A 61507-nucleotide genomic window follows, 5' to 3' on the forward strand; every position below is an offset into this window, starting at 1 on the left:
AGGAGGAGGAGGAGGAGGAGCGAGGCGACGCCATGTTAGTTAACCCCCTCGAGGCGCTGAGATAACCTGCCGCCCCCGGGCGCTGAGGGCCGGGCTGAGGAGATCGCCCCGGGTGTTTGTAAGCCGGCTCCGCAGCTGTGCGAGTGTGTTTGCCGCCCGCCTGGCTGGGAGATTTCCAAGCTGATGGGCTGGGCAGGGCTGTCGCAGGCATCTCTGGAGGCGTTGTGTACGTGGCCAAGGTCCAGTGTGCCCCTGCAATACCGGTGGCTTCGATGCTCAGGTAGGTGAGCATCCCTCTCAGGAAAGCTGCACCAATTCTCCCATCTCAGGAGCCCTTCTTGTTTTTCTAGTCACATTAGCCTTTCGAACGTTAGCCTTACTTCAGCACACTTGGGAACTTGCTAGGCATTAAAGGCAGGCCAAGCCTAGATGTGACTGATTTCCTTCAGTGGTGAGCCAGTTCAGCCACTGGAAATGCGAGAAGATGCTTTCTCTCTTGCTTGCTAGGTGCAGGCAGTGCAAAGGAGGAAGCTGGCTTTTGTAGTGGAGACGAGAGAGCCATGAAGTGCAAGAAGCAGCTGTGCGAGAGGACGAGGAGCCAGGGGAGGATGTACCACGTGTACGTGGGTGTAGCAGTGGTGGGACCTGAATGGCAACAGGAGTAAAGCTGCCCCACTGGTTAGACGCAGCCTGGTAGCTGGTGAGGTTTAGGGGAAACAGTTTGGGTTTATGTGAGTCAAAATGAGAGGAGCCAGAATGGGTGAAAGGTGAAGGGTGGAGTGATGCCCAGGAAGTATATGGCAGGAGGAGAAGAGAGTGGATTAAAGTCTTGCTTGGCAGGGAAATAGTTTGGTTAGACGATGAGAGCGTGGGAAAATGGGATGTGTAGGTTTTTGGAGGGGATCTGGATTTGGGTAGAGAACTAGGGAAAACTTGGAATTGAATGAAGAATCAAAGACTGTATGAAAATGGATGTGGGGTGCAGGAAGGAGCTTATGGTGGGGTAGAAGGCTTCAAGCTTTTCAGAGTCATAGATTCCTGGGTGTTGGTGACCCTTTGCTGTCTCGACTGTTTTATGTCCTAACCTAGCTACCACTGACTGGAAAGTGGGCTTCAGTTGTGAAACACTCAGATACTGCTGTGAAGAGTCTCACGGTAAGGAGAGACTGGGAAGTAATGATTCCTGTATTCTGTAAAGAGTGAAGTATTTCAGTGAAGAGAAAAAGCGGGGAATTAAAAAAAGCCTGAAGGGAACAAAAGAAGATGAGCACTGTTTCTTACGAACACAAGCTGAAGCTGAAGTTTTGCAAAGAGTGAACAAGCATCAAAATGTGTAATCAGACTGTTTTCTAATGTGTAACAACAGTGACACAAGGAGATTTAATTATGTTTATATGGCAATTTTCTAATATCTGATTCTGGTTCTGTTGTTCTTCCAACATAGATCTTGAATCATTAAAAGAACCCCATTTCTGTGGTGCTTATTTCTGTATGAAGTATTTTGTCAGACTAAACTTTCTTCAGTTGTCTGATACCATTAAATGATTGGGCCACTGCTGTGATATATGTTCTCTCTCTTTTCGTGTTATGTAAATACTTCTTTTACCAAACCTAACATGTCTTAAGAATTCCACTTTTTAAAAATAATAAAAAAGAAAGAGTCAGTCTTGACAAAAGCTAATAGGCTTGTTGGCTAGCATCTACATACAAATAATTTCTCTCTCCAAAGCTTGTCATCAGCTTTTCCCCTCCATCCACCACTTGGGTTTCTTGTAGTGTTGGCTTCAGGATTTGACACCAGTGATGAAAGAAGGGATTTCAGGAATATCATTCTTCAGTTTGTGAGATTGTGACTCAGCTTGGTGTGAGTTTTCAGTGGATTAAGTAGATGTTGATTCCTGTCATATGACTGCAGTCATAAAAATGTAATCTTGAGCTCTATCTTGTGATGTAAGATAATGTTTTTTTTATAACTTTTAACATAGTAACTGGTTAGCTATGAGTAATGCATATTTTAATTCCTAAGTGGTAATATTTGGCAAAAATGGAGCTAAAGTGTTTTTCGCTGTACAGCAAAGTACTGAGAGAGTTGTTTGTGTTAAGACTGTACATGGTTGTATGACTGTTTTTTGGATGTTGATGCTAATAGAGAAAATAAAGTATTTTGGACTTGCATAGAGAGCAATCCTAGAGCTATGGAAAGCTACAGTGCATTCGCACCAGGAGTGTGACAGGGAACCCAGAACTACCAGAAAGCCATTGCTTTTGAAATTATTTCTGGGGTCACAGTCAGTTACACTTGTGAAGATGCTGACAAGAAGATTACCATTTGGGATGATGAGCAGAGAAATATAGTTGTTGATAATTTATTGGTTGGGAATTAGTCAAGGCTGTTTTGATGGAAGCCACTACTTACAGCAATAATCTGATGAAATATAAATGAAAATTACTAACTTTGCATTCCTCTTTTTTTTTTTTTTTTTTAATTAGTAAACATGCTTATAAGTGGCAGATCCATTTTTGTGGTTTGGGTTGTTTACCAAATGATGATGGTCTCTAGAAATGACAAGTGCAGTAAGAAAGACTAAATGCTGGTCACTTCGAGAATGAAATTACACTGTGCAGAAGAGATGTTAATCTGTTATGAGCAATATGAGAATGGTCAATAAAATCACAGCTTTTAGAGCAATTTTTCTCTTTTGAGATTAGACAGGCAAAATACTGGAGGTGCTGAGGTTGTGCTTCAGTTCAAAACACTAAATATGATCTGCAGAACCTGTTCAGATGTTTGAAAACACAGTGAGAGAATCCAGGCTGTCCTGAACTGTCCTGATGAGAATGTAACCACTAGAGAAATATCTAGTGCTTATAATTCACTGCACACATAGAAGCTTTTCCGTTCTGTTTTTCTGAAATCGTACAAGATCCTTGAGTCACGGCTGGCGCTACTTGCTTCATTTCAGTGAGAGCTGACCTTTTATAGTATACTTTGAAGCAAGAGCTGCTGAAGAATGCGTGGAGGTAACGCACAGTAAATTTTACTTTATAAATTCCAACTTGCTTGCTCTGATGGTGTGGATCAAATGAGATGATGGTGCAGAAGTCAAGAGTGGCCCTGTTCTCCGAGTCCCATTAAGTTCTGTACAGGCAGTTGACAGCAAGCACTCGGTGTGCATAGAAACTGCAAAGCTCAGTTGAATAGCTAAGAATCGTGTGTTTTGGTTTATTTAAGTTCTGGTAGACTCAAAAGAGCTATACTTAGAAATACAAGGATATAAAAATGTTTGTTTTATTAGAGTTGTCAATTCATAGGCTCAGAAATGACAAAAGCATTGCTGCCAACATTCAGTAAGCTTTTGAACCAAACTTAATTAACCCTGAAATAGTTCTTCTTTGCAGTTTGGCAGATAGCTACAAAAGAACCACAGAAAAGAGTATCATGTGGCTATACTGGAAGGGAGGGTGAACTAGGCATTGGCACCCTCCCCCTAAAACAGCAGCCGACTCGGTCTGTGGCATTTCGCTCATGCAGCGTACCCTAGTGACCCATGAAGATCTTTCCTGCAGAAGGAAGTGAGAAAGACCCAATAACAAAATCAAGATGACTGCTCTCTTCAGAGCCTGGGCATGCCAGGAGTGTTCACACTGCCTCCTCTTCACAAATCATCTTTCCCACCGTTCCCCCCCGTCCCTCTAAAAAGTGTGTGAATGCAACAGTCTCATTCAGTATTTCTGTTAGTAAATCATAGAATCATAGAATAATTTGGGTTGGAAGGGACTTCTAAAGGTCGTTCAGTCCAACCCCCCTGCAATGAGCAGGGACATCTTCAATTAGACCAGGTTGCTCAGAGCCCCTGCCAACCTGACCTGGAATGTTTCCAGGGATGGGGCATCTACCACCTCTCTGGGCAACCTGTTCCAGGGTTTCACCACCCTCATTGTAAAAAATTTCTTCCTTATATCTACTTTGCATCTACCCGCCTTTTGTTTAAAACTGTTACCCCTTTTCCTATTGCAACAGGACCTACTAAAAAGTCCGTCCCTTCTTTCTTATAAGCCCCCTTTAAATATTGAAAGGAAATTAAGATGTTTAGAGAGAAGTGATTAAAAATTAGTAAAATTCAACGAGGTTATGCATTAACCCTAATAAAAATCAAATAGCTTTGTTTTGGCCAGGAGAGGTAGACTTTTATCTCACATCTGCATCTTAATTTGTTGGGTTTGCTTATCACGCTTCCATTTGATTTTTAAGAGAAAGGCGTGACAGATACTTCAGCTGGAGGCACTGGTAACCCTTAACCTGTGGCAGTGCACTGTGATGGCACAGGGATCAGGGAATGAAGGTAAGCCCTGTGAGTGCTCCTACGTGCTGCACCCATCAGTACAGGGGCCTGCAGCAGACACCCCTTCCCTGGTTGAAGGCTGTGCTGCCTCTCACAGCCAGGAATTGAAGCCTGGAGAAGGGCAGCTTGGTCGTGCTGAGGAAGGAAGCAAGGAGGGATGCAAAGCGGATGCAAAACTCTTCCATTTCTTCTCATCCAATGCACACAGAGACGCAGCGGGGATTTGAGGAAACCTTTCCCTGTGTAAGCTGCACATTTCAAAAGCCGTCTTAAAAGACCTGTAATTTTGTGTTTAAGAGTTCATCATTAGTGCCCTTATTTAAAAGGAACACAAGGCCAATAGGTTGGGTATACACTTAACCAGGAGAAAATGCATGTTGATGGTGTGTCATTGACTGAGTTCAACTAACTTTTAAATGTAAATGAGTAAGTGGCCCCAGTCCAGGAGAAAGGACTCCAAAGGTTGAGTGTTCATTTCTAGACTACAGGGTCAGACTGCTTACTTTCTGTGACCTGGGAGTCTTGTATTTTGGTTTGCCAGAGGTCTGCATCCAGGTGTTTTTGTCCTCCCATCCTATTATATTTTCCAGAGCTGTAGGTGCTGGTTTTGTGCTTGCCTAAATTACAGCAGAATTTGAGTAGAAGAGAAACGTTGAACTTGTCAGACTGAGGGCAGGTGCCAGCTGGGAGGTTGTTTGCAGGTGAGGATCCATTTGAAAGTATATGATGAGATCTGCCATTTTGAGGTTCGCACTGCCGAAAGTGCTTGAGTTTAGTGGTCAAAATGTGCTGTTTTACATCTATCTTAGTGAAAGAATCAATATTTATAAGAGAGAGATGGTGACACTATATTATCAGTGTGTGATATCAGAGCTAAGGATGCTATACTTTTGAATTGACGTGTTGAACGGGAAGTAATATCTCTTTCAAGGTTATAGAGCAAAACCTTACCAGGTTGCGTGTCAAATGTTATTTGCTTGATAAATATTTTAAGCACTCCTTTAATTAATCATCCTTGGATAGTATTAACCAAAATTACCTTCTGAGTACAGTTTTGGAAAATACTTTTTGCATTCAAATGTTGAAGTGGTGGGGCATAGCTGGTCATATTGTACTTTGTGTCTTCTTCTGTCAGTAGAGCACCGAAATTATTATTAACCTTTTGACTACATAAATTTATCTCTGTAACATACACCTGTACAGCTTTTTGGCTGGAAAACCATTTGCAAAGGTAAAATTTTGCATTGTAGTATGAAAAGTGCAGGACTTACTGTTTATAATGTGTTGGAGGCTTTCTGCACATCTGATGCATTTCTTAGCTAAGACTAAACCATCTATCAGACACAAAAAATTAGAGCATTTAATTTGATGTTGTGATACTGCAACTTGAGGAAGAACAAACTTCCCAGAGTGTGAAATTTTTTTCGTGGGACAGGGGAATAACAAGTCTTAATGAATTGTGATTAGTTCAGCAGTCTTTTTTTGGTTTTTTTTTTGCTTTTTGTTTTTTTCTTATTATCTTTAATGAAATCTCATTTCTTTTTAGACAGAAGTTACCAGGCTATTATATCATCAGTTTTTCTACTTTTACCATCGTTCCCTGTACATTTTCCATCTAGATTCTCACTATTTCAGTGTCTTATCAGTTCTTTCACTTTCTATGTTCTGAGCATCCTAGGTGATGTTTAGCTTTGTTTTGATAGCTTCACTCATGCAGGGGAAAATTCTCTTTGAATTTGGTTTCACTTCTTTTGAAGACTGGGATATATTTGAAAAGATAAACTTGGCTAACAGTGAACTGTGGTTGGGCGAGGTAATCGGGTTGTTGTTGCTGTTGAAGTTGTATCCCCCTGCCCTCTCCCCGTAGCTGAAGTGGGTGCCATTTAGATGCCTAGCCATCATAAGAGGTAATTCAAAGAAAAGATTTAGATGCTGCCAGATGTAGAGCATGTAAGTGGGACTTGAAGGAGATGCTGTCTTTTGACTTATGAACATTTTTTTCTCCAGTTCTTTACCGGACTACTCCTTTTCTAAACTAATCCTGAGTTCAGAGCAAGCCTGGGTTTTTGTGTGGAATTTACTGCTTCATGAAATAACCAAACAGTTAAGTAAGTGATGTGTGTACGTGGGTTGCTCTCAAACAACAGAAATTTCTTTCTAACAAGCCTACTTAGTATTTAGAGAGTAGGACTTTAGTAGTGAAAGTCAGATTTCACTATGTTTCATTGAGCAAGATTAACTGTTTTTTTGGATAAATAAAATGAGCTATATAAAGTTCAGTTTGCCTGCTGATATCACCAGGCCACACATCAAATGAAGGCTTCCTCACATTGGGCACTCCTTTATGTAGACAGTATCCCTGAGAAGGTTTAATGAGCTGAAGGAAAAGCAAGAATTCTCTAAGTAAAGTACTGTTTACTGTCCCTTAGTGATGCTATTTTGACATACTATGTCCTTCTCTTCAGCATTTTTTCGTGATTAATTTTATCTGAAGCAGACACATGTGCATAGAGCGTAAGGTGTTTCTGTTGTGTAGGTGATTGATCCAAACTTAGGATGATGCTTTCTAATACTGTTTATGTCAGCTCACAAGTTCTCTTTCTGGGGCAGTATTTAAAGGATATGCGTCTTCAGTTTCAAAATAAGGATGAACTGCATTCTGATGGATCCACAAGTTTTTTTTAAAAAAAAAAAAAGATAAAATCCTACAGGTATTATTTTTCTGGTCCTTCAACAAAGAAGTTACAGACCTGGAAGGATTGTTTATTGGAATTGCATTTAAGGTGGTTCCCAAGAATTGTTGTTCAAACTTACAGCTTGTAAAGCACTGCAATTTTCTCGTACAGCCGGTAAAGTGCAGGACATTCTAAAGAACGTTTCTATATCACCTCCTCCTTAAATTATAGCACGTCTTAAAAAGTTACACTGTCTTTGTTTTAAAATCAGGTAGCTAAAGAATCTAGCATAAGCCCTGTTAGTAATACCGAAGTTCAGTTCACCTTTCCTATACCATGCTGTTGCCATACATGGAGTGCTGTTTTTCTACTATGTTCATATCAGCTGCGATGAAGTCACTCCTTAGACTTCAATAGTACAAAATAGACTCAAATCATTGCTGTCCTGTTCCACTCATTTTGCGAGTCCCATGGCCTTTTTTTTTTTTTTAATACTATCCATATTGGCTTTAAAGTAAGTTAAATGGAATAATATTAAGATTATTTTCAATGTCTCTGCCTCTGCATTTTACATTTTAGTGCATCTTGTTTAAAAATAAAAAACAAGAAACACAAAGTGTTAGCTTAATCATGGCCAGTACTTTCACATATGATTATAAATAGAGTAATTGGTTTTTCTTTGTAGAGAGGCCTTGCCTAAGTTGATTTTTTTGGTAATGTTTTGCTTGCTTTACCTAATTATTTTCCCATTATAGATTATGAGAATTCATTTCTGTGCAATCTCAAAGTTTGTTCTCCTGTATTGTGGAATTCATCATCACAGAAGAAAGGCAGGTTACTGATTCTTCTGAGTGTCGTAAGTGCATACCTGCGCATGGATGTATCCAGGCACTGGAGCTGAAAGCCTTTCTCTAACTAATGGTACCTATGGGATGCTACTGCCACACTCCTAAGCGACTTGTCTCCCAAGGTGAAAAGTGATTTAAATGGCTATGAGGCACCACAGGTTGTTGGATTCTCTCAAACTCAGATTTCTCTTACTTATTCAGGAAACTTGTAGGCAGAGGTAATTTCTGAAAGCCTTGAGATAAAGGGAGAGCGTTGGGTTATGTCCCATGAAGAACAATTTCTGAATATTGATCATATCTTTTTTTCTGACATATGGTCTATAGGCCTTTTTATACCATGAGTGACTCCAAGCAGGAAGTCACTGGTAAGCCTTGGATTATGTGGCTAAAGAGTCCAGAAACGTAAGAAGAAGGTAACTAGGAGACTGCTTGATCAAGGTTTGTGTCTTCTCTGCACAGTACCTGACTATACTATAGTGTATAGTATTTAGATCAGCTTTGCGGGTAGAGCTCTTATTTAAGGGGTAAGAATGTTTGACTTGGTCCCGTAACGTGCTTGCATCATATCAGACAGCTTAATTGTCTTTAAGGGCCTGGTAGGATCTGACAATGGACACTGGGAAAAGATGGGTGGAGATTGCAGGAAGACCCTTAGAGAAATAAAGAACAGAAATGTATTCTGTCCAAATAAAGAAAATCTAAACATGTTAGTATGTAGGGTAGAGAGTGTTTCTTCTGTGGTGGATGAACAAGATTTAGGACAGGATGTAGGGAGGGGTAGTTTGGACTAGGTGAAGCTCAGAAATTACCTTTCGGTAGGAACTTTAGGTCAGTTTGAAGTGAACCTTGCCTCCAAAACTCTTTTATATAGGCAGATCTGTCACACTGGCCTACGTCTTTTCCAGTCATTCTAGCTGAAGTAAAAGACACCAGATACTAAGTTTTATTAATGTGGAAAAGAATAAATGAAAACAAAGGCTTACTTCACTGTTCCATTGAGGTCAAGAGAGTAAAATCAAGCTTTCTTCAGGGAACTTGTTTCTTCATTAGAACAAAAACTTGAAGGAAGATGCTGAGAATGGAGCTTCAATCAAGTGGGTGTGAATACAAGGCAGAAAAGAATAAGGTAAGAGTGATAGTTAAATAGATGTTCACTGAACTAATGGAAGGTCCAGAAAGCCAATATAGCCTGGAGAACGTTGTACTGGTAAATGGGGGAATGATTGGTTCCACAGAAATCACTCTTTTTTGGACCTTTTTGTTATTAAAACCTACATTGTGATCTCTGAAGAGTTCATTGGTTTGGTAAGACCTCAGTTCTTTGCCCCTGCTTTGAGCAGGCGAAATGGCTAGATGATCTCCAGAGTTCCCTTCTAGTCTCAGCTCTTCTGTGATCCCATGAAGATCTGCCGATTTGATGTCAGCAGTTCTAGCCCCAGATGTCTTCTAAGAATAGTTAGAAAAGTCCTTAGTTATCCCAAAGTGCTATGTTATTTTGTCCTTATTTTTTTGCTCCTAAACTCTCTTCCTGCCATTTTGTGTGATGATTAAGTGGTAAAAACAGTTTATACATGACATCTAGCTTATTTTTTTTTCTCCTCCAGTCTTCTTGTCATCTGCAAAACTTCAGGTTTTTTAACATCAGGTAACTGGAACAATATTAAATATTATGAAGTCTGCAGGAATCCACCAGAAATGTGCTTAAAGTTGATTCCCTGTTTAGTTACATCTTAAAACTCATTTTTTAATCTATCATGTTCTTGCATTGCTCTAGTTATAAACCAAAATGTTGTGTACTGCTAAATCAGGTATCTTACATAGATCTTTTTTCCTTTGACCCTATTACTCTTATGATCCAGATTTTCAACCTAATCCTAAATTAGTTTAAAAGACCTCTATTCAGTACTTCCATGACTGATACTAATTACCTTAACTGTATTCTAATTTTCTTAACAAGTTCTATTTTACAGTTATTTGGATTGTCACCTTTCCTTTTTTTTTTTTGTAATGGTGCAGTGTTAGTTTTCTTCTAATCTTCTAATATTTCCCAGCATTTTAAGACTCACTGAAATAAAAATTAATGGGCCATAGTATGGTTTATTCAACTTCCTAAATTCTTGGATGTTGTTTATCTGATCTGCTGGTTTAAAAATATTTAGCTTTAGTAGATGATGTGTTAACATCTCTCTTTAGATACTGTTGGATTGCAAAGTATTTTCACCATGTGACTGCATAATCTGGATACCCTTTAACAAATGTGGCAAAATATTTATCAAACACTTCTTTCTCCCTGTTTTGTGTTCTTACTGATCCTGGCATTTCCAGCTAGTATAGGTCCAGTAACACAGTGGAAGTTAAAAATTTTTGTTGTTGTTTTTCGGAACAAACTCCTTTCTATCACCCTCAGTTAAACTATCTACATGGACTTTCTTACCCCCTGTGTTTATTTGCTTTTCTTATCAACCTCTTACAGTTATGACTTCAGGGTTTATAGCTACTATTAAGAGAAGTCTTCTATTATGTCATTGGAGCCAACTGCTTTTAGTTCCCCTCTCTGGCTGTGGTTTGGTGAACAGCTGAGCTGGGCTGATGATGTGTTGCTGCCAAAAGGCGGAGATCTCATTCCCTACCCCTTCTCTGCTCTTAGGTTGGCAGTTCCTATGCCCGATGTTTGCCAGATGCTGCTGCAAGCTGGTTCTGTTGGCTTAACTTAGCATAAATATTTTCTTCTTTTTTTTTTTCCTGGGTTCGACGTATGTCTGGTTGGTGAGTTAAGCTGACTCATAAACAGATCTGATGCACGCCAGAGCTTGTACAAGGTGTGGTGGGTGAGAATGGAGAGCATGGCCTATGTCTTTTGGCAATATTGAACTGTTCCACTGGCTCATCATGAAGCTGTAGCCTAAGCCAGTTTGGTTGGTTTTAATTAGTGTAGGCATCTCAACCATGGGATTATTGCTTTATGAGCATCTAGAAAATCTAAAAGTTGACCTTTAAACCTGATTATAAACAACAAATGCAATCAAGTAATGGTGACTCGGTTGTCACTAATATTTGGTTGTGCAGTCCAGCCAGGCAGCTTAAGGTGAGGTATAATTTATGGTTCTTTGGCGACTGCATCAGAGTATTTAATTTATGTTTATTTCTTTCCACAACCTCTATGCTCCAAATTCCAGTTTTGAGCTCAGTTTGGGGCACTCTAAGTGAGTTGCCTGTAATCTGCTCACAGCCAGGAAGTGTGAGAGCTTCTGCGGAGTTTCGGACCCTCCTAGAGGAAAGCACCTACTGTACAAAATTATCAGAGCACAGAATTTCTTAACTCAGGAAAGTGACAGGCCAAAGGAAGCCTCCAAGATTAGATATGGCTGACAGCACTCGTATGCTAACAATATCTGTCTTAAATTAAGGTGTGAGCAGACTGTAAGTAGTTCCAATATGGTCCTTAAGAGCAGCCCTGTGTGTTTCTGATTTAAAAGTACATCTTGAGTACAGCAAGGAGGTCTCTTGCATCTCGGTGCAGTGTGCTTTATTCTGAAAGGATGGCACTAGTTTATTCACTACAGAAATATTCTCACATTATTTTTAACATATTCTTCGCCTTGACCCAATTGCTACAATTACCATAGTTGGGTTACAGAGATGACAGTGGAGTGCGTAGAAGACGCTGAGAGTATTCTCTGTAGAGCCCGTGAAGTCTGGGGAGAACACTGAAAGACGTACCTCATGTGGTCTAACATTCATTTGAATCATTATTTGCAAACATCTGGTTAGATCTGGTTGTGTATCTGTTGTAAACATACAATTCACATGTGTGTTTAAATATAGCTAATGGCAGCAATTACAATAAAAAAACCTACCTTGGTGGGAGAGAGGTGAAGAGGCTTTGCTAAACATTCATGGTGGAGATACAGAGGCAAGTACAGAATGCTTTAAAAAGTCTAAGAGAATAGAAGACCCTTTAACTAAAGGAAAGTCTCCAGAAGAGACTTAACAATTTTAATGCAGTTGGATAATCCATTTTGGGACTGGATGGATGGGTGATGGTAGATACTGTTGTTCACTATGAACACTAAGCAAGTTCTTAAAAATATTCTACTGTTTTCTTAATTCCAGAAAAAAAACCAATAGAAGAGATCACTGTGTTGTATGTGGCACATACACATTCACAGTATGCTGTGAATACTTTACAGCTTCCATGAAGAGGACACAGTAGGCTGCTGGTGCTGCTGGATATAGGAGCAAGGTATTAAGATTCGCTCCATATGCTAAAATAATGGCTTGTAGACTCTTGTGAGTAGCTGAAATAGCGAACATGTCTTCTGGATAATACTGCTCCTGCTGTGTGTTGGTACAAACACACACTTACCTTTACTGATGACCTGAATAGGAGGTATAGCTGAGACTATGTTCCCATGGGCTGCGAATGAGTCTTTAAGGGTAAAACTCGGCACAATTTTTGCTTAAGAACTGGTGTCGAGGTAACAGTCAGCACTTTAAGAAAGATGCAACATTTTTTGAAAGCTTCTTTTCAACTTGTGACAACTGTTGGCTTTTCCTAACCATCGGTAGTATGAAAAGCAGGAGACTGCACTGTTGCTGCCTACATGGGATGAACTGCTTCCTGAAACACAAATTATGGTTTTACTCTTTTTGACCAAAACCAGGTATTGTAGGACTGTTTTAAGCTGGATGATCCCTTGGAGGAAAGGCTAGAAGATGCTATTTGCCAAAAACCTCTGAATTCTAATGTGTGTTTTTGTGGCATCTCTTGGGGATCAACTGGCAAAAGTGCTGCCACCTTGAACAATTTGGAAAGGTCATAGCTCAGGGAAATGGGGGTACAGATTCCCCAGTTCTCCCTCTAGGAAACCTACTGTTGCCTGGAAGTAAAGGCAGATGCTTAAGTGAACTGTGCTCCCCACGCTCAGTGAGCACTGAGTGCATTAGTGCCAAGTTCTAGCTCAGAGCTACATGGACAGAGCAGCACTTCTTGCAGGGGAAGACATCCGGCGTGCTCTCCCACAGTACTAAAGATACAACTTCAGTTTTGAGAATTATTATGTAAGGAGTTTATCTAATTACAAAGCAGGAGGGGACACCTGGAGGGGAGAATCAGCAATTGTAAAAATGGGATGTTTCATTTAAGCACAATAAAAAAAGAATTGAGTCATCACTGAACACATTACCACCGCTAATTTTCTGGAGCAGAAAACATGACTTAGGAAATGAAAACTTCAAGAAGGCAGATCGGGTGATGCCAAGAGGAAGAGTTGAATCGTAATCAGAATGGTGAAGTTGGCATGATTTATGGCTTGTGATTATTAACCTATGTTTTAAAAAACAAACAGCTGAGTTTTAATAATGAAAAGAAAAAGCTAAGTTACAGAACAAGGCTTTTTAAAAGAAACACGGCTGGGACAATGGCAAACAAAATCATACCTTTAGTTTATAATAATTAAAATAGCCATCCCAAATTTAAAAACAGAAAGAATGGATTCCAAAGTTAGTGAAAGCAGCTACAGAAAATGCAGGATTTGAGTATTAAGTGTTTATAAGTAATCCAGAAGTGTTTCTAAGATTATTTTATTCTTTAAAGACTGTATGCTTTCTACTGGTTACTGAATGAACTAAGGGAGAACTTAAAAATCAACATGTCAGTAAACGTGGAGGCCAAACTGAGTTGAAAAGGAATACTCAGTAGTGCGATAATATGCAGAGTCAAAGATAAACAGTAAGTTTTCTATTAAGAGACCTGGTAATCAGTCCGATCAAGGGCACTGCACAGTAAATATGTTTTTTGCTGCTTTAGTACCTTGAACTGTTTTTAGCTTACTCTATCCTTGGAGGAATTCCTGAGTTTTTTCTTGCATGCTCTAAAGTAAAATTGCCCTTTCATGACAACTGAAATGGAAACCAATTATCTAGCAATTCCAAGAAAACAAAAGGTACACAGATATTAAGATGCCAATCTTAAGCTTCTCAAACACACAAGACTTGAAATGTAATCCTTTTTGGCATGATGCAAGACCTTCCTTTCTAGTTAGATAGCAAAACCCACCACACTTGTAACTCCCACGCTGTTCCAGTTGGTAATCAAATACCTTAGCTCCTTCAAATACCCTACATAAATATTATTTGGCAGTGGCAGAGGTAGTCAGTTATCCCTGAAAAACTACCTGATCATGTACTTAGATAATCACAAACCTGCTTGAGCAGTATAAATCCAGTTTATAGTAGTTGCGAGTAGTATGTGGGCACTGGCTTACAGTAACAAAAGTCAAATGTTAACAGAAGTGGCAGAGCAGTTCAGCGAATACTAGAAGAACTGAGCAGCGTTGTACCGTTTTACATCGCTAACCAGTAACTGAGGATGCTGGGGGAGCAGAAAGGAAATGGCCCCTGAGCTCTCTGTGCCACAGTCTGTTCTTCAGCCATTGTTGATGACAGACTACTGGGCTAGATGGACCATTCGGTCTGACCATTGGGCACTTGCATTCTTCACTCCTGCCTTCCAGCAGAAGATAAGAATCAAGCCCTTGGACTACTGCTTTCCAGTATGACAAGAATGGTACTTACTGCAATGATATCCAGCCAGCTGAGAAAGTCAATTTAGTAAGTCGTTACTTACTAAACTTACACAGGCTGTGGGAGTAGTAGGAAAGAAACAGATTCAAACACATTTGTTCAGTTTCAACTTTTGTTTCTGTGCTTACAGCTTAGACTATTCTCAGACTGCTGAAGTAGTACTTAAATCATCTACTTTTTTGGACTGGTGGAACATAAGAAATCGGAAGGAATTACTTTAATCTTGCCACTGATTTTTTTCCTGTGCACTCAACAAAATATAGGCTTATTAAGGAATTTAGGGAATGTACAGCATTTGATTGCACAGAGAACAGCTCGTGTCCACGAAGTCGAGATTTTTCTGATAAACATATCCCCAGTTTTGCCTAATCTAAGTTATTAGTTAAGCATATCAATTTAGTAAAGGCATAAGCCATTGTAGACATCTCAGGCATTTCAGTTTAGTAAAGATGCAACTCTTTGCAGAAGTCATCTTTCCACCCACCTTCTCTGTGGTGTTTTTTAAATATATAAAAGAGTTCATGTATTATCTCTACCCCTTATCACTTAAAAATCAATTAATACTTTTAAAATGTTCAATACAGGCATAGTTTTGTCCTATTATCTTACTGCTTAGAAGCCCTGTGGGACTAACTGCAAAAGTACAGGCAATATAAATCAGCATTTAAATTATATATTACATGTTTATTATGGGTGCAAATTTTTTTTAAATTTACATTTTATGAAAAATCGGAAGTATTTACAATTTTTGTAAGATAAACTTGTATGCTTTAATTTACAGTCTGACATAGTAACAATTCATAAAAATTCAGATCCTTTAGAGTTGTGTTTACAAATTAATTTTCTTAGGAGGCAGCTACAACGGATATTGCTGTATACACAAGCAAGAACCAGCTTGCTACGTATGTTTTTTTATCAGATAGCTACATGTACTTTTTACATTGTTTTTGAATTTCTTTACAAAAAGTCTATATAAACTTGTATGGCTTCAAAATTGTAACCTGCACCCAATGCAAATGTACGTATAATCACCTGAATGAAGGCTAGTTTAAAAGTGCTGAAACATAACTACTTCATTTAACTTAGAAATGAAAGTAATACTTGATTAAAAATAGCAATACAGTTTTGGGTTTTCATTAACAGAATATTGTCATGTTAAACACAGTTTGATTGCAAAGCAGATTACAATTAAGATTCCAGTAAAAAGACTGTACCATTTTATGAGTTCGAAATTTACCATTCAATAAGATTAGCAAATTAAAAGCCAAATATATTCTTCCAATCAAATCTACAGTACAGTATGTGCTTAGTGCTAACAAGGGAACGGTCATCTGCAAAAGTGTGTAGTATAGATTAGGATTTATGTAACCTCTACAAAGCTTTATTTATTGTAAAGCTTCAGCAGTCCAATTCGTTACTGGTTTTGCATGAATTAGTTCAAGCACGTTTTATTGTTTTAATAGAGAATGTGAAATAGATAGTAGTATTCAAAATGGTCATATGAAATTCCCATGTGCAGGTTATTGGATTATTTTGCCCCAATACTTTTGATTTCGGCATTGAAAAAACACTTGATAATATAAATACATAGAAGTTTTTCTAAATTAGTGACTTGCTTTAAAAAAACGTTACTAATGTGTTACACTTCCCTGTGCTTAGACTGTGGCAAGCAGATTAGATGACGATACACATATTAAAATTGGTGGTTAGAGAAAAAATTTACACTAATAGAAATGGCAGTACTTGTCATCCTGCTGCCATAAAATACCCTTCTAAAATGCTATTCCTCCCAAAGCACTATGTTTACATTCACATCACAACCCCAAAAGCACTCAAAGTCCGAAGACTTGCAGTCAAAGTGAAGGGAAATGCTCTTTGCTTTTAAAAGTTTGCTTTTACCATCTTCGGTGATTTTTCAGGATTCTCATCTTTGGTGACACTGAAGTTACTATCTCAAAGTTTCAAAGTCCTGCATGATGCATCTCCCTTTACTACAGCCGCATTTATTGCAATTACCCCATGAGGAAGTAATCCAGTATTTTAAACCTCTTCTTAAACAATCTCCACTTTTTGCAAATCTGCCTTCTAAATAAATCCCAGTCAAAGGAATTTCTATAAAGTTGTATGATACAAACACCCTGCTTTCTTGATGAAGAGCCAAACTTTGAAAAAGGAAGTGAGGCACGTGAATAAGAAATTGGATAGGCACAGGCTTTTTTTAAAGGCACAAATGTTATGCAATTCATATAAAAATAAATTAAATCTACAGCATTAATTCAAACAATCACAACGCCCATAAAATTTACTAAATGCAGAAGCAAATCTCTGCTGTCTTTTGCAATTTTGTAACACATTGCACTTACTGAGGAAAAAAACCTTATGTAAAACAACTTACATGTTAATAATATATGATACGTGGGCATCAAGTTACATTTCTTTTATACATCTCTAACTCATCTGGTTTTGTGGCATAAGTGGATAGAAGAACTACATGAGACTTTGCCTTTGCTTTCTTTAAAAAATGGCAATTAAAGAATCTGAAAAATGAATATTACTTATGGAAAGCTCAAATATTTCTTACTCGCTCTCCTACATTTTTAGGTTTAATGCTTACAGTATAACATACAATTTCATACTTTCATTACAACTATGGATTACTATTTTGACTTCATCTATATAAATTTACTAAAATTTCAACAAATTTTCCCCAATATTGCAGTTGATCATTTACAGACAGTGTTGAAGTTAACTTCAGTGCTATTATAAAATAATAAAAAGTTTGCAAAATGACTTTTAAAAGTGCATTTTCTGTTCTGTAGTTCAGCCTCAAAGTAGGTCAACATTTTGAAAAAATTAATGCATGTTAAAATAGTGTTTGAAAAGTAGAGAGGGCAGAGTGAGCTTCTTGCACTCCTTTGATCCAATGACTTTCACAGGTACATCAGCAGTCTGCCATATACCGTCCTGAAAAATAAAGGTAGGGTTTTTGCAGTCAGTAGATAAAACAGATTTTGTGAGTATTTTCCTGAGAGCAGTTTGAGTAACTAAGGAAAACCAAAAAACCTGTGAAACAGTTTTCAGCCATGTTTTAATGAAGAGTAACTGTTTATGCATAACTTACTTAACAGTTTCATATTTTATAATTCAGCACTATAGAACATATAATATTAATTTGAACGTATAAGCATGTCAGTGTCTTACCAGTGGCAAATCTCTTCTTAAGGAGGGAAAGCCGATAGCCAGTGCCTACAAGCTCTACATCTACTCCTGAAAGGGTGCTTCCTTCACTAATGAATTGCACTGCAAGTGTTGCTGGTTTACTGGGTCCTTCTGAAAGTTCAAATTTTGCTCTGAGGGATCCAGAACCTATAAAATAACAAAACTGAAAAGCTGGTTGTTTTGCAAGAACAAGACGATCCCTGAAAATTTTTAGTAGTAACAAGTGAAACTAACATGGTGACCTTTGAGATCCGTTCCTAGTAGCAGTCCTACATCAATTTTCAAAAGAGATGAGAGTACAAGTCTGTTTTTTCCAATACTCTGTTTAAGACAATGACTAGTGAGTGATTTAAAGAGAAACAATACACATTTCTGCAAGATTATACAGAATATGCTTATCAGACAGCCTGGTAATCTCTTATTACTTGAAATATCTGATTGGTCCCTATAAACATCATTTATGCTTGCTGGTCTGTAAGTACTTAATACCATCTATCTCGAATGTAGTACTTTTCATTAGCAGATTTGAAAGTACATCAGAATATTTAAATGTTGTCACGATCTGTTTGGATGAATGTAAATGAACAAAACCGTTAGAAGAAATGCAGCTATACAGTAATGTACCCAGATGAAAAGAAATTCTTATTTTTCTAATAAAGACAAGGGCTGATTAAATACTTTTCCCCCACAAATTTGGGTTGATTTTTCAGAGTCAGTGGTGAAGTGTCATGTAATAATAGCACTTCAATGCTATTATAAAGCAGTAATAGTTCAAAATTACTTTAAGTGCATTTCTGTAGTCAATGCAAGGCATTTAAAAAAACCCACAACATTGTTACTAGTCTCTTTTTCTAGTTCTTAAACAAGGGTCTTCTTGTTCTTGCAAAATATACTGGGAAAATGAGATTTAAATAATTAGTAATGGAATAATGAAAGTAAAGTATTTTTACTTCTTTAAAACAACTTGCTATTCCTAGTCAATAGGAACAGCTAAATGATGAGGAAAGTTAGTAACTAAAATGTTACTGGGGTAAAAGCAGGAATTAATGAATGAAATTGTTTTATGCAATTGCTTGTCCTTGATAAATTTGGCTTAAGGTCCATTTCATTTCTTCAGTAGGTCTGTCATAGTTTGGGTAAATTGGAACTTCTTTCCGCTCTAAGTATGGAAACTCATATATTCAAGTGCTTTGAAAGTCTGTTCTGTGTTTTATCTCTGTCTGCAATTGACACATAATTGTGTTCATCCATAAAAAAGCCAAAACATTTTATGACTCTGTACAGCAGAATAAAGAAGACTGCAAGACATTTGTCCTAACATTAACAGTGTTCGTACAACTTCTCCTTTTGTTCCTGTAAGTGTAAGACCAGCATAGTATTACTTCCTCTTAAACACTGAATTGTGAGTACTATGTGTTTATACTCAAAGAAAAGGGGAAGAAAGATGGTGGGAAGAGAAAGGAATATAGAAGAAGCAGTGGGATATCTGCAAGTCTACTGAACACACACAAGATGCAATCTGCATCACTGGCAACCCATTTTATGCTGCTCTGCAAGTATACAGTAGCTCTTCATCTGGCTGCATTTGCGTTTTAGTATGATTTTTTTCTTTTAAAAGAAGCTCCACAGTTTAGAAAAGAAAAAGAAAAAGAGGGCTATCCCTACATAATCATAATGGAAAACAGATGGCAAAGAACTGTGAGGTCAGTGAATGACAAAGTACACCAAACTACAGCAACAACCTCTGTCAGATAAAATTCTCACTGATTTTGTTTGAAAGATGACCACAACTTTGCAGCCTTTGCAGAAATAGAAGAGGTCTTCCCTTTCTGGGTCAACTTGTGGTTTCTATATGAAACCAGTCATATTTACAAGCAAGTCTGTGCTTTCATAATGCCCTTCACTAAATCCTTAACAGGGCTAAAGGCCTCTCCTTTAAGCACCACAAATTCATTTCTCCACAGAGGCTTTGAGGATGAGATGCCTCCCTTTGGCTTGTTTTTCTGCTTCAGAAAAACATTGCACCTGCAGAGGCTGCAAGGGCTGTGACATCAACTGGGCCTCAGGGAAAGGCAGCTGGGCAGAGGACAACTACTGGTACCTTACAAAATGCTTTACAAATTACCACTCTGAGCAGATGTGCATAGATTCATTTTTTTCCTGGAGTTGTATATGATCAAAACAAAGATCCTCAAAATGTTGGTCAAGAATCATCTATTGTTGCATCTATCTCAGTACAGGTCTTTGGGATCTTTTTTTTTCCTTCACCCCAATTCTTCCACTTACCTCTTTCTACTTTATTTCAATTGTCAGTGTGTGGAAAGACACAGATATTAAACATATTTTCATTTGAATAACTGCTCACTTCCAAATAGAATTGATGTAATAATTTCCTACCCAGTCTAAACTCTATTTTAGAGCGACTAACTACTTTCAGGGGGCTTCACTATTTTTCCTTTTATAGCTAATCAATAAATTTACATTTTGACATCTCACTGTTAATGACATCTCAATGTTAATTTCTCAGGGGGAAATTAATTGAGAAGAAGGTGAACTGGTAAACAGGATACAGCATGAGAAGACGTGTCAACAGGCATGAGGGCGTAGAGGCTAAAATAATTATAAATAATAAAACAAAACAAAAGAGTGCAACTTGCCTCCGTTCTCAGACTTTTCTGAAATGCTAGATATTTTCCAATATGCTTTCATCTGGTCTGCATTCCTGTAAGAGAATGGTAGGTTAGTTATAAGCACCAGTTTTAGCATATTATTTCCCTAGATTTACACCGGTATGTTACAGACATCTCTAAATGGAAGTTTATAAAAACACTTGATTTTAAGTTAAGTTTGTGGAAAACTATGCAAAGCAAACAGGAAAAGAGAAGGGTGTGTCTGCATTGCCCCAGAGTTCAGAAGTATACACCACCCTTTTATACAGTTAACACTGTCCTATAACCCGGCTATGGCTTCACAACTCAAAACCCTCTGTAGTCTCAAAGGGTAAGTAAGGGCAGGCCAAACACCCTGGAAGAGGTTTGAAAGCTATGTCTTTATGCTTCATGACGATGGTAAGCAATCAACATTGCTCTCCCCTATGTGAGACTCCTGGCAGCATGAATTTTATTCCATTTCCATTCTAGTAAAACTAGTTGGCGTAAGTGACACAGGGTTTAAGCTAACTTCTGATGCTGTAAAGAGGCAGAAAAGGGTACCAAGCACCAGAGTCTCTAAGCTGACAGGCCATTTTAACTCCTGGAGCACTTTGCAGCAGTTCCACCAAAGGAAAGTGAACAACTTAAAGCTGTGAGCAGCGTGAAGTGCTGATAGGTTTGAAATTGCTTTTGGCATTGGTGTAGCATGAGTGAAATGCTTACACAAGTAGCACAGATGATAGGGGTTACTTGCAGGGGGTCAAGTTATAAATAATTTATTTTTAAAAAGCCAAAAACCCATCACCCAATCCAATAGACCAAACAGGTGGCACAATACAAATACTAGAGCTGCCTGGGACATGACTGTCGTTTTTTTCTTGGCTCAAGACTCAAAATTCTGGCCTTGGGTAGTTGCCTAGGTCAAGGAGAGAGAATCTGAGCTCAAGTCCCTTAATGTGATAAATCTGTAATGAAACTGTTACTAAGATTTGAGTCTTCCTAGCTAACACTAGGAGGTCTGAGTGGGTGTTCCTGCTCTCACTCAGGCTTCATTACAGAAGGGTTTGTGGAAGAAGCCTGGCCCAGGAGACTGGCTTCACCAGATGTTTTAGTCATGTTGTTCATGCAGATATTGAACCTGCCCTTGCTCAGAATAAGCTTAAGGTGACTTGGTTAAAAGTATCGCTCCCTTGAAATACCAAGTCAAGAAAGATTCAGTCTTGCCAGGATTTTTTCTACTTAAAATGATACTGTATTACTACTTTGTCAAATTAACACATTGAAATGTATTGCCTCCAGAAACATCAGAACCTATCTGATAAACGCATCAGGTTTATTTATCTTCTGACCTTCGTAGGTAAACAGATCTGTAACTAACAAGGTTAACAAAGCCTGACCTCCTTCAACTTGGTATTCTTTGCCCTCTTCACATTAAAAAGACCTTCTTGGAAATAAACAGTCCACGAATTACATTACAGCTGGGCAAGTACCTATGTGCTGCCAAACCACAGGTGCAGTGGTTGAATTCTGCTCACCTTTTGCTCCAGGGTTGTACTGCTCTGGCTAGTCCCACTACCCTCTGCTTGTTTTCACAAACTTGTAGAAATGTAATGACCCAAGATATGTCTCTCACTTTCAAGTGCTACCGTAAATGCAGGCTTAGAAGGTGGTGGCAGGTAGCTGCTAGTCAGATAATAACCTGCATGATGCTTGATGTGAGAGACAATGCTACCTGGCTTATGAAGAGCTCCTCAGTTACTGAGGCTTTTTTCAAAACCATTTCAATTAGAAGCTAATTTTTAAGCTAGAACAATCAAGGAATCTTTTTAAGAACTGCATTTCTTCTACTCTATATAATCCGTATATATATGAATATATATATACACACACACAAGGTGTTTTTTAACCATTAAGAGACTTTGGTTTCAAATTACTATATTAAAAACGTTTATCCTGTCTATTGGCCAAAAGAAAGTAAACATTGGAAATTTCATAAAGGCTTGTATTATTACACAGTTGGAATGGGTGCATATTGTCTCATTTTAGTTTATGTGAATTGGCTGCACGTGATCTGTTTCAGACCAGAAAATGTCCTAAACATCTGATACTACGCATTTTGTCAAGACAAAAAAAAATTAGCTGTTTCTTCCTGTGAAATTTTTCAGACTATGACATTAATGAATACACTGACACGAATCTGAAATAATAAAAATACTACCATTTTGCAGGTGGAAGTGATTGCATGTTTGTTACTCCTCCATCTACTGGTACCACAACCTGGACATTAGAAAGCATACTAGGCACATTCATAGACTCTGGATTGTACTTATAATCCACTCTCACATCAGTAGTGCTAGCATTACATTTCCAGTAAGTCGCAAGATTCAAGGGAGTGGACTGGATGCCATTTGAAGATACCTGTAAGAGAATAAACCATTGAAAGCAGCGTAATTAAAATATTCCCCTTTTGGGCAGAATTAGGGAATGATGGTAACGAATACAACTCTAAATCCTGACAAAAGATTAAGAGAACAACTGACCTCTGAGACGCAGAATCTGAAGACTGTTGCAGCCTAAAGTAATTTCTGTTCTTTTAATTTTAAATTAAAATAATTAAAGAAAAGGTTTAAACTCCCTCTGGCCAACAAGGCTTCTTCCTGTTCTGGCTTTTATAAGTCAAAATAGTTTTGTTTTAGTCTTGTGTTCTGCCTCACACAAGAAGCACACTTGTGGCAAAATGACTTCATCCTTAGCGGTGTGTGCCATACCAATTCAGCTGCCCAAGCAGCCAGCAGCAGAAGGCAATACCTGTCATTATGGGATAGGCAGCCAGCAAAACAGTTCTTACCTATTCAAAGCATTATCTTCCTGCTGCAGGAGGGCTGAATGCAGTGCTACTGCCCTGCTGCATCTCTACCACCTTCATAGTCTACTTGAGGAACCTTTTGTATCCTGGTGCCCCCTCTTGCCTTTCATTGGCAGCCCAGAACCTTTTCTATCTGCTAGGGCTTCCGCATGCCAATGCCTCATTTTTCCCCAACACTAAATATCTTAAATAGATATTCTTCCACAGTACTCATTTCTGCAATCCAAAGAAATGTTTTGTTCCTTCCATCTTTCTCAGGAATTCTGTGTACCTAAATGCGTTTTATAGATTCAGTATGCCAAGATTTTAAACTGTATTGGGAGGATGTGGAAACTACAATAGCTGGACTGACAGGTTCTTTTGGTTTTGGATGTAGACACTTGTCTCAGATGTTCAACCATTTCAATACAGGCCTAGCAAATCCCTGTTCTCCCTTTGAGGTGAGTCTGTCTCTTGAATTTTCATGAAGATTTTTAATTGACAGGCAGAACAATCTTCTCACAGATTCACCGAATAGTTGAGGTTGGAAGGGACCTCTGGAGGTCAGCTGGTCCAACTCCCCTGCTCAAGCAGAGGCACCTCGAGCCAGTTGTCCAGGATCATGTCCAGATGGCTTTTGAATATCTCCAAGGATGGAGAGACTACCACTCCTCTGAGCAACCTGTGCCAGTGCTCAGTCACCCTCACAGGAAAAAAGTGTTTCCTGATATTTAAAGGGAACCTCCCATGTTTCAGTTTGTGCCCATTGCCTCTGGTCCTGTCACTGGGCACCACTGGAAAGAGCCTGGCTCTGTCTTCTATGTACCCTCCCTTCAGGGACTTACATACATTGATGAGATCCCCCCGAGCCTTCTCTTCTCCAGGCTGAACAGTCCCCGCCCTCTCAGTCTTTCCTCATGGGAGAGATGCTCCAGACCCTTCATCATCTTTGTGGCCCTTTGCTGGACTTTCTCCGGTACGTCCATGTTTCTCTTGCAACGGACAACCCAGAACTGGACACAGTACTCCAGGTGTGGCGACAGCAGTGCTGAGTAGAGGGAAAGGATCACCTCCCTTGACCTACTAGCAATGCTTTGCCTAATGCAGCCCAGGAGACCATTTGCTCCCTTTGCAGCAAGGGCACGTTGTTGGCTCATGTTCAACATGGTGTCCCCCAGAACCTCCAGGTCCTTTTCTGCCAAGCTGATTTCCAGCTGGGTGGCTCCCAGCATATATCATGGGGTTGCTCCTCCCCGGGTGCACTTCCCCTGTTGAACTTCATGAGGTTCCTGTCAGCGCATTTCTCCAGCCTGTCGAGGTCCCTCTGGAGGGCAGAACTGGTCCCTCCCAGTTCAGTGTCATCAGCAAACTTGCTGAGGGTACACTCTGCCCCACCATCCAGATCATTAATGAAGATGTTAAACAAGACACTAAACTCAGTACTGACCCCTGGGGTATACTGCTAGTTACTGGCCTCCAACTAGACTTCATGCCACTGACCATCATCCTCTGGGCCTGGCTGTTCAGTCAGTTTTCAATCCACCTCAGTGTCTGCTCATCCAGCCTGTACTTCACCAGTTCTCTATGAGGATGCTATAGGAGACAATGTCAAAAGCCTTCCTGAAGTCTAAGTAGACAATATCCACTGCTCTCCCCTCATCCACCTGGCCAGTCATTTCATCATAGAATTTTATCAAGTTGGTCAAACATGACCTTCCCTTGGTGAATGCATGCTGACTACTCCTCATGACCTTCTTGTCTTTCGTGTGCCTGTAAATGGTTTCCAGGGTGAGATGTTCCATTATATTGTGAGAGGTGAGAACGTCATATGTTCTCATATATTACAATTCATCAGTTACAGCATCCAAAACTCATGCAATTAGAAAATCAAAGACAGTACAACTACAAACTCAAACAACCTGCCACCAAACCCCCTAAATTCAAGGAAAATACCTAGAGAAGCAGTGTTTGAAGTTTACACGCATGAATTGGAGTGAAGTGGGAGCAAGCTGAAACAGGTCATGAACCGAAGGGAATGACTTGAAGCATAGTAGGAATGCACTAAGCCTGGGCAGAGCCTATGCCTATTGTAAACAGTGACACACAGAGAACTGGTCTAGATGAGGGATGACAGTTCATCTGCGTGCTAGCAGGCAAAGAACAATTCTTTTAATTTCTGTGTAGATATCAAATCTGTCAGAGTTCCTTAAAAAATTCCAAAGGGAAGAAAGTGTTTACCTGATACTTTAAAACATCCACATTGTAATAGGATGCAGATGGATTCTGCTCTGATAATTTCTTGAGGTAGACAGTTATAGCTTGCATGTTCATCCAAAAATCCTTAGTACTGGAGTCACTTTGTGACTGATCACTAGAAAGAAAAAGAAAGGTAGGAGTCAGAAGGCAACAATAAGTTTTATTATTTTGGATGTCTAAAAATTAAGATTAGATCTTTCCCCGTTTTCACTATTTCAAGCAAGAATTTGTTCTAATGCTTTATAACACATAACTGTACCTTCCTAAATATTAAGACAAATAACTGCTTGTCGTGTCTGGTAAAAATTTTCCTTCCAGGTTGTGAAGCAGTGAGTTTCCTCTACTGATGATCTGCATCACAAAATGGAGTTAATGCTGAATTTGGATTTTACATTTAATAAAACTGAATTTTAATGCAATTAGGTGCCGTGAGGATGTGTGGGAGGCGGGGATGAAAGTGGTATTTGAAAAGGAATGTTATCCAATTTGCAATAAATCCTAAAATCATAATTAGCTTTGGTTATGACATAGCTTTACTAATGCACTGAATTAAGATTGGTGCTGTATGTGTTACTGTATTTTCATATATTTGTAGAAAATGTAAGCTTTCAAAGTATTTTCAATTAAAAGTGATTTTCAAATTATTATAAACAATTGTTTCTCAGATACCTATAGTTGCAATTCAATCTTAACAATTTATTGTATCACTTCTATATGCAGGTAAGAGTGCACATGACTGCAGAAGCAAAATTCTTTGGTAGTGTGTGAGCTACTGGAGCATGGTGTTCAGCAGATCAAGAATATTTTCATCTCTGTTTGCATCAGGTTTATTTTGAATAAGGATGAAGCTTTTAAGAAAACTGATTCAAAACCAAGATTCAAATCACTTAATGTCTGTGGATCCAGTGAGGAACTGCATCCATCCCTGAGGAGGAGTGCAGAGTGTGCCTGCAGAGTGAGAGCTGACAATGAGCACCTGGAACACAGTAAATATGACCGCAGTGGGTTGAATGTCTTAGAACAGTGACTTGTGTACCGGTAGTCTGTCCAATTTACTTAGAATTTGGTTCTCAGTACACTGTTGTGATTCATGAAATTTCCATTTTCAGTAAAATATATAGATAAACACTTACTTATCACTACAGAGGACTTCCACAATTTAAATAAATGAAACCAGTAGTAAAATCTTTCTGCTGCTCCACGACCAAGCGCAATTCAAACCAGAAATTCTGACATCACCACAAATATCACTCTTATTAAAAACTTAAATTTCTATAAACACCAAGCAAATGATACCCTTTGCAGTATATGATGAAAAGTCAAATTATTACCATACAGGTTTAACTTCGTAAATATCCATGACATGCATCCTTTCTAATGAGAGGTGAAGTGTTACAGCACTCACACAAAAATACTAGACATTTTCACTTTTTGCAAAATATACTTTTTCAGTATAATTCACTCTGTCAGATACAGCTCTGCTAACGTTTCAGTTATAAACTGTCATGTCAAAAAACAATTTAATTTTGTTTGAATCATTGATTACATTAAGTATGAATGAAATTCATACTATTTAATTTCAAAATGAAATTAAATACAAAAGAATGGATGCCTGTGGTTTGATTCTGTCTTTATTTTAGTAATTTAAAAAATGTAGCATCTAAAAGCATTTAACTAATTTTTAAATAATTTCTCCAGTAAATGAAACTGCTCAGCTGAAACAGATCTCTGCTAAATATTTACAACTTTTATAATTTTTTTTTTTTTTTAAACACCTCCAAGTGCTGTGATTTCAACAATTATCCTACTCAATCAGCAGCCTTTTTTCTTAAGGATTCTCCCAAGCATGCTGCTACACACCTGAGGTACAGTTATGTAATGGATCAGATCTACTATAGAAATGATACAGCTTAAAAATACACTAGTAAGTGACAAATGAGATTAGGTGTAGCTCCTACTACTTGTTTTCCATTTAAGGCTACTGTTCCATCATTTAATCTTAGCATTGTTACTACTATAAAGAAATAATTTATAAAATGCATGTAAAAACACAGCTACATTTACAAACTATTTTTTATGGCTCCTGTTATACTCAGCACAAGTTTCAAGTCCAGTAATCACTGAATTTTTAATGGTGGCAGTAGAGAGAACTGACCTGAACAAGATTAATTCAGGAATTAAATTATGTATAAGCAAATCAACAAGACTGTAGAGAATTCTGATTTACATATACAACTCACATTTTACAAATCGTGTAATTTACTATTATATTAAAAAAAATACAAAACCTGTATACAAGTTGTGCATTTGGAAGAATCTGCTCTAGTTTGCTTGTGTTTTTTACCCTGAAGCAGAGCACAGCTGGAGATGGATTGCTGGTGAAGACTTTAATAATCCCACTTGGGAATGATACTGTCATATCACCAGTAATCTTCACAATACATCTAGAAGAGAATGAAAACATCAGTTTCATTGCAACTCATTAACTGCCTAGTTTTAATACTAATTTTAAAGCAATCACTGTACTTTCACAATCTGATGAACTGAATTAAAAACAGAAAATCAATTTCAAATGAGAGTAATGTGGCACTGTGACAATGTACTATCAATTTGAACTTGGAAATCAGATGAAATAAGTAAAGAAAAAAGTTTAGCTGGTTAAGCATACAGTAGTCTTGGTAGGTATTTTTCAGGCTTTGAAAACATGGCACAACTATGCTTAGGCAAGGCCTAAGTAGCATAGCAAGGGATGTGACAGACGGAATGAGGTGCTTTTAGCTGCCCAAATTTACATGTAGCACCTATCTGACTATGATAAAACCCCTTCCCATTTTCAGTGCTCTCATTGAACACATTTTTGTAAAGCAGGGATATATGAACTCCTAGCGGGATGCAGACCAATACAGAGCAATAAGCCACTGTTGTCACTTACACCAGGGAAAAAGACCCCTTTGAATCCCCCTTCTAATGTATATACATTTTCTGCCAAAATATTAAAAGTAAACCCAGTGTGTTTTCTTATTGTAACTTATTACGTTCAAAACAATTCACTATTTAACTAACTTTGTGGGATCTGCTCCTTTAAAGTAGGCGTTAACAGATTCAGTAAGGGCTACTGCAACAGGCAAGGTGTCCTGGTTTCCAAGGCTGACAGGGCTGGGACCACGTGAAACACCTAGAATACATACAGTGTATAGTTTTAATTTTCAAAAAGCTTAGCAATAGATTTCAGAACGGTTGACCACATCTGTAATTTTCACAAGAGGTTACCACCATCAAGGTCACAGTAGCTTCTGAAGTATTACTTGAAAAGTGTGTAGAAAAACATGAACATAGTACAGTACAATCACACCATCAAAACACTGCTTAGCAGCCTAAGAAAACAGGACTACCAGTATAACATTATGTAAATGGACAGACACAAGGAAATACATATGAGACAGAGGAACACTGCATTAAAATGGCTGCTAATGAAAGTGAAGTCAACAGATCCAAAGGAAATTAGACATTGACTAGAATACTTTTAAAAAAATCCCTACTGTATGCTTCTTGTATGGAAAAATGTATGATAAAATGGTCACAGAAATGCAAAGAATTCACTTACAGTATGCATGAACTTAAATGCAAATACATTAATATTACCCCATGTAAGTGAACTGTTGAACATTCTTTTAACTATTTCAGCCAACAAAGATTACAATTCCCAAGCAGAAATTGTTGGAGAAGCCTTCACAGATGCCTGTGCCAAAACAACACAGTTCCAATGCATAGCTATAAAAATCAACTTAGATCTCATGCTAAGGCTTTTTGGAATGCATGTGTACAATTGACAAAACCAGTTGTCATGGGCTTTTACTTTTCATCAGTTTTCTGTATGTGTACTGAATATAAAAGACAATACTGGAAGTTCCGTCTTTTTATTAGTGCAGCAGCGTAGTGGAGAGCATCTTACTAATTTTTCGTATCACTGCTGAAATGGCCTGTATCACATAATATTTTCTATCACAAAGGAGGCACAATCTTTCTCGTTTCATGAGCAAAATGAGAAATTTTTCTTTCACACCATAAAGTAGAAACAAAATGCTTCCGTATAATATTGCTCATGGCAAACTAATCCTATTTACTCTAAAACAGTGGCTGTGGCCTTCTGAGCTCTTTCAGAAGCAAAAAGGAAGTCGGGACCTTGTTCTTCACAGAAAAACATCTATCTCATATTAGACCTTAAATTCAGAGATAAGTGAAAGAAGTACTAACAACAAGAGAGTAAAAGACAGGAATTGGTTTAATTCTGCTACCTCATACCTCACTCTCCATCATGACTTCTTGCTTAAAGTAGCAAAATGTTCAGAATACTTCTCAGCACCATGAAAAAAAAAAAAAATCATAGTGCAACACTTAGGCCTCCTTAGATCAAGAGCAATACTCTAGTCACAAGTGTTCAAAACCAAAAATTCTTAGATGAACGAAACATTATAATGCTGGCTACAAAACACTGATTTATTTATTTTTTCAATATGACCAGTAGGTTGTTTTTATTTATTCTTTCAGACAATACATAGGTCATGTTTCCAAAGTTTTCCTTCTCTCCCTGAAAACTACCAATAAAAGCTGTGATTCTCAACAGTCTCAGGAATCCAGAAATCATGATTTCAAAAAGCAAATGTGCAATAAAACAATGATTTAACAACAACCAGAAAGTCTGTTTGGTGAAATACTGAACTCCAGAAGTATTCTCCACCAAAGCCAAAATATGCACTCAATGGATGGGGCACTATGGTTGCCGGGGTGTTTTACTGTCCTTTTCCCCCCAATTTACTAAGGAACAACAAACAATTGCAGAGCAGATAGGAGTGATTACCCTGTATTATGCCAGATTGTTTACAGATGTATAAATTATTTTTTAAATCTTTTACTTACAATGACTTTGCATATATTTTTATATTGATATTTGAAAATCGTGCAGAGTAATGCAAATATATAAATTATATACCTACTGGTAAAAGACAAATACTGATTTCTTGACTGAAGAGTGAAATTTATTAGGAATAACACTCTCTTTTTTGAGAACACCAAAGCAAATATATATATATATATATGTATATACATTTCTCTGAGATGTATTTGAGGGACTACAAATGAGATAGCTTCTTTCTTATTTGCTCTGCCCCCACTGTTCGTCACCCTTTGATTCATAAAAATCTATGAGTTCTACTAAAAAACAATAAATTGAAACAAACATAACTGCTTAACCTAACTCTGGAAGTCATCGTTTTGTTGCCTTGCTGCTGAAAATACAATGCAATGCAGCGATATCCAGCTTCAGAGCCTTCCACGCCTGCTGCGAGCTCTCAGAGGGATGGGACGTCACAGAGCTGCGTGAAGGCGGCCTCGCTGCATCTCAGGCTGCAGCCCAGCTCAAGCACCTTGAGTTCTAGCATCTTTGGCAGTGACAGCAAAGCTGGCTTTGATGCCCTGCCACCTGCCTGAGCACCAACCACCATTAACACCCCCTGAGCTGTGCTGACTAAGAGCTGGTGACACAACCATGCAAATAGTTGCACTGACACACTCAAAGAGGTTGCCAAACTGCAGAAGAAAAGGCTGCATCATTGGTCATAAAAAGGGCAAATAAATAAACCTGATCAAATGGTTTTAGTTCAGTTTAGGAACAAAGATTCAGACAATTTTAATAGTGGCTAAACGGCCAAAATAAAATTTATTTTAAAAAAAGATTACCTTTATTATATGTATCTTCCAAGATTTGTATTATATGTAAATATAAAAACATTTTTACCTACTTGTCTTTGAGAATAAGGATTGTCAAAGTAAAAATATAGTCACTTTACTTGAAAGAAAGTAGTAATGACAAAACAAAGAAGCAAGACCAAGTTTCAGCTTATTGGGGGCGGGAGGATAAATAGAAGATTACATTATATGAAAGTGGTTATATCAAGTTTTGGTGATTTCAGCAACCTATAACTTGTTAAGTAGTCGAGCTTTCAAGTCGAGCCAGATACCAGAAATAGCTGGAGAAACTTGTTTCAAAAGAAATACAATTTTTTTAGGTGTAGTATATTAGGATGATTAGTTAACATGTAAATCTGCTTTGAGTACAATACCTGGTGGTGTCTCACAAAGCTTTTCAATTGTTGGAAGATTCCCAATCAAAAGATCATCCTCTATTACATTTAAATGAAACAAAACATTGCAAGAAAAAAGAATATTTCAAGCAAAAATAGATGTTAAAAAATCAATATATATAAAAATACCTTGCAAATTAAAACAAAGCATAAAAGAAACATTCAATTATGCATGCCTTAAAGTTTGCTTGGAAAAAGATTATTAGTCAGAACAAATAGAGTAAGGGAAACACTGGATTGTGCAAAAGTCAAAAGAATACAGACAGTAGTGCAGGGTATATCCTCATGCCCGAAAGTCATTCAGCCGTCTGCACTCTCCTTCCCAGCTCTCCAGTACTATTTAATTCATACAGTCAGTGCAGATGGAACTGGCCGTTTGTTTTTGCTAGGCCAGGTTAATAACCATAACAAACCTCGGTGTCAGCACACACCTCCTTACCTCTTCCCTCACCTCACGATTTCACTCTGTCACTGTCTCCAACAACACACACACACAGAGCTGGGGCTATTGATGTTGCTGCCACCAATTTTTGGTTCCTTGGCACCTGCGCTGAGGCCTGAGGTTGTGAGCCTGGATGGACTTTGGCAACCAAAATATCAGTTATCTTTCTGTGATGCTTCTCAGCATTTGCGAAACTGGTGGCTACTGAACTGTAGCAGCTAAGGCTGGGCAGACTAGCTTTGGTCCTGCATAGGGTGGAAACAGCTGCACTGCTTTCAGTGCAGAATCCCACTAGAAGCTGTACAGATGCTCTCCTGAGCTGCTGAGCCTGGGTGAGGAATCCTTGGCATCAGTAACATTCACAGATAACTGAGTGTTAACTCAAGAATCTGATTTAACTTGGGACTAAAGTGGTAATAGTATTCAGGAATGAAATACTTCGATTCTGCTAAAGAAACAAGTTAAAATGTCTTTAAAAAAACCTCCCCAAAACGCCCTAATAAGTCTTCTTTTCATTTGTTGTAACCAAATACCAAAACTGAAGGACTTTCCTTTAAAAACATGAGAAAACCTTCTGAAATTAGTGGCAACACATGAAGACTAATTTGCTTTTCATCTTCATCTTTTTTGTTTGGTTGTTTGTTTTGCTTTTACTAAACATCCGTGTTTAGCTTATATACTTCACTAACTTGAAGAAAAAGATGCATTAGTTTCATTTTTTTCGAAGCTGCAATTACAGGATAACAAACAAAATAAAAAGAACATAAAAAACCTCAATTTTGTGAACATTTATATTCATTCAAATTTATCAGTATCCCAAAATATTTCTGCACATATACAATAACATCTTCTGAACAAATACATGATAACACATTGTGCTTGATGAATGGATATAAGAGCATACTAAATAAGAATTCATGGAATATTAATTTTGAAAAATATTTCCTTAAAGAACATGCCATAATTGGATCTATGGTCTAATCTAATTAAATCCACTGTCCTGTCTCTCAGTGTCATTTAGAAGCAGGTATTGCAAAGGATGCTTGAACTACCTAGACTGGATTCACATATTGGAACAACTAACTCCAATGAATGGTTTTCCTAATACTGGGTGGAACTTAGTGGCAGAATTATGCTATTTCTAAAATGAGTTAAAATGGTTAATTTAACTTACCAACTGTAGGCGTGTTTGCTGCACTGAGGGAAGCAGAAGAGGATATTGAGGAAATGCTCTCTGCACGTGCCAAGGGAGCTGCAGGAGGTGGACTTGAGTTAGAGGTCAATGGAGGGCTGAATGGCCTAGGCTGAATAAAACAGATTACAAGAGTATTACACAAACTGGTTTTAAAGAAGTGAAAACTGGTTTTAAAGAAGTTTTAAAGAATGGTAAATAGAAGAGTTCTTCATTTCATGCCCCAATCGATTTCATAGTGTTTCTCAACATAGTTCCTTTAATGCTTTATCTACCCTAGTTTTTAGTGTAAAACAGAGAACCCACATTTTCTATTGGAATCAATTCCATTATTTCACAGATAATCATTATTAATTTTTTGCCTGGGTAGTTAAGTCTGATCTACTTAATTACATAGCAGCCTGTCAATAATTGTGCTATAACACACTAGCAGAACCTAAGCTTACAGCCCTGCGTATGTATGCAGCAAATGTGGATTTACAGAGCTAAAGGAGAGCAACTAACAAACTGGAAGTGAGTCCAGCAGAGGGCAACTAAAATAGTTGGGACTGGAGTACGTGAGAGAGAGGGACAGGCTGACGGACCTGGGTTTGTTCAGCCTGGAGAACAGAAGCCTAAGGAGGGATCTACTAGCAGTCTTTTACTAGCTAAAAGGGGGTACAAAGAAGGCGGAGTCAGGCTCTTCTCAGAGATGCAAGAGCTACAGCAAAAGAAATTTCAGCTGAACTTAGGGAAAAAATTCCTTCTTGTAACCATGTGGTTAAACCCTGGGACAGGCTGCCTGAAGAGATTGTAAGATCTCCCTCTCTGGAGATTTTCAAAACTCAGCATGTTCCTGATGCAATTTTGAAGTCGGCCCTTCTTTGAGCAGGAGGTTGGCCTAGAGATCTTCAAAAGTCTTTTCCATCCTAAATCTCTGGATGGTTTTATGATTCACGTAACTGTTAAGGTATTAAACTAACTAATGATAATTTTGGGATTAACCTATCTAAAAAGTACTGGAACCCCTGAAGCATCTATTTTGGCTGGCCAACTGTTTGTTTTCTTTTTTTTTTTAATTTTATTTCAGATATATCACACTTGTTGCTGGGTATGTGGCTTTTATACAGACTTGTATAAATTGGGAATTGTAAAAGGAGTTGATATATAATGAAGACAACTGACAATCTTCCACTTGTATCCAGATAATAGCCAGTTTCTAAAACGACAGTATAAAATGAATGTAGCTCTGTGCAGAATCATACTTTATAGCAGAACAGTACCAGCTAAATTCTTCTCTTTAATTATGATGACATGAAGAACAGATTCCTTGGTCTAAGAGCAATTACTACAATTTTATATTGGAATGAGAAAGAATCTCAAAATGAACTCTATTCTGACCTTACAGAAATGCAAAACAATACGGGAATTGGTATATCTGCCTACGGCTATGTCTGCCCTGGCTCCCCACCGATGAGCACAGGTGGTCCCGGCTGGGGTGCTCTCCCTGTCCCAGGCAATTGCAAAAGGAGCAGGGCTGGGGCCGAGCACACCCTCCCAATCTGGGGATTTCTGAGGCCTCGGTTTCAGTAGCCTCAAGAGGAAAAAACATGTTATCTCCTCAAATAACTCAGAGCAGTCAGGTTAATTTGAAAAAAGATCAAGCCTCTATCTTGTCTCATCTTGCAGCTCCTTCTGCCCATATTTTATTGTCTGCTTTGTGCAGACACACTGGAATTAAAAGAGAAAAATAATTTATTAGTGTAATAGCATGGAGCTTACTTAAATCCAGGCAACTGAGAGCTAAGGATGAAACTCTGTCTTTGGGGTACTTGTGATTTTGCCAGTTTAAAAATGTTTCAGTTTTGTCAAAGCATAAGACCAGAATTTTGTCCATAATAAGAATATGGTGAAAATACCTTGCTACTTTGAAAGACAGTAAGAGGATCTTACCACAGTAACATTTTTCGAAGTCAGTAAGTCAAATGAAACCCAAAGAATCCTAATATTCACAGAAGAGATTAAGCATGGCTTGGTCTGATACACTGCCTGGGTATTTGCATTCTTTGCCACATTCCTTATCGGCAGGTGGACCTGCACTGCAGGGACTAAGCAGAGATGCAGGCAGCGTGCAACCTCTCACTATCCCGATGGGCAGCTGCTGTAATCTGCCACCTCCCTTCTCCACCAACCAGCACCAAGGGCATGGAGGAGTCACAGCAGGGCTACTTGTATCAACACGTGACTGATAAAGATCTACTTAATGCCATTCGTTCCCCAAAGCTTTGGTGATATTCCTAAATCAGTGGAGCTTTGTTTATAACTTCGCTAGTATTTCATTTTGAGAGTTTCAATCTCATACACATGCTATCCTTTCACTATCAAATTACCGATTTCTTCAATTAAAAACATTCAGCTGATGCAAAAATTATGTTTTGGACCTTTGTAGTTCTGTTAAGAATTATTTTGTTATAGTAATATAATTATCATGAACAACTTCCATGCCTATCTGACAATGGTGAAAATCTGCTTATGTGATTCCTTGAAAACTGCTGGAAAGTAACTCCACTGCAACAGTGGAAAAAAATGGTATATCTGAAATCAAGTTACAACAGAGAATTAAAAAAACAGCCAATACATACTATTTCATTAATCCCACTAAGTTTCCCAGTAGACAGCTTTGGTCTTGAAGCAGGCCTTGGAGGGGGTACAATGCTGCCTACAGAAAGAGGAGTTGTGGGCCTTGCTGAAAGAAAGCAAATTTAAGAAAATAAATATTAGAAAGGTCACACTGAACATAAACACATACTCACTTGAATAGAATAACTGGAAGTTATGTTTCTATTAAAAGTTCCTATTTTACAAGCTCAATTTTGTAAGATTTACCACTAATCATAAATGCTTTTAAAATAGGGCCATGTGATACCTTGAAAAGTGACTCTAAAAATGGCATCATGGGCTTTCTCATTGCTTTCGAATGATTTTATACCAACTATTCTTGGAGGTTTGTATGTAAAAATATGGTTTTACCTGAGTTTCCTTTTGTGTATAATCTATATGGATTCAGAATACAGGACAGTCTTTCATGTCTCACCACAAATGGAAAATTCAGTGGAAATTCATATTTGGTCCTGGCTGACAATTGCATAACTCTGTTCACACCAAATTTTGCCCACTGAAATCCTGACTTCAATAAGTATACACCAGTGTAACAGATAAATTACTCTGTTGATTGTAAAAACACACTAACTCCTTATTATCTCTTAGCTGAGCTATCAGAAGTAAAAAGCAGTTAAAAAAAAATATTGCCCCCATGTCCTTCTAAACGTAACAGAAACAACTAAGAGATGGTGACAATAGTACAAAGATGCCACTTCTACAAAGTCACTTTTCTGAATAGAACGAATAGAACTGTATTTCAAAATAAATGTTAGATGCCATCCAATGAGTACTCCAGATCTAAAATTAACTTCAAAATAGACTGAAATCCTAAAATATGACTATGTTGTTGCAGCACATCCTATTACCTCCCTCAAATGATTCTGGATGGGTCTTTTTTAATTAAATCAGTGAATGTTACTTAAAATACAGCTTTTAAGTATGGAGTTTTCTCAGGCATTCAGCATAATTCTGCTGTTGTTTAAGTACGGGAGTTTCATCACTGACTTGGGGAGAAAGAAATTAGGCTAATACTGACCACTTCCATCTTAAGAGTTGCAAACTCAAATGTCACCAAATAAATGAACTTCTAAAATATCATTCATTCCTTTAAAATTCTTATTATGCCCCAAGACAACAACGCATGCTAAACACTGAGTAGTGTGCTGCAGTACCACAGGTAGTCAGTGAGTCATGGCACACTTGCCCAAATGCACTTTTCCTTTGCCCTCTTAGTATGTAGCATTACCGTGATATCATCCACGCTTCAAAATACTGGGTGTTAAAAAGGAACAGTTTTAAATCCAATTAATTTAACTTTATTTAATCTGAAAATATCTATACAAAGCCATTGAGGAATAGAATTGGTTTTGCAAATTCAATCACTTAATCTTTGAGATCTCACTGCTGTCTGACATCCCCCCAAAATACATTCCTATTACTAGAAAAGCAAAACTCTGCATAGTTAAGACAAAGCAATGCCTTTAACTGAATAATTTGGATTTTTCTTCTTATTTCAAGGTGGATATTTACTTCATCGTCCTAACTTTCAAGGAAGTTGCTGCTAACAAGCAGTTTAGTACATTCTAAGCAAGAAGATGAGTTAATTTTAACATCAGATGAGCAATAATAACAAAAAGAAAAATGAGTCCAAAGCTTGCTTTTTGGAGTCAGTTATTCGCAAAGAGCAGTACACAATGCATGCTTGCCATACCCTTATTTGTATGAGCACAAGAAGACACTAAACTATAGTCCAGTAGTGCTGAAGATGATGCAGAAGAAATTTCAGCAGCAGTGCCAGTTTCTTCAATGAATAATTGTTCATGGCATAGGGTATTATTGAAAAGGTCACTTTGATCCTCAGAAGCACAGCTGTTGGAAGAATTCCCAAGCAAAGCAGAAGAGGCAAGGCAGGCATTTTCAGTTTTAAAATGCAATATTTGGGGTTCCTTCTTGTCTGCGCTTGTGTGTCTAATTGTAAGAAGTTCATCAGCAAAGGAAATCCACTGATTCTGAGACCGTGAAACACAGGACAAAGTACTGGTAGTCCCTGATGGCACTGCTGTAACACCAGATTTGCACAAAGTGCTAATGGTAAAGTCTGGTGAGGATGGGCTTGTAGACCCAGAGTCTGTCTGGTGTCGAAGCAAAGACTGAGATACTCTACACCCAGGCAAATCAGTGGTAGATGAGGAGAAGCTCCTACTGTGCTCTTTTAGTGTAGCTGAAGGAAAAGGGAACAATTGAAACTAGGACCAGCACTGAAAAGATAAAAATTTCAATATTCAAAAAAGTATTCAATATCCACTGCATGAGGATTACTAGCCAGCATGAAAAATTACTGCTCTACTAGGCTAAAAATCCCACCACTTACAAATAAAAGAAAAAAACCCCAGCCACATATCACAGGTACTTCATTCATACTGCCAACTATGTCACTTTCCATTTTTCAAGTAAGCCAAAAAGTAATTTATTGTGTTTCTCTCCACTTAAGGCCCTATTTCTCATGACTTTCCTTATTCCTCTAACTTCCTTCCTGTTATGGTTTAACTTCCTCTCATCTTTGTCTTTTCCTTCTCGTGTCCTACTCCGTTTTTGTTTCCTCTACGTAGCTTTCTGCTTTTCATTTCTCTCAAAGTTATTTAGTCAAACATATCCTATCCTGTTCCTTCCAAACATTTTTATCTTCTTACCCTTAGCATTTGTAATGGGAAAGCTCAACATAAATGGCTGTCTGGTGAATGAATGAAGACAATGCAGTCATGAGATCCTGTTTGATATTCTTCTGTCTGTATCAACCCGTGTCTAGTGCGTAACTATATGTATAAGGCATCATCCACACCAGTTTATTTCCTCTCTCATCCTATAGTCTTCAGGCTGCTGGAAAACAGGAGTTTTCCACAAGTATTCCCTGCACTTGGCTGTTGTCTGTTGCAATAGATGACAACAGAAGCAGAAAATGCAAGGTTAGTAAATTCTCAACATCTTGCAGATTGGCAAAGCTAGAAGCAACCACAGAGTCACAGACAGAATCAAAAAAGAGAGCAATACGTTTAAAAGTTCAGATCAAAAGTATAGGTGTCCTCTTTACAGTGGTCCTCTTGCCATGAACAAGTACATTGTCTAAGCCCACACAAACAGAATTTTTACACAGCTTTCCCTTTCAAACAGGTATTTTAAATATCATTCAAAGGCTTTAAAATACTACTCTAAATCCTATTCAAAATGTTCAAAACTATTTTAAAAATATGTATGGATGAAAATGAGGAAGATAAATAAAAAGAAGCATTTTTACAGTATCAATAGCTGGCTAAAAAATGTCTGTTGTGTTTATTCAAGATAACAAAGTTAACTTAAACTTCTAATAAAGCAGGATTATTCATGGATGACCAAAGTTTACTTCTGTGCTGCATAAAGCACTGTCTGCTCAAACACCATGGTAGTTTAAGTGTTCAATGATTAACACAGAGTTACGAAACAATATCTAAAGAAATGTTTTAACAGTAAAAAGTAATCTGTGGGACATGCTACATCATGATATGCAGATATGTATACAAAACAACTCATTTACGTAATTTAAGTTTTGGATTGAGATTTTCAAAAGCTTTAAGCATCAGCTTACCTATATTAGGTAAGCTAAAGTTGAAGATAAAACACTGATTTCAAGGAAAATACAATCAGATCAAAGTTGTGTATTTTTTAAAGTCTTTAGAACTAAGCTGCAGGTTAATGAGCATCAGAACTTGATTTAAACAACAATATGACCTATATTGATCCAGTTTTTTTCCCCCCCCAATGTATTAGTAATTTGCTATACTTTAGAACAGTCACTTTCTACTTAACTCCATGGATCATTCCACAAGTGTAAATATCTTAGTTAACTCCCAGAACAACAATCCTTTAAATAATTATTTAGTACATAAAGGTTGCCAAGGCACAAATGTCTTATATCTAAAATCAACTTATACCCACAGGACACTATATTCCACCAAATTGAATGAAATGTAGGGCTCTGTGCATAGGCCTCTTTCACATATAAGGGCTTGTGTAGATGACTCCCTCCCAGATATGACTACAGAGGATGTTACAGATCCCAATTACCTGTCACTACTCATCAGCCAGAGACTATTTTCTCCACAGTTCTGCTGCCAGGAGGGACTGTATGAACATTTCCTAACCTGCTTTGACTTCCCATCCAGGCGTAGCAATAAACAAGTGGATACAGTAACAACCACCAGCACAACAAATTAAGTATCCTCTGCCTTCCTCTACAGACTCCAACACCAGACCAAAGCTAGCAAAACAGATTATTTTGAGAAAGCACCGCTTCTTTTCAGCATATTCCAGTAATACGTATCTCTATATAATTTATCCTTAAATATGTTACAAATTTGGATCCACTAGCCAATAATCTTGACTGGTTACCTAAGTGAGGAAGTGGCAATCTAATGATTTCTGTAAGCCAGATTTGTTAAAAACCGTAAGTTTTACGGAACACAAATTTGTAGTGAAAGAATAAGTTCCACTTAAACCCCAAAGGGTTACATAGCAATGCTGGTTGCTGCTAAAAGAACATTACTAAGGCCAAGAAGAATTAACACTAGTTGTGCAGAATTCCCCTATTGATACATGTACGCCTCCTTACTGTTCTTCAATCTGTATGATCAAGCACAGAGGAAAAGAGCTAGAAAGCCATGACTATGAACAAAGAAGTGAGGTCTATCATAATTTTTGGAATAGGAATAGCTAAAAGAAACAGTGAACACTTCCTTTCTCAGGCACGTGGGAGGAGAAGAGTCTCTACATTAAGACAGGGGTTGGCAAAGAGATACAGGTAAAGTAGACTGAAAAGAACTATGGAAACAGCCTATCTGCTACTGTTAGTAAATAGTAGAGTCTGCTTTAAATCCCCCAAGATAATCAACATAAATAATACAAAATTTAAATAAATACTTCTAGTAAGCAGGTCCTAACATAGCCATATCTGGTTTTGTTTTGGTCTTTCCTTCCTTTTTCTGAACTAGTTTCTCAACATCTCCTACTCTCAGCCTCTTCAACACACGCACCCACTCATGCTATTTTGCTTCCCTCTCCTTCACTGCCTTTTGAATGTAACAATCAATATTGACTGTTTTTGTGAATTTCCGTCCCCCCTTCCCCAATCCCCCCCCCAAAGCCCAGGTTTCAGGAAAGCCCGCCACATTAAAATCCTCCAGAATCCTGCACCCCAAAATTCCCACGCAACACCTGCCCTCCCCCTCCACCTCCCATACTCCTCCGCCCACCCTTTTCCTCCCAATACCCCCGCTCTCAGGTGGTGCCAGGAACTCCCCCTTAATTCTAGTCTCAGTCCTGCCATTTTTATCCATCTCCCCTTGGATTATGCCCGCACATCTAACAGAATCATGGTTTCCTACAGGAAACAAGGTCCTCACAGCAAAGCTCCATGGTGCCTTTGTAGTACATAGCTCAGGCTTTCCTGGAAAGAAGAAACCCATCCCTATTCACAGCGCAAGCTCAGCTTGTCTCACAGTTGCTGCAACAACTCCACTTAATCTCCCAGCCCTACCAGCTGAAAAAATAGGATTATATTCTACGTGGTGATCATTTTTTTGGAAAGTAAGATAAGATGATAAAAAAAGGCAGAAGCAAGATAGAATTTTCCTAAGGTTTCTAGTGTTCCCTCTTCCCCTTTGCTATCTAGCTTGAAAGCCTGATATACTGCACCCTCACTTGTGTATTACTTATTAGATAGTATAGTGCTTTACAACATTCTTCCATTTCAATAGTCAAAGCATGTCCCCTTGCAATAACTAAAAAAGCAACAACAGAACATCCTGAAGTATATAGAGAAAATATTTTCTACTACCAAATATTTTACCTGAGGAGGATGAGGATGCCAAGGAAGCTGAAGAGGAAGATTCAAGAGAACTGCTGAAGAGTGGATCCCATGCCAGGAGGTCACTGTTCCCTTTTCTATATTATGAGTTACAATTGGAATATAAATGAAAGATGTATATACTCATAAAAATCAAACTAGAACTTCAGAAGTAGTTTGATAATATAATAAATATGATGATATGATAAATAAATTTGATAAATTCTTCTTTATTAGTTAAGTCTTTGCATCTAAAAATAAAAAGTACTTACAAATTGCAGGTCAAGGAACTGATTTACACATAAGGAAACTATCTGAACTGACACCATGGTGCAAGTTTGTGTTGGACATGCTTCACAATGTCAGCTAAATGATTGTCATTTTCAAGGAGACATACATCTTCAAATCCATTTATATCAGGTATACATATATAAGCAATGTATACAGACCTGTCCAAATCTGGGGCTTGTAATCTTTACCATGGAACACTATAGGATAGAAACTAAACCTGTCTTATTTAAAACCTGAGATTTTAATAAAAACCAGTATTTTGTAATCATGTAATTATAAATATCAATTGAGACAGATCGCAATGAAGCAAATGCGTTAGAAGGGGAAAACAAATGAATAGAGATCTCCACTGTTACATAATTATTCCTTAACTCTTAGGATGCAATAGATGCCTGACTTAAAATAGCAGTCAGCTGATATTTCCAATGAGTTTCTGAGTATTAGATCAAAATAAGACCAAATTCCTGCAAAACTGCATTTGACAGAATTTTAAATTTGAACTTACTCATTAGCTGGAGCAGAAAGCTTTGATTTTGTTAACTCTTCACCTAAGCAAAAGACACAGTATTATCACCAAAGCTGATCACACTCTAAAATGAAAATTCCAACTTCATTATAAAAAGATGAATTTCTAAAGATGAAACTATAAATATTAATGGTTGCAGTTCAAAACTAATTATAAATTATTGAAATGGAAAAGAGAAAATGCATTATTTCCAATAATATAAATTCCTTCTAACAGGAGAGGACTACACAGAGCAATGCATTTCGGGAGGAAGTGTTGTTCACTTGAAGTTTCTTTCTTAAATTATACTGTTTACATCAATATTCTTCAGCAAATCTGGCTTGGTTTTCCACTAAAAAAAACCCTACAGGATAGAGACCAATGCTCTGTCTCCATGGCCACATTTTACGTGTTTGACTATAAAATAGAGAAGTGTGCTTTGCTGGTTTGTACATCATACTAAACTTGAGCAGGTGGAAGGGTTTTAAGAACTTGCACAGGAGTCTTTTCCATGGGGATGCCCCCTTTGGCTCTTGGATGTGTTCCTCATCACTGTCACAGACAGTCTCATCTGTTTCCCAGAACAGGGAACAGCTGAGTACATAGAAAAAGAAGAGGTATCTAGAACTGACAAGAGAAATATTTTTTTCCTATTTAAAAGACAGATACTTAAGAAGTTTATTTCTTCAACAATTAAAAAAAAAAAAAAAATCTATTTTCATGGTATGTTAAAAAACTAGCATAAATAGACTAAAAGTTAAGGATTCACACTATTCACACTTACTGGATGAATTGCGATTCATTTGTGCCTGAAACAGGAAAAAAAAAAAAAAAAAGGAATAAATTCTTCTACCAGCTGTCAAATAAAACGCTTAATGGTCCCAGAGTTCTTATTGCCACCCAACTTTCTATGAGATACTTTGCTTTCAACGCCAGGCAAAACATTCTGAGCTTGCAGAAAACCAGACCATGAGCCAGGACAGAGCAACCAGTGCACACCACTGCCACACCAGTAAGAAAAGGCAGGAATGAGCACTGTAGAGCTGACAAAGGGAGCAGTATTACTAAATCCCTTTACAGGCTGGGGCAGTAAAATTAAACAGCTTATATATCACATGGAATATATGAAAAGAAACATTCCTAAGGTTTTCCCAGTAACTCCCCTCACATACTACACTTACTTGGTTTTAATCTAAAAATGCGAATAAAAAGGCATTCTGTACTTACAGGACTGTGTCTCTGCTTTCAAAATATGGGGGAGAAAAGAGAAAAATCATCATTATTATTTTAAGATGTTATGCACAATATTTTCCTTAAAATCAGAGCCATTCTTATTCTGATCTGAATATTATACTCGCATACTTTAATACTATTTATTTGTAGTATCATCTCATGGTATAAAGAATCATTCTGTGGATTGGCAGAATACATCAATAAAACTGCACTGTAAATGTTATGTGTATCCATGTTATATGATGTTTTAAAGGTTTGTATATTATCGAATACTAACTAGTAAGCTATGTTGAAAGCCATGCTCAGCTAACTCCACAATGTATTCAAATGTCTCATGGTGGCAACTGCAGAAAGACAAGGACTGATCACTTCCAGGACTCAAAGGAAAGTTAAAATCTGAGAAGGGAGAATTACTTAATGTTACACTGCAATAAAGTGTACCAAAGATGACCTAGTCCACAAGAAAAAAAAGAATCATTGAACTTGAACCTAGAATAAATTCTGAACAGTAAAATTTATGTTTACACTAAAGATTCTTTACCACTTTTCTCTTCTACACGTTAAAAATACAAGGAACAAAATAACTTACAGATATTGCTGGAGAAAGAGTGATGTTCCCTATAGATACTTTTAATTCATCCAAGGAAGGCATGGTATATTGAGAGCTATTATTTGGCTGGACAGGTTTTATTTCTACATGGAACCTCCTGGGTTCATCATCTTCAGAGTCAGAATCACTGGAAGAATAGAAATGGTTCTCTCTGGTATGTTTTTCTCAGTTAAGGTGGAAATACTTCAAATTCATCTGCTTAATCCACTTCATAATTACGCTCTACAAAATGCTCATATTAAGTGAACACCACAGATAAACAATGCTGTCTAACCTCTTTGTGCACTTATACAGACACTTCAAATATATCCACTGTCCAAAATTCACAACTCAGAGTTAAAATCTAGTTTTTATATTCCATTTGTCTTCATAATGGCATTTTGTTCGGAAAGGCCCTATGTCATATAACCGAACAACTGCATATTTGAAGGCATCAGGATAAATTAAAGACTCTACAACAGCAACACTTCTGCATGTTAAATTTATGATTTGTAAGACACAACCAGGGATTCTAACACACATATGAAACATGTAGAAATCCTTTTAAACCACATGAAGGAAAGCCCTAGCGTTTTTATTTAGCAGTGAAATGCCCATGGGACCTGTACCAAGCATTAACAGCAGGGGAAGCAGCGGCAGCGGCAGCCACCATTACTTGCCTCTTTTGCAGAGGGGCACTGAAAATTTTGCAAGAAAGGATGCCAGTACACAGAAGGCTGCAGAGTAAACTGAACAATGTCAGCTGCTTAAAGCACTGTTATCCTTGGCGAAAAAGGAATCACAATGACAACTCAGCCCTCAAAATAAGCAAAATATACAGATGAATTTAGCCTTGGTTCTTTATGTGCACAGGAGCTGCAGTGAACACAAGCTCTGATAGGCCTATGCTAAGTCTTAAAAGATGTATTTGTTTTGACAAGAAAGAATTTGAAAATTTTCCTCTACTTAAACATAAAAGTTTTGTACTACCCATGGGGAGCATATATTCTATACATTGCTTCTGTTATTTTCACTTAAAAATACGCCAGCGATTTGAATTAAATTTCTTCAAACTATTCCCTGACAAAGATTAAAACCTGAACCCTAAAGACATTCCAAATCCATTTCAACTGAAAGAATCCCTGAGTCATGGTGAGGACAAAGTCAAATGTCTTCATCTTACAGCCTCTCTGTCCCCCAAAATGGATCATATCTAGAAAAGGAAGTTTTAAAGAAAAATCGTTTTTCATTTCATCAAAAGATCTCGTCTTGAAAGTTATCACTGAGTTTCAAGATTAATTTCCTACAAATCAGGCAGCTCTTGTAAAGTGCTTTTCTAACATTTAAGACTGGACTTATTAAGACTGACTGCCATTATGGCAAAATAATGTCCTCCAACAAATCATCTCAAGAGCTCCCATCAACAGAATAAATATTCATTCTTGGAGGCTAAGGGAGGAAAGGAGGAAGGGAACTGATGACTTCCTGAATCTGGCCAACATTTTCAGAAGCTGAAATAGTACCTTGCTGACAGGGATTGCAAATCATTGAGCTTTTTCACTGAGTGTATGGCCTTTTCTATTGTTTCACAACAAAAAGGATAATGTAGAAAAGGATGCCCAGATGAATCATTTACAAAGCATGAATGTTGTTCACTCCTCTCTCCCTTTCATAAGTATATGCAAGGCATGAAATAATGCCTCTCAGAACTGGATAAAAGTCTTTCACTTTTATATCAGTTTTGTAAATAGGAGATAACACACACTGCTTTTATCGTTACGGGAATCTTCACTGGGGGGCAACAGAGGCGTATTCTGCAAAGTTGAGGAAAACAGAGAAGCTATGATGATGGACTGGCCCATTTTAAGGTGCTGTTAACTGCTTAAAAGTTTTCACAATTTAAGGTAATTGTAAAGTTTAAGTTTACCTTTTATCTGTAGTACCCAGAGAATTCAGTGAATACATTTCCAAAAATGAGCTATCTTGCTAACATATTAGGCTTGCTTAGGTCTACAGCAATTATTCCCAGCTCTTAAGTAGAGCTTCCCTCTGTTTCTGATGGGAGGAAAAAAGAGGACAAGAATTTTTTCCTTCAAAGGAAAAGCAGAGAAAAATCACGAGCCTACATATAAAAAATGATTCATAACAAAAATCTATTCCGCATATCAAAGCTATTATTAAAAAGACAATAAAAGCTAGAAGCACCAACTAGAAATGGCATGTGGTGTAATCACTTCATTAAGTAACAGAAATTCTATTTCTAGACTGCTGGAGCTCCCAATCTTTTTAATGGCTTTATAAAAAAGTGGGAGAGTGCAGGCATAGAACAGATAACCACTCTGCATGCTTAAAAAAGTTTACAAACTGTACTTTACAAACTTTCTGAGAGCTTTTCAAGGAGAAAGATCTGCATGGTCACCTTAAAGCTTTTGTTCAGGCTTTTTTTTTGTCTTTCTTTGTTTTTTTACTGTCAGACAAAAAACATCCTCTTAAAGTTGCCAAGGTAATCTGATCTAATCTTTAACATTTGCACACACACAAAATCTAGACAAAATCTTGTACATTTTGCAAAAGCTATGAACATAAGAATACAAGGTTGCAACATGAGCATGAATGTCATTCATCTTCCTTTAGTTAACGCTTTAATCAGTACTTCCTCTCTGCAAAGAATTGTAATAACATCAAATAACTTGGCACAGTAATACTGAAAAGGATATCCTGTGTTGCTTCTGGTTTAATGCTGTATCCTTCATCATCTACATCAGGAATGTTCTAAAAACAACAACAAAAATTACGATATTGTCAAGTACCTAAAAAACCATTTGTTCTTACATCAGACTGAATTTTATATCATTGACAAACTAAAATTTGATTATGACAGCTCATGAAAGTCATTTTTATTCACCATTAATTATTACAGTTGTCTCAAGTTATGATCTGTAGTTCAGAAGTAGCATGACAAGATATCTCAGGAACAGAATACAACAAAACAACCTCCAAGTTTCCTACATAAACTGGCAAGTTTAAATGCATCTGCTTTTACTGGTACTCTATCAAAAAGGTCAGAAACGAACAGAAGCATTTTAGCTTTACTATTGAGTGTTAAATAAGTTCTCTCGGCCCCAAATATTTTCCCAATTTCTGCTGCTAATTCTCTCAGCTAAGTCACTGGAGGCTCTGATGGTGCAGGAGCAAAACCTTTCCTAAGTACTAGTCAGTATTTTAATATGTGAGTAAAAGCATTCCAAGTTACACAGGTTGCAACTTCCTTTCCCCCCTTGAAGAGACAGCAAGCCTGCACTGTTGCTTCAGCAAAGAATATCCACATTAATTAAAAGGCATGGATGAAACTTAAATACAAGTGCTCAAAATCAGGTTCCAAAGCTTTTCTTTACACATCTCCAGCACCACCCTGGATTTTCAGACTTGTTCCATTTTTCAGTTCTTGCAGGCAATTAAATATAAATTAGAAGAGAATTATGTTAAAATAATTCAGAACGCTTAGCTAAGCACTTAGTTTCGTAAAAAAGTTTTGGGGCAGAGAGAAATAAGTCTCTAATATAATAATCTAAATTTTAAAGATGTGCAAAAAGCCACACTCATATGTATTATATATAAAGGGATAAACTTGGGTACACAGATACTTTCCCCATTCAGAACAAAAAAGCCCACTCATTACTTTGTATGCATGGTTAGTTTACGTGAACTGCTCAGATGCCTCAGTAAGTTTATCACAAAAAACCACAACCCAAGTGCCTTCAAAATGTAGTGATTTCACCAGTTATAAATTTATTATTAAAATGACAAGATTCATATAAAAAAGTGATGTATTCTAGTGTACCAATCAGTTTATTCTACCAGAAAGTAGGTACTGGGAGGCAGTTTGACTAATAGAGACATATACAATATGGCCAACATATACCTTGCTGTTATAAGTCATGAGTTATAACAAAATTATTTACACTGGAAACTTCAAGTGAACTAGCAAGAAACCACTTGACTTCACTGAAAATTTAAAAGCCAAATTTAAAGAGGTATTCACTTTGAATAGCTTTTGAATTATAGAGGAAGATAAACATAAAATTGTAGCTGTCCCTCTATTCCTTTTACAGATATCACAAATAGGACTTCTGATATCTTAGTAATGATTGATTATACTCTGTACAGCTCTCTAAATCTAGCACTTCTGAATTAAATGGAATGAATTTAAACACAGATCAAACTTTCTGCTAAGAAGAGAGAGAAACACAATCCAGTATAGGAGATGTAATACTGCACCCAATTAAATAGCGCATCAAACTAAGGCCAAAAAATAATCTTTAAGCTCCAACCTTAAAATATGGAACATATAGATGTAATTTCTTGTAAGATTTGGACTTTACTGCTATTTGGTTAAAAAAAAAGGAAGAAAAAGAACCGAACAAAAAAAAAAGTAGTAAGAGTAGGATCACACGGTCCAGTACCTTAGCTCTACTTGCTCAAATCAGGGTTCTTAGCTACGCTTGACCTCAGGCCGACCTTGTTTATGTACCAAAAAACACTAATGAAACTTGACATCAAAGTAAACAGAACAAAAACATATAGCTAGAGGGTAGGTACATTTTCCTACCATACCACAACTTCTAAATTCTGAAATTATTTTAGTTGTCATTCTAGGCAATTTTCAATAGATCAGGATCATTCATGGTTAAGATGAATTGAAAACCAACAAAAATCTTTAAATATACAACATTTAGTTTTCTTCCAGCTGGGCCATATATGTAAAGGATATTATTACCGGGCACACACAGCATGCACAACATAGCTGACAAATCTGACTATTTTGATATAAAATTGTGAAAGAACTTAGTTTGCAGAAGTTACATTCATTGCATTATTTTTAATTTACTGAGTAATCTCTAGCATAAAGTAAATCCTAAGAAAGCACTGAAATCTTAAAGTTCTTGAAGTATTAAATTTCTTTGTGAATGTTTTCATGTTAATTATTTCTGATCTTGCAAAGATATTTGAATGATCTATTCCTCAGCAATGGCACTTTACCATGTAGCCTGTATTCATAACTTCAGACAAAAAGTCCAAGTCGATGCGTACATAACAGAGATGGATGCTTTACAGCTTAAGTTCTGAACACAGGAACTGAAAAATTCCTTGCTTCTTTTTCAGCAGGCCTACATTACCATGTTTTTCTAACACTGTGGAGAAAACTTAACTTATACTTCTTTTTTTTCCTATTTCTAAAATTTAGATACATGTAATTTAAAACATCTGACTCTACACAGTGTATATAGAGTAAGAAATCATCTCATCCACTTCGTATTTCCAGCTTTGTCAATGATTCAGATTGTTCTTGTACCAATTTATGATCATTCTTAAAACACCACCTTCTTTCATTAATGAGAAACTGAATTTATATTTTTGTGTAAACCAATAGAAGAAAAGTGTGGAAGAGATACTTAATGTACCTTTGTATTAACAAAGACAAATCGTGTCACATACAAGCAAAACGGTACCTCAAAATCTTACTTACAAATTAAGTAGTAACTTCAAAATATTGTTTTCAATATTTTGAATGGTTGAACAGGTGAATGGTTCTGCTTTCTGAAACATCAGAATTTTATTTACTGATCTATATTTTGTAACAGTGGTAGAGGACACAGCATTTTGAGAGAGGTACATATTCATGAATCTGATGTTAATGAAGCCATTTACATTTACTTGACTAATTCTTACTCCGTTCTCCACACTCCTACAGTTACAGAACTATACCCTGTGTTGTGGATAGCAATGCGTCTTTTAAGTATTAGGCACACAATACAGACAGACCTGATTTGCCTACCATGCTGATCAGAGGAAAAAAATACAACCTTCATGTATACATGTGTCATTTTTGAACTTCAACACAGAGAAAGAAAATCTTTGCAAACTTTGGGTTTCTGCAAGAAGTAGTTATTAATATGATGGTGATAAAGGTCTGGTCTAGCCCCCTACCCAAACACATTATTTGTAGACTTTGCAGTAAGAAAAAGCTCAATATGGATGTGAATTGAACTCTGTGGAAGTAACTGGAAAGGTGGACTTCCTTGGAAGAAGGTTTCACATTCTCAGATGTCTATTAAGCAATTAAACATATATTTTCCCTGTGTTTGTAGATGTAATACAACACATTACTAATTAAGGTATTATATAGTCTTAAATGTACATTAAAAATTCAGGGCTTATAACTCTGTCTTTGCATTAGTACGTTCTATGAACTTTCTGGGGTGAATAATTTTTTAAAGAAATAAAATATAAGAACATAATAAATAACAAAGTAAAACTGCCTATACAAAAAGCATGAGGAATACGCATTCTATTGCCAAAACTTATTTTTTGAGTTTCGGTGAATACTTTGTCTCAGTTTTCTTGCTCTGTCCTATTTGTCATCCAAAAGCAATGGAAGAAGCCACACCACTACTGTGTCATTAGTTCCTCTGGGCTATATACAAAGGACAAGAGAGGAACATGTGGAGCATATTGCAGTCTAGCTACTTCATTTGGCCCTTCCTCAGCAATGTTAGCACTGCTTACAGGTTGGTCATCGGTCAAGAAGCAAAGAACCTTCACTACACTTCAGCTTGATTTCCGTCTATTTTCTCTTCTCCTGGGATATTTACAGTGGTTATGAGAGCTCCTTATCAAGTTTTCCTCAGGGTATGCTTCAAGATACTGCGCAGCTGAACAGCTCACTCTTTCTTTTTCTGCCAGATGAACTTTCTACCATTTTACTGAACTGGACTGACTTCCTATAATCCAGATGAGGACCAAAGTGAACTCAACGTAAGCAGCTGAAGCTCATGGCCTGGAACAAGAGAAAAAAGAGCCTCTCCACTTTTGATATATTTGAGATGCAAATTTTACTTAGGTATATCCTCAAGTTAAGCAGAGGTATTACATATTATCCGCCTGCTCTCCTTAGGGTGCCTATTAACTCAAAAGAAGTGGAAGAAGAGAGTAACCAGTCAGTTTCTTCCATTGCCAGAGATGCAGAAAAAAAATGCAGGTATTCAAAGTGCCCGTCTTGTGCTGTGACTACAGAGCCTCATACCCTGTATCAATGGCAGTTATTCAAAATATGCTAGAACTAAACATTACAAAATACAAATAAAGAAAAACATTTGAATTTCACAAAATATAAGGCTACGTTTGTGTTCTACTAATTAGAGTTCGATGGTTCCAAATTCAATCAGTCCCCAGCAATAAAAATGGTGTATAATTCTGTACAACCGTAATTATGCTACACTCATATGTAAGGAGGTTAATGAAAAGTTTTGGATGTGTTGATATATTTGTTTGCATTCCAGTTTCCTATGAAAAAAAGTTTCAGTATTATGTTCTGTGCATCTGTGGCTCTGTTCTTAATTACTTTTGAACTTACTGGACATTTTCAAATGGATTTGACAGACAGAACAGAGGACTCAAAGATAATTACATTACTACAGTCTTCATGAAAATAGGCAGTCAAGTAGAAGAAGGATATCTGCAAGTATCCCAACCAAAGGAAGGGTTGCAATCCAAGTTTAGATCTTACTGGACACAAGTGGAACCTTGTAAATGCTTCCCCAAAAGAAAAGTTTCTACTTTTCTGCTAAGAGCTCGTATCTTCCTATAGACCATTCCTAGAGTCATGGCAAACCCATGGGAAACAAGACAATTAGTTCTACCTTTAGAAAAACTTCCTAGGTAATAAACAGATACAGAGCCAGACGTCAGTTGCTATCTCTTTCTAGTGTACACACAGTTAACTTTCTGCTTTTCTTAATTATCAAGAATTAGCTTAATAGAAGTTACATGTGTAGCCTGACATATAACAACACAGGAATTTTAAATCTCATGACATACTGTCATCTATATTTAAACAGAAACTGCTTATTGAATTGGTCAACCTTTTTAACAAATACCAGTTCTCAATTCACAGCTGCCTTCCTACTCATGATCAGATAAAAACCTCTTACAGCAGTTGCAAAAAATTATTGATAGGAATTGAATTTATTCAAATGCATCACATTTTCCAATATATTTAATCTGGCAGCTACAAAAAGAATGAGCACAAGCGGATGGCTTGCCACAGGTAAATTTGTGAACTTCCATTTTGGTACAAAAGACATTTTTTAGAACCATCTCACTGTCTTGTTTTCTGGAAACAGAGAATACAAGTTCAAACATACTGCGCTATACATTTTGGACTAGTGAGAAGGCCCTAATGGTATTGACTACACACTGTACGTTCAAAGATCCATAATATCATGGTAGATAAAGTATTGAAGTCAGTTTTTACTGGATCCTTAACTTCTAAAATCTCAATATATTTACCTCAGTGCTTATAGTTATAAATAATTGTAGAGTGGTTCTCTCTTACATTTCTTTCACACTATTAAAATTCTTGACAAATAAACAAAAGCCACCTTTTAAAAAAAGATCATGTTAATAATATAAAAGCCAGACAGAGATTTTCTGAGTGACCTAAGCTGGCCAAAATCGTAATTGGGACACCTTAAATGAGTTGAATTTTCTGAGGGCTGGTCCTCAGTATTTTCTAGCAATCAAACACAAATGATAATTGCTTTCAGTTTTTTTTTTTTGCAGTAATACTTTTCCAAGTTCAATTTCTTGAAATGTGTAATTTATTGCAAAGATTCATACAAAACAAACCCTCATAGAGATAACAATATAGATGGCTATGACTATTTAGATCAAGTTTGAAGAATTAAACAGAAAGAAAATCTTAAAGTAAAAGACAAGAAAAATGAAATACAGTTGAAATGGGACTTTCCAGAAAAGGACACCAACCTTAAAATATAAAAGCACTCTGGGGTGCTTGTTTGTAAGGGGTGAAATGAATCCCATTTATGGTGTGCTGCATCATTTTTCATGAGAATGACAGTAATGGCTTCTGCTACTAAAGCATTCTACCATTCAGAATAACACTGTTGCTTGTAAAAAGCAAGAAGAAACGATAGACCAAATTTTAAATTGCAAATGCAGTCATCAAATGTTGGGCATTAAAAAAAAAAAAAAAAGAGAATGCCACAGAAGTATCAGTTTTGTTGTTAGACACTATGAAAGTTAGGGTTTTTTTTAACCAAATATAAATTACATCTAGACAGAACAATTAACTTTAATGATCATATGGTGTGCCTCATGCAGCCAGAATGAATGTCAGACACATTTACAGTTGAATTTTTTAAACTAATTATTTTTAAAAAATGTAGAGACCAAAATAAGCAAAGAAGAAAATAAACACTGCAAGTCAAATCCAGTTGTAGTTCACTCCAGTGACTCAACCGAACTGTCAAAAGATATTATTTCCATGAAAAGCCTGATAATTATAGGGATAATTCTGAAGTTACTTTACTTTAAATGTACCCAAGAAAAGAAATTTGCTCTAAATCTAGATGACTTTGCACAGGATAAACCAACTGTTTCGATGATGCTTACAAGGCTGTTCTTACACATATAGTTCTATTATGTGGCAAAACTTACTTTTCTGTATTTAGAAGAATGGTTCTACTAAATTTTTTTTAAACCAAGTTTCTCAAAAGAAGTCTTAATATTAGGTACTAAAACTCCCAGATATTAAATGCAAAGAAGAAAATCCACAAAATAGGTGAACCTGGAAATTTAAATTGTTTAATACAACTGGCATCTAAATAAATGACTCAAAAAACAAATCAGTCTATAGAAAATCACTTAAATTACTCTGTAAATTATTCCCTACCATAGCTATAGGGAGCTGCAATCTCTGTTACATATAATTCAAGACAACATACATGTTTAAACAAAAAGAAAAGGCTCAATTAAGGAAATAAAGAAGCATTAACATACCAATTTAATTTGCAACTGTCACTTATTTGAATTTAATAAATAAAATTGTAAGATGTATCAGAGATCGTACTGACAGCAAGGCCATTAATAAAGTGCATCTAGAGATACTGCATTTAAAGCCGTATTTTAAAAAGTATATTCCTACACTCTATTGCCAGTGATAAAGCAGAACCCCACCGATATTAGAAAGATTTCTCAAAGAAAACAGTAGTAAGCAGAGGAATATGATGATGCAAAGTTGGGTTCACAATAAACTGAACCTTTTTCATACTTAGAATCTGTTAGTCAAGCAATTTGAACTATTAACTTGAAAAATAAAGTAGCAAATACTTGTAGTAAAAACACTTTGTTTAAAACCTAGCATTATTAGGAAATACAAATGTATTACTGACATATATTTGTATATAATGCTAACGACTATGTATTGAGCAAAATTAACACTTCAACTATGTTACCAAAATATTAAATCCTCTATCAGACAAATAACGCATTGCAGGGACTGTATATAAATTAAGTTTCATCAGACCGTAGTGCTTGACAATATTAGAATATGCATTTGTTTTGGAAATATGTCTACTTACAACTGAGTCTGCATCTGGACACTCCCTATCAAAAAAAAAAAAGAAAATACACAATTATAAAATGTACAAATTATTTTATTCATGCAGTTCTGATACTTCCTTTAATATTTTCAATTAATTTGAAATATTGCATTTGATCCTTTCGGCTCTCAGACTCTGTTAAAATTTTCACTACAAATAATCCACATTCAACTGAATGAGATTTAAATAAAAGCTGAAAGTTTATGCTCAAAACACCACAGAAGAAAAACTCAAAAGAAATGCTGAAAAAGCAAACTTGCATCATAGTGGAAAAAATAAAAAAAAAATTAAAAAAAAAATCAAGGGAAGCCAGGAGTACCACGCTGTATTCTGGATGGATATACTTTAAGACTCAGGTCTCTGTGGTTGATGTGCACAATAAGTAGAAGTCACCAATCCTAATGAAATAGTCCACATGCAATTGCAAAACATTTTGGACAATAACCAGTTCCCAAAGAGATTAAGACTATTCTTAGAGGAATTCAGAGCTTCCTTCTTTTGGAATTTCACTCTTAGTTCATGTTTGTCAAGCACAGTTGCAGTCAAGCACTAGAAGATGCTGGAAAAAATAACAGAGTACCCTCCTAATAAGCACTTTTAAAAAAAAAAAGTCATCAGCAGAAAGGCAGTCATTGCAAGCATATTATTCACAAGTGTTACATTTTTCCACTATAACTTCGATTTAAGCAGTAGTACTTAAAAAAAATGAATGACACCGATTCTCTCTCATGTCTGCAAAAAGCAGAAACAATTGCATTTACAAAATGTGGGAATACTCGAGCAGCATACAAGTCCTCTCTAATTTCCATCCTGACAAATAAAGCTGTAAGTGCCAGTGTAACTGAACAACGGTGTTTTTATATAATCAAACTGAACATCCTAAACATGCACTTATAGAAAAGAAGAGGAAAAAAAAAATCAAATTTATTGCAATCTAAATCATCTTTTCTGAAAGACTAAACAGGTTAAATGTAAAAACTACAACGTCTTTAAAAACAGGTATGAAAACTTCCTAACATGGAAGCTTTAATATGAAATGCAGTACAGCCTGTTAAGGAATTGACAGTGAGATGAAGGATCCTGTCCCTCTGAAAGGCCTCACACAAAAGAAAACATATGTGACCAAGTTTGTAATTGGTTTAAGTCTTAACTCCCTCTGCTGGCTAAACTGAATTCATAGCAATAGAAAGAGCTATTTTAAAAGCTATTTTACAGCTCAAAGAGACAAAGTACTAGACTTCTGTCAAGAGATATAACAAACAGGTTTTCTGATCTGTGGTTTTAAAAAGTGTCTGTACTCAAACTAGACAGGTTGAAGTCCTCAAAAGTTAAGAAATGTGAAAGATGTGAGGCAAACTACAAAGAAAGTAATTCAGCCCATAATGAAGATTTTCAAAATTAGTGAGCTAGTAGATCTCAAAAAGTAACGGCAGATTTGGTATCATTCAGAGGAGCACCAACAGCGCCTCCCAGAATTCGTTCTCAAGATACAAAGGAAAACTCAATAGTTTGCAAATGCCGGTGAAGTGGAAAATGAGGACATCAGGTTTTAGACAGACATGCTAGACTAGATGTATGATCTTTCTTTTAAGAGTGAAGAACTAGGTCATGATTCTAGTATAAGGTAACATTTCAGCAAATGGCGATTCTGTAAGGGAATTTAAGGATTGTAAATAAAAACTAAAACAACCAAATCATGCAAAGCAGTGGTTAGAAAAAGAAGTGAAATCCTTGACTAATTAGAGCAATATGTAATAGAATACACTGTGTATGGTGTTTCCCTGTACAAAATCATTACTAGACACAACATCCAGTTTAGGTGTCAACACTTTAAAAACTGTATTGATAAACTGAAAAGCCTACAAACCATTGAAGTTTTTCTAGATGTGGAAAGCCTGCCCTACACAAACGACACAAGTTTACAGCCTAATTTAACATGAGATTAAGAAAAGACTTGACCTCTATGTGCAGAGAAGTTTCTGATGATACAGATTTTTATATGTACAGCCTATAGCAGGATCATCAGCTGAAGATGAAACCAGACAAAATTTAGACTATCAATAAATTTTTTTAAAGAGTTCATACATAACTATTAGAATATTTTACTTAAGCATGTAATGAATCCTCTGTTATTTATTTGTGATGTTCTAGTTTATTTAGAAGCTATGGATTAATGCAAGAATCTCTGTAAAAGCCTATGGCATGAGTTACATAGGCAGTAAATATCATGCCATCATACTTCTTTCTTTCTGACTTCAGGATCTATTCATTTTTGTATTGTGTGTAAATATAGAAACAAATAAAATAATATAAATCAAATTTCAGTCCAACTTGTTGAAAGCCAGGCAAATTCTTTTCTCATTTCAGAGTAGCTGAGCTGATTTATATTTTCTAATGACATCATTGTGCCATGAAAAACAAAATTTTTTCGAGAAAGATACGCTGATATTATCTTTCAGTGTTACATAAAATGTGTTTGGGAAAAAGCAGCTTTTAGAAAAGTATTCAGATACTACAATGGATAAGCATACAAAGGTGGAAAGTGTTTCACATAGTATAGAAGCCAGTTTTCAGCCCTCAGTGCCTAAGAAAATTTTCTTTCTGTTACAGGTTAAAGAAAAACATGATCTCTGAGTAAGGATACATTGAGTCATACACCTGGGAAGAGTTAATTTGGAGCTTCCAGGCCTTTACTGGCTCCAGAAAACTACTATTAAGAGCCCTAAATCTTTGTTGGGGCCAGGTTACATTTCATCACCTGCCAAAGAATGGATGGAGGGACATGCCTGGTTTGCAAGGAGGCTTATAACATACATGACATGAGACTAGCTTGAGTAATAGCCCATGTGGTGGCAAAATAATTATTTTGTTGGACAAGAAAAGCTGAGAGCTACAGAATTCAATCACACAACAGTACCCAATACTATCAAAATTACTACTTTGCAATTAAGTAAATGCAAGACACAAAAGGCAAATGATCGAATATACTTTTTTGCTGCTATTTGATACTGCAACAGTTTTGCATCACAAAAAAAAAGTGTAGTAAATAAACTTTCAGAGAGAATGGATTACTTTTTAAAAGGGCACTAAAGCTGTTTAAGACACAAATATCAAATATTCACAATATTTTAATTTTAATTCATATTTTAAACTAAACCTTCATCAGAAAAAAATAATTCTTTGTAACAAAATAGTATTCTCAGATTACTGCTGACCGAAATCACTATATACAACACTTCTCTCACCATTTACTCCAGCTTAATAAAGTACAGAAGGGTGGGGGGGGAAGACTAAATTACAGAAAGAACAGAAATATAGAGCAATGACTTAAAAACCCAATACCTTGGAGCCCTAAATGCATCATGACAGAGAGAAGAAAAAGCATGGTTTAGAAGTGTATCACTATTAAAATTAAACACCAAAAGAAAAATAGCTATAAGGCACTTTGTATGTGCAAATAATTAGCACCTGCAGTTCTTAGGTCATTAATTTTTCAGCATTATATTAAAAACTAAGGCTGGTAAAATATTTTTTAAAAGTAATTTTAAAAAATATGTATGCAGGTGTTGCCTCAGGGAATATTTCTATATTGCTGAATTTGTCAAATTGTAAGCTATTTTCTGTTAAATCAAACATTTCTATTGAGAAAACACATCTAGAAGTTACGAAAAAAATACATTGGAATATAGTGATCCTAACTACTAATACGTAGACTGCAACGACTCCATCTAAGAACTTGTATTCAAACTCACTTTCTGGAGAGTTTTAACTCCTGGGAGACAGAGCATATGCAATGAATATGGCAAAGGGTATAGCTGGGACATCAGTGATGAGTTAGAATGATGGTCTTTCAGAAATGAGTGTGCACATGATGTAGTGAAAAAGCATTCAAAGATTTTTCTGTCCTTCTGATACTGTACACAGAAGTTTTTCTAATAAAAGAATAACTGAAGCTTCAATTCTGCAAACACAGGCATCCAATACTTTTTCCATGTACAGAGCTGTTGTTTCATTAGGACTACACATGAGAATCACATTATCTATAATGTTCAAATGTAGAACAAGGGAGAACTACTTATCTATGCATAGGAAAGAATAAACCATGAGTAGACTACTATGAATACATTTACTTTATTTCCTTAAAATCCTTAGTTACAAAAATCTTAAATAGCTGTGATGTTTTCATATTCATACCATTCCTCTAAACTTCTGTTATAAACCCACTTTTTTGTTAAACATCTAATAAATAACTAACGTTTATCCCCATACTTTTACTAATTTTCATACAAGACAAAGCTTCAAGATGGAAATATACTTACACAGACTCAGTATCTTTTTCTTTTTTCATTATTCCTGATAAACCAAAAGGCTTCCTCTTCCGTGGTTTTATCCCTACGGAACAAACACTTTTCATTTAAAGATCAAAGAGGTAAGTACATATTTAATAACGTTAAATTGTTAAATGGGTGCATACCAATGCCAATACATTTTAAATGCTGCCACAAGTGATACAAAAATCTAGCAGTGGAGATAAGTATGGAGCAAACTAAGGGAACATTATCCCTATTTGTTGTTAAGTAACAGACAAACCAAAAAATTAAATTAAAATATGGTTCAACACATTAATAACGTAAGTCCTTATAAAACTGATTTGCATTGTACATCCAACTCTCCAAACTGGGTATGCAGACTGTCACTTTTTTTAACAGAAAATGAGCGTGTAGCCAGTTTTGAGGAAAGGGACTCTGCTCGCAGAAGTTCAACAGGAGCTATTGCTCCGGCTGATGCTGAATAACCAATGCACTTGGATCAGAAACTGAACCCTGCCTCTCCCAGCTACTGCAGTTCAACACCCTGTTGTTATTTCCCTGCATGTTCCTGGTAGCTGCAAGCCCCTGTCTCTCCTAAGAAGTAGCATCTTGGTCCTGTAAAAAACAGAGACCGTCTCTTGGCTTTCCAGCTGATGTTGAGATCATGATTTCCCAGTGCTGTAGCCACTGGGCTCTCACTGAGTCTGGAACCATGCCTCCCCTCTGTCGTTTTTTCCCCACTTTTAGCACTGGATACGTATAGCTATAGGACAGAAAAAGAGTTTGCTTATGCAAATAAAGCAGTTCTTAACCACTTAAAACAATCCCCTAAGCAAAATAAGCTATGCCAACAAAAAAGACTTTGTGACCATAATATTGCATTAGGCTTGGTATAACTAATATTGTACAATGGAAAGAGCCTGGGCCATATTTTGACACTTGTAAATTGAGTTACAACACAGTCATAAGTGAACCAAATCCAAAACTCTGCAAAGTCAGGATGTTAGCCAAAGTATATTTATAAGAAACAACATTCTCTGACCTTTGTGCAGTAGGCTTATAAAGTATCATCGGTCTTACTTTTGTTGAAGCTTCTTTCTCAAAAGGAAAACTGGTTTTTAAATCTACTGGAGTACTTTGAAGCTATACACACTGAATACCCTTCACTCCACAGTTTCAGGTCCTTATCCACTGCATTCTTACATAAATAACTATGCTACAACATCTCACCTTCAACTGCACTGGATGTGTTACATTCTTCAAATTCAATAGGACCTTAAAGAAATGACAATGAAGATAAACGTTAGGTCAAATTTAATCTAAGATGTTTTAATGACTATTAATATTTCGTGAAAATACTAGATAAACTAATTATAAATTTAGGTGGTCACTGAAAAGCACCATTACTCTGCCAATGGTCAAACAGATTGCAAAATCATACATGTACAGCAAATCATTAAATATTTTCACTCTTTCATACTGAAAAATTAAAATATTAGTGCACATTGTTTAAATACAATTCAATTGCCTATGTTATTACAATCACATGAAACATCTCTAATTGGTGTTCTCATTCAAAATTGCATCTATAATACAGTAGCAGTGTAAAGTTTTCAATTTACCTTCTTTTAATGAACAAGAGCTATATAAAGAAAAATTGAAAGGGAAAAAAGCACAGCTATAGCCCTCATTTTGAGATTCACGCTTTCGCTAACTCTGTATTGTTAGTTCTTCTGTTTCCTCTTCATAGCCAATTACCTAGACAGTTAAAAGTGGCATGCAGATTCTTAAACATAGCAATAAAGAAGATAAAAAACTTTAAAAAAATCATCACAACTAAACAGGACAAAAAAAAAGCAGAGAACACTAGTTAAGTTCTGTATCTAAATAAGTTCATTATTATGACACAAGGTAACAGTCAATTGTCACTGCAAGTGAAGTCCTAACCCTCACTCCTTCAATCTGGCCAGGTCTAGAATTTATTTAACCCCACTATGAGCCATTTTAGGGAGCAAATATGCAGAATAACTAGTGATTTTCTGTTGGAGCTTGTTCAGGGAACGGTAGAATCACACCAGCACTTGTGCAAGTGCAAAGTTTTCTTTTCTCTTTTCTCTTTTTCAAAGAGCACATGCAGGCAGGCACCATTATTTTTAGCCCATACTAAGAATCAGCCCTTTGGTCCCTATTTGAAACAGTAGCTTGCAACTGTATCCACAGAAAATTAGCATGCTAGCTCTGTGACACAGGGGTTATTACTTAGCTTTCTGTAATCATTTTGAGGGAGCGGACACAAGTTTATATGTAGACACATTACAGATAAGATAGAGGGGAAAAAAAGACGTTCCCAATTCTCTATGCGAAGACAGCCAAAATATCCTCCCCTTCTCCCCGCCCCCTGCCCC

General features: G+C 36.8%; 1 protein-coding gene across 1 annotated transcript; it reads right to left on the minus strand.

Moving 5' to 3' along the window:
* Positions 1-16874: 16874 nt before the first annotated feature.
* FCHO2 (FCH domain only 2) lies at positions 16875-60377 on the minus strand (the record flags this gene model as incomplete). The annotated part of the gene is made up of 18 exons (XM_009582375.1): positions 16875-17415; positions 17653-17817; positions 20328-20392; positions 22540-22739; positions 25405-25537; positions 27711-27866; positions 28486-28597; positions 33179-33308; positions 35818-35921; positions 41715-41809; positions 42508-42550; positions 43292-43316; positions 43735-43749; positions 44330-44508; positions 47047-47101; positions 54772-54796; positions 59112-59184; positions 60333-60377. Coding segments are annotated over 18 exons (1643 nt in total), but the record flags the coding sequence as incomplete, so codon positions are not given.
* Between the last annotated feature and the right edge of the window lie 1130 nt (positions 60378-61507).

This window comes from Fulmarus glacialis, unplaced genomic scaffold (assembly GCF_000690835.1).
Source record: "Fulmarus glacialis isolate BGI_N327 unplaced genomic scaffold, ASM69083v1 scaffold11397, whole genome shotgun sequence".
In the NCBI taxonomy this organism is placed as follows: Eukaryota; Metazoa; Chordata; class Aves; order Procellariiformes; family Procellariidae; genus Fulmarus; species Fulmarus glacialis.